Genomic DNA, 51,075 nt, shown 5'->3' with positions numbered 1-51,075 from the left:
TACCAGTTTCCCCACCCTTGGCAGGGTCTGACAGGCTCTGTAAGGAAACCGAACGATCTCCACCCTGGGTACGTGGATGCAGACATCTCATGCAGCGACACGCAGAGGTGTTGAACAGGCTGCGGTGGCACAGACAGGGTGGAAAGTTAAGGGAGCTCTTGTACTTCAGCTACCACCTTCAAGAGTTTTTACAGGCAGTGAGGCCTGGAGTGGACACCTGGGGACTAAAGCAGCTGCAGAGGAACAAAGTAGGCGCAAGCAGCGCTGCATCTGCGAAGTGCTTCGAGACCTTTGACCAAGAGGCTGTAGAAGCCCCAAATCCTCTGAGCTGTCACCTTAATACCGGGTCCCTCGTGAAAGTCAGACGAAAGGGACTGTTCCATTGCCAAGGTCATGAGAAGCACAGGATGGATTTTCACTCTGAAGAAGAGTGAAGCCAACCACTCGTCAAGGTACCAACACATTTCCAAGCCACTCCCCTTGAGACCACCCCGGCAGCAAACGGGGCTCCGGCTTGGAAGGGGATGCAAAGGCCAGGTGGGCTGAAATTAAGGAGTCCAAAAACAGCACTGAAGCCTATTGCAAACCACCTCCCGCCCCCAAGAGGTGTCACAGCAGACACTCCTGGGACAGAGCTGGACTGCCCCTGGATTAAAGGCCTTGTTATACAGAGCTCTTAACCCCTGGACTGTCCGCACACCAACACCTGAAACTAGTTTCAAGCACTCCTTATGTGGCTCAAAGTGACCCCGCTCCAGGAGAGACTCTCTCTGATCCGTATTACCCAGCTCATGCCACGCTAAGGTGTAGCCACTCTAAACTACACCTAAGCATAATGCCCCCCCGATCAGGCCCACTGCTCCCTATGCCTGCTTACTGACCTCCCCCCCCCCCCCCCCCCCCCCCCCACACACACACACACTTATTTGTGGTTTCTTGCACTGTCTGTCTGGGGGGAAGCAAGTTGAGACTGGTTATCCTGCTCATGCAGCAAGGGGGAATAGGGGCCGGGGTGGATTCTTACCTTTCAGTCCCCCAGCCCATTAAACACCCATCAACACGGGTGCAGCTCTCAGCATCACGTGTAATGGGGCCCCACATACAACAGCAGGTTAAAGAGGATGCCACCAGCCAACGCACTAGACAAATACAGTTTTATTTAGATACCCATAGTAAGATGCACAAATACTTTTGTTCACCAATTTCATTTCACACAACTTCAAGTAGTGGAAAAAAAACTGCAGTTAATTACAATTATTCTATAGAACAGGGCAGTAGTAAAAGATCTGTTTGTTGGACTACAGCATGGTTAACGATACTCAGATGAAAAATGTACAGATCTGGGTATTTAAAAAGTGTGTGCATGTGTGGGGAGGGTCACTGTCACACACTTGAACATGCTTTTTTCAAGAGCAAAATCTTTCTGGCATGTGGACACAGTAACCCAGTTTGTAAGAGATGGGGAGGGGGTGGGAAATCAAAAAAAAAAAAAAAATCAGCCTCTTCAATTGATGTGGAAATGAATCTACCGGTATTTAACACATTTTTCTCAACCCACATATTAAAGAATTTTATTTGCGACTGATAGATGGAGGTCAATGTGCAAACAAATCTTTATTATACTGTCCATATAAAATCAGGCAACACACCGATGACCTAAAGCAGTCCGTTACAGCCTAATGTTCATTGCTCTTCTACTGTAGTCATCTTCTGAAGAGGAAAATAAAAAAGGAGTCCAATGCATTTGATTGCATTTAGCAAGCTGACCTAAGACAGTCAGTTACAGATCCAAACCTTTGCACCCAATTTGAATTCTTCCACATGCAGGAAACAACATCAGTCTGAAAAACCCCAAAAAACAAAAAAACTTCACATTCCATGGTGCAAACACCCCAGCTGAGAACACATATTGCTGGATTTTATTTTTGCATTCCCACGTAAGTGTCAAAAAAGATAAGATGGTGCTGGATCTGGTGGAGTAGCTGCATTGTTTCCAGTTTTTATTAAAACCACACGAAACCTGAACTCTAACCATCTCCTGTGTGTCTGTAATAAGGAGGAAAAAGCTCAGCAAGTTGTGTTTGGGATTGATGTCCCTTTCTTTGCACTCCAACTGTGTCGCAGCACAGTACGGAGCTCAAGAACCGCCGACAGGAAGAGTTCTAGCGATGGAACGCATGCTAGCAAGAAACGAGATCAGTCATCGATTAAACTCCTTGCATTGCAAACATGTTACGTGAAACAGACTGGATTTGTGCATTGGTTTTGAGGCACATATTGCATTGCTCAGCAAGAACCTTGATAGACACTGCAACATTCAGTGGAGTCAAACACAGAGACATGAACCTCCGGTGGACGCAGTTTAGACAAAGATTCAGGGACCACATTATTTGAAATGGTGAACAGCTCCCTCCTCTACTTGAATTATGGATCCATTTCCAATTTTCTGTGATACAGCCCCTCTTCCACCCTAAAAACTTGAAGAGGTCCTTGCTTCTCTATACCTAGGAAGCAGACAATATCCCCAACGCCGCCTGAAAAAAGTTGGGGGGAGGCGGGGAATCAAAATCAACAGGGGTCTGCACATATGCGGCAACCCCCAGAACATATTTGCCATGGAGGAATGAGTTGGGAATAAAGCCCTTCAGACTGGAAAAAGTTAGGGGAGAGATCCATGCCTGGGTGAAAGAAGAGAACACGTGGGATCGAACTGGAGAGAAGGCCCCAATTCAGCAAAGGACTTCAGTGCTTCAAGTTCAGGCTCAAGTCCCATCAACATCAGTGGGGCTTAAGTACCTGCATGCCGGTGCACTGCTGAACTGGAGCCCAAGTTAGCAAGTCAGGCTGGGACCCAAGAATATGCTTGAATCTAGTGAGAAGGGAGAGACTGGGACAAAAGGACTGAGGACTGAGGGCCAGCTTGCTGGAAGCTGTTTTCTAAGGAAAAAAAAAAAAAAAGAACAAGGATCCCACCACCACCTGCATCCTGAAGAGTCTGGGATGCAGCCAGCTGAAGCAGCAAATCCCAGCTGGGATTTCTTAGGCCCTGCACACATGGACAGGGTAAAATCTAGACTCAACAGGTAGTAAGGGCCCTCTTCCCTACACAGCAGAACTTTCCTAGCCAGTCTGGACAGAGATGGAAGAGACGGGTGCAGCGGCAGCCTGGCGGGAATGGGGCAAGCAGCTGGGATGACTGGAGAAGATGGTCCTTCTCCACGCTTCAGCCGGAAGTGGCTGGCCTGGCCAGCGCTTTCCACACACAAGTGCTAAGAACTGGCGTATCTGCAGTCAGATAAGGTATTAAAACACCAGCTTCTCTTCACCTCTGCCATTTCTCTGGGCATGGCTGGCTGCAGTACATTTCCGCCAGAGGGTCCAAGTTGGATGCTAAGACAGAGCTCTGCTGTAACCGCAGTTTCCTGGTGGCTTCAAATTATTTGAGGAAGTGACCTTTTTAATTCTCTCTTCCTAACCCTGATGGCTGAAGGAAGTCTTCCAGTTGCATGGGAAAGGGTTAGCAGCGTGCGACCGTCCAGTCGAAACGGTGATGTGTCCGTCCCACACTACTCTGAATGGGAGCCTAATTCTGAAGTTGAAAAGGCAGCTTAAACGATGCCAGTGAGAGTAACTTGCAGCCGCTCTGGGTTCAGCGTGCAGAGCACCCACACTTCCTATTTAGCTGACCATCGCTGCACAAGGAGATGGGACACCAGCAGATTTCAGCTTGTGTAGATCTTCGCATTACAGCATAAGGTCCCACTTCACATGCAGCTGTATTCTTGAATCCTATACAGTGCAAGCCTTCTACAAAGGGGCCTGGTTAGGGTCTTCCTCCTTCATAAAACGTTTGGTTCCAAATGTTTTAATATTTTTCAGACTTAGACAAAAAGCTTTGAATCAATTCTTAAAAGGTGAAGTAGAAAGAACGAGAAGAGATTGAAGAAACTGCTGAAGATCACAGATCAGAAAATGAGACGCATCAATTCTGCTCTGAAAAGTGACTAGGTCTAAAAAGTGGCACGCCTCATCCAGTTCTACGTGAAAATCCCAAATGGGCAAATATGGCTTAGTCTCCACCCCAAAGAATCTGTCTAGTTTGCAGTGACCAGGAAGGGAATGGACCAGAAGTTACAGACACATTAGCATCATATCCAGTGAATAATGACAATGCACTCCTGACTTGATTATTTGCTGTGTTAACTCCATAAGGCCGAGAGGAAACGACTGAACCCATTCTTGTGGATTAGCAGAATTCTGCGTTGAGCTCGAATTAGTTGTGTGCACATGCCCGCTGAAGACAGACGGAAAAGCAGAAGTACCCTGAGGATGCAGTTTAGACCAAGGATGTCAAAGACACAGACCACAGAGCTATTTCCCTCTGGCTTGCAGGGCTAACTGAAGGGTTAGAAATATGGGGGTGGGGGGAAGGAGGGGGCAGTGTCTGTCACCAAATTCCCAGCAACAAAAGGCCTGGGGGGCACTGACTGGTGAGTTATATCTGCATTAAATCTCTGCGCTGCTGTTGCTTCCCACACCGGGTCCGAATCCCACGTGGATCCAGCTCATGGGGCAATCGAGTTTGACACTCCAGATTCAGATCAACACACGAATACACTGGACCGAAAGGGACCTCCTGCGATGGAGTGCAGTCTCCTGCTGCTGCCACGGACTCAGCAGAAAGAGCAGGATTTCTTGCACCTCAGACTGAGCGTGCAGGGACATCTGTACTTGTCAGCACAGCACACAGAAGCAACGAAGTGACCACGCGCTGCCTTTATTTTAGGCATTAGTCACTTCTCAGAGCAGAAAAGCAATTCTCGGGATAACTCCAGATGCCACACGGCATGAGCAGACAGTCTGGTCTTTGCCTGCCATCTGCAATGCTTGATCGTTCAAACTTTGCAAGTTGCACAGACCGGTTGAAATATTTTGCCCCACAGTTAAAAGAAAGCATGTGCACTACAACACGGGGGGCGGGGTGTGAAATCAGTCCTCTCTCACTTGATGGCTTCAGCATGAGCTCAGGACTCTGTGCTGCTTCCGAAACTGCCGATGCCCGAAGCAGCAGACTGAGGAATTACGGCCTGAATTCAGAACTAAAGCTGGCAAAGAACAGAAGGTCTGGGGGGGTTTTCACACCCCGCCCCCCCAGTGCTTTGGATCTTGAAGTCTACAAAGGGTAATCTATTTGGAAAAACATTTAAAAAACTACCAATCACTTTAAGACATCCTAACCCCAAGCCACAAGTTGTGATCACCACACCTGAAAAACACCCCATGTCGTTTGTGCAAAAACACCAAACGTACGTCATAGGCAAAGGGGAAGATCCAGCATCTTATGTACACATTACCACACATGTCAAGCACTGTCATCACTGGAAGGATTTATCCCAAGACAAGTCAAGTCAGTGCATTCAGTTCGTGTCTACACCACATCCTAGAACACCAAATGAGAGATACAAGTCACAATTCATACAAACCTGTGGTAACTTCAATGTGGGTATCTTAGAAAAAGACAAGGCATGTACCCAGCCCTAAGACAGCAATGAGTTTCTTTCAGAGATAACTTTACAAAGATCAAGGTACCATAAGAGAAAGGCACATCAACCTCTGATTGGTCCTTTGTGTTATTTGGATGAATCATAGTGATTTATATACCCTGAGACTGTGGGAGGCCTTGAATATAGGAGGGAACCAGGTGAGCAGGCAGATAAAGAAAAGTACAAGTTTAATGAGATTGAAGATTCAGCACCTGAAATTTCCCTTTTGATTAAGGGAATCAAAAGATGAACTGTTCCTCAAGATCCAGGATTTGGATCCAGGATCCAAATCTAGGACTTTTGTTTGTTCATTTGGGGGTCCACAACTGATGCAGTCCAGATGCAACATAATGTATCAGGCTAGGTTTCCATGGGGGATTTATTTGTTGGGGGGGGGGGGGGGGGGGGGGGGGGGGGGGGGGGGAGGGAAGGGTTGTGTTTGGGTTTTTTTTTAAATATAGCCCTATATTTTATTTTCCATCCACAACTGTGGCAATTTGTATACAGTCACTATTGCATATCAACAACCCACAGCTCTGCAGCTCAGCCAGCCACAATACTTTGTTCCAGATGCAAGCATGTGGCTTGCAGACCTACAGGCCCCAGCACATAACTGGAAAGGGCTTTTTAGAAAGTGGCTACTGAGACCTTGACATTTTAAGGGTAAAACAAGCCAAAAACATCTTTCATCCAGCAACTTAGAGCACTGACTTATTTCTTTTCTTTTTCAAATGAAAGGACCCATGCACTGGATTAGAATAAGGGCAATTTGATGAAGTAACCCAGCATGTTATCCCACTTAATCCCATTTTCAAGACTTAAAATTTCAGCACATGGGGGCACAGCAGGAACAGATCCCACAAAGGGATGCGGTCGACTTCATTTTGTTTTGGGTGTCTGGTGAAGCCTTCATAAAAAGGCACATAAAAAGCCCTGACAATAAACCAGGAGCTTCCTCCCCTTCTAGGCTGCCCACAAGCGGCCCCAACCCTCCTTGGGTCTTCCCTCCTCTTCTGCACCCTCCTGCTCACTGCTTTATTGGGGCTGCCCTTGATAGACACCCAGAGCCAGGGGACAAGCTCTCCCCTACAGCACAGCATGAAGGCACGCACATGCCAAGGGAGCTTTGCAGCAGACGTCAATAAAACTCAAAGCCCCCAACGTGCCATCAAATCTATGTTGTCAACCTGAAAACACAGCAAAATTCAGGCATCTCAGCTCATAGTTCTGGTGCTCATGTTCAACACATTCAAATGGAAGTGCAGTGTGGGTTGAAGTCTCTCTCTAGGTCTGCCTACACTGTCACTACAGTTCAGGTTGACATGCCCATGCCAACTTGAAGCTAGCTAGTTTGAGGACAGCTATGGAGGCATGGAGCTCAGCGTAGGCTCTGAGCTAGCTGCCTGAGGATTTACTCCATTTTTCAGGCAGGTTTTGCAGTCTGCACTGAGCACCATCCTGCTGTAGCTATCCTGACGGCAGCATCTGGGCAAGCTCTGGTAGTTTAAAGCTGGTATGGACATGTTGACACAAGTGGCAGTGATAGCAATGTAGCTGTAACTCCAAATCCCTTTGACATCGCTGGAAAATATGATAGCAGGAAATTACACGCCTCCTCCTGGACTCTAGCTACAAACCTGTCATAGGAGCAACACTTTGGGGCTGACATTTAGGATAGGATGTGGTTTAGATGCAAGCAACTCAGCCACAAGAGTACAAAAGCTGGCGTTCTGTCAGCACTCTGATGTCAGCACCGTGATCTCAGCCAGGAGGCCCTCCCTCATTATGTCACTCTGCACATAATAAAAGAAACTCTCAGTTTCTACAGATCCTTTTTAGGCACAGCCAGATAAATAAAGCAGCCATGGTGCTGAAACGAACCCTATTCCCAGCTTTGTTTGCATTCCCAGTACCTTAGGTCATCCAGCAGCCACTGCGTATCGACTCTTTGGTAGTCTGTCATCCTGGACCAGCTCATTAGGCCAAATGAATCCAATGAAACCCAAGCTTGGTCCCTGGCTCCAGAGTTGTGCGGGCTGGAGTGGTGAAGGGCTCTCCCCAGCAGTAACACTGGAGGGCCTCTGGCCACAACTACGTCAGACTTGCTAACCTGTCAGGACCAGAGCTGAAGAAGTCAGTAAGAAACAAACAACAAAACAAAAAAATAAAAACAGAAAGGGGAAACAATCTCCCACTCATCACCATGCTCAGAAGGAACAAGTAATGTGGAAACAAGAAATGGAAAGGGCTTTAACCTTTATCACAACGCTTAAGTACTGCAAGTACTCGCAAATACTCAGTGGTTGGGTATTACTACTGGGCCCGTTCACCTGTGCTATAAGCAAATGGACATGGCTCTCCAAAGCAACAAAAATTTGGAAAAGAAACTTATCAAAAGCATGGGAGGTAAAAACTGGCTGCTTAACTCATTCTGCAATGCCAACAGGGCACCGTGTTATTGTAATGTCAAGTAGCAAAAGAGAAAGCGGCCTAATGATTTTTAGCAACCAAGAACCTTCTTATTTTGGAAGAAAAAAATTAGATACAGCTGATCCTTTTAGAAGTAGCTGCTTACTTTCTGTCAACTGCCATAGACAAGTGCGTAATTAGCATTATGCAGCTTCTAAGCAAACCCTCAAAGCAAAAACGCACTTCATAAATAGAGCAAACTGAAGACAGCATGGATGAGTGTCATCTATCACCTGTATCATGGATGACTGCCACTGGACCCACTTCCCTGAGAAGCTACCCCTGCAAATGCAAGGCAGCTGTAAGAAAGCATTGGAGATCCAACCCCAATTAATCTAAATTTAGAAAGGAAAAGAAGTTGAATTTAACTTGGAGCATCTGGAATTTGAATGATCTACAAAGCTCCTTGCAAGTGAGAGAATCACTGAGTCACTGCACAGTGTACAGAGTTGTTTTAAAGCTCGTCAACGAGCCTGTAATTGATTCCTCCCGACCACATGGACTTACCTCTATCATTTGAGTGATGGGAGACGTACTTTCACGCCCTCTTCAAAGTGAGCAGTGGGGAGGCTGCGAGCTTGCAGATGGTCCTACCAAGGAACTACTGACTTGTACTTGGATCCCCTTGCTCCTAAGAGCCACTTCCCTGTCCACCTTCGTTATCATTTTAAATTTAAGCCAGTGGAGTGACAGCAGCCTGGTCACTGGGCTAGACAAGGGACTAGCCATCAAAACCTGGGTTCTGCTCCTGTTCCTATTACGACTTCCCATGCAACATTTGGCAACTCAGCTCTTAGTGCCTCAGCCTCTGGCAAAAGTATCTGGGTATCCAGCAGCAACGCATACAAAGGCATCCTCTCCCAGTGGGTCACCAAGTGAAACCACTGGTCTGGGACTCTCCCATGTGCTATTGCTAACTCCCCCCCCAATTACAATAGATAGAAACTAGGTGCTGCCAACGTGAAAAGGAAGTGGGGGGGGGGGGGGGAAACAGGAGAGCAGGAACAATTTTTCTAGTGTTTCCCCTGGTTTTGGGGTACATTACAAAACACAGAAAAACTCCCCACCCTCAAGAAGGAATTACTGTAAAGCTAGAAAGAGTGGAGGCTCTGGAGTGGATGCACTACCTAAAATGATCACTTGTTTCCAGTTAAAAAAATACACATACACATGAAGTAAGAAAGATGTTATGCCACTAAAAAATTTAGTCATACCCACAACACAGGTAGCGCTCAAAATCCTTTGAAGGGAACTTCCAAAACATGATCAAACAGAGGGTAAAACTTCCAGAGCAAAAATTGTCCTTTAGCACCAGCACCATTTTAAATGTTGGGGAGGTGTGAAGAGGGGGAACACAGGACACAGCCAGGAAGGATTCCCAGTGGCTACCACCGGTGCAGAGCGTTCAGCATCTCTGAAAATCACAACATAGACAAAACCAGCTTTGGGATACAACCGTCCGAGAGGCACACCCCACACGTAGGAGTCAGAGGGCTTCAGATTATCCCTTCAGACACACATCCTCACCATTTTTCACAGAGAACATTTAGTCATTTATTTAGGTTCCTAGGCATGAGGTCAAATACTGTGACCCCCCCCCACCCCCTTTCCAGGCATTTATGAAAGAAATCCCAAAGCGACATGCTCTGTATTGAGAACAACACAACCGAAGCCAAGAGAATTAGTTTGCAGCCCTATCATTTAATGGCTACTGTTCGGTCCCTTGATTGTCCTAGGTTTTGTTCGATTCATTTTTCTCCGATTAGCCCACATGGGAAGCAGGAGAAGTTTGACATGCTGTAATACCAAGTCTTGGTTGCCAGAGTTGGGCCTGAATTTAAGGAGTCTGTGCTTTAGGTCTGGGTGGACATACAGGGCTATTCTTTCCTCACTCTTACCTTGCAAATTTACGAGTGGAGGGGAACTGTATTTCTAGCACACCTTGCATCCAATAAGCTCAAGTACTTTGCAAACTAGAAATTAAACCTCCATCTTCCTGCCTGACACTAATTCCATCTGCAGATGGGGAGGCTGAGGTACTGAGAGGCGAATGACTTGCCTAAGGTCACATGGTGTCTGCAGCAGAGCCAGGAAGAGAAGCCACTTCTTACTTTGTTCTGTACATTGGTCAAAAATGCACGTCCTTCACAACTGGGCTTTGTATTGTTCACCAAGGGCCTCTGGACAGTCTTTCTTCACCCACAGTTTCTGGTAAAGTCCAATGGAGTTTGGAGCGTGGACTGAAAACAGGTATTCAGAGGACCGGGACTCTTATAAAAGTATCCTGTAAAACCAAGCTGATGTTATAGACTATTCTTAGCATGATAAGCAGAAGAGAAAAGTCACCTGGTTGCATGGAAAGCCCCTAGTTTGCATTAAAAAGAAATGAAGTAGAGTCAGCAGTCCTTTGACACTCTATACACATTTGCAGAGTAGTTGCTACCTGCCTACCCCACTCTCTCTGGGGATAAGGAAGGAAAACGAAACAAAAACACAACAAAAATTAAAAATAGCTTCCATTTGGCCCAGCAGTCTGAGCAGCTTAACTGGCTGGCAAAAAGCATTCCTGTCGAGAGAACTCACAGCCGGCTAAGACAGCTGGGGAACGACCACCGTGTGCAAGCGTAGGTATGCAGAAAACACTGCCCCTAGCCTGAGAGACCTGTTTGTAGACAGACGTCAGGTACCCAAATCTGGCTCCTCCCTTCCATCCAATCCCAGACAGGGGCGCACGTACCCAGAGGACTCTCAGCTACTTCAGAAACTGGGCAGACCGAGTTCAGTTGGTCACAAGGAACCTGCCTGTCGGATTACCATTTCTATTAGCCTCGCTCCATCTCTGCTGCCACACAAGAGCTCTACCGGAGGGCTCGCCCTGAAGCTCCAGTACCTTCACAAGCTGATACCTGGGGCAGGGGTAGGGAGAAAGGCGAGCACAAGAGGTTGCCTTCATTCTCCCCATGCACCACGGAGAAGCCAGGTCTGGGGCCACTGCTACACTCAAGGCTAGACAAGCGACATTGTGGGAGATGCTGTCCCTGGGTCCTGCTGAATATACATCTGTGTGTATTGTATTCCTTTATGTATACAGTGTCATTAGACTTGTACTTTTAAAAAATAAGATCAAGCCAGGCCTGACCCAGGCTCTGCAGATAAAGTAGTAGCTTATTTCTTATAAATATTTTTTAATATTTTTTTCTTTTTAATTACAAGTAGTCCTCACTCCAGGTAATGTAAGTGACACGAAGTACCTGCACACACACACAGCCCCTGGACTTTCACAGAAAGCCCAGCAGCAACCGCTCAATAAGAAAGGAGTCCTACCTCACAGCAAAGTAGGGGGCATATGGCCAAGTTAGCCTAAATTGAGGGGAGGCAGGGGAGAAAGGGGGGGAAAAAAGAGAAGAGTCACTTGGAGTAAATACAATAAAAAGGGGTTTCAAAAACCCTTCGTATAAAGGATCAAGGAGGTTAAAGCAAAAGCTGGTTCAAAAAAGATGTACAAAACTGTTGGAAACCAACAGAAAACTCTGTCAAAAATAACTTGCATTTAAATCAGAAATCAATGGCATCACACAATTTTGTTGGTAAAGAACAGGGAAGGGGACACCGGGGGAGATCACCATTGAGGGGAAGAGTTCTCATTAGCTCCAGAGCCCAGCATAATTCCCATGGAGTCCTGATGGAAGGGGGCCTCCTGCCACAAAGAGTTTCGTTCCAGACGAGTCATAGCAGTGGGTGTAAACAGCATTTGGGAAGTTATTAATGTCAGAGAAATAATTCCTCCAGGTTTCATCATGATTCTGTTGAAGGAAAGTTCACATCAGTATTGCTGCAAGCAAGCCAAAAGACAGACCTGATTTCAGAAAAGCAAAATGTGGCCTCATAATCCAATAGTCCAAGGTTTATAGGCTAGAACAGCGGTTCTCCATTTAGACTCAAGGCAGCTCGCAAAAGGCTTGGAAACAGTTTGCTTTGTTATTCTGGTTTTGACTACAGAAAAATGCAACAGAAGAATTGCTCTCGTAAAGAACTGAAAGTCCACAACAGGTCAGAACATTTTAAAATGCTCTGGATTAATATTTGAAACCTCCAAGTTTACCTTGGGAATTGTGTTTTCCCACCTCAGCACCAGTATCAAGTGGCACCTTGCGGCACCCCCGAAAGGTGCTCAAGGCACTCCAGGTTGCTGCAGCATCCTGCTTGAGGATCAACTGGACTAAAATTTGGAATGGGCCAAGGGCATCTTGACAGCCTGATGGCCCAAGTGTCCTCAGGAGTGAGACACAGGGACAAGGTTCGAAAGCTCCTTTGTGCAACTCAGCTACTAGAACAGCAGAGAGAATAAGATGCTCATTGAACCTACTACCTGCACAGAATTGTTCTGGTCATTTATTAGGAACCCCAACCAAAGACAAGAGCCCTGCCCACCCACACCAAGCACTGCACAAACAGTGACGGTTCCTGCCTCTACACAGGTCCAAAAAGGAAGCAGCCAGATTTCATAGGCATTACGGCTGGAAGCGACCATGCTGTTCCCTTGACTCTATTGCTGCCATCCAAATTCATCACATTAGATTGGGGCTGGGGACTGGAATCAATGGTATTTTAAAACACTGTAATATATAGTATTTTTAATTACAAAAAATTAAAGCTGATTACCACATTCAAGAGGCATCAAGCTAAGACCTGAAAAAAGAGAATACTGAAACAAGTCCATGCAAAAGCTGCTCCACTGGAATGCCAGTCTGTTTATATTTGACACTGGCCAGTAAGTTATTCTCTAGCTGCATCCTACTCTCGCAGGTGCATGGGGTTTTTCTGAAAAGCTAGTGAAGAGCTCTCTACAGGGCTCAAAGCCTAAATGCCTTTCAGTTACCAGCTCAGTGTTTTAAAGGAGCTCATTTGATATGTTTACTTCCCAAAACTGTACAACCAACTTGGCTTCAAGACCTACATGTTCAAAGCTTCTATGGTTGCGAACTACTCACCAGCCAACCTTTCCCCGTAGTCAACTTCAGGATTTCATTTCCTCCTAGCTTCTGTTTCTGTCCACAGCAGGCATGAGGGGGCTTTTCATCCAGGAACCTCTGGGCTCTGATGTCATAAAACAGCAAGGACCCCTGCCCCGTTCCCACAGTTATGATGTGCTCGTAGAAGCTCACGGACCGGATACCTGTCAGTCGGAGGGAGAGGAGAGTTACCAACTGCTGTAAAGAGAAATGAATGTTTTAGCTTTGCAGAGCTGATTATCTCTGTCCAAGGTTTTCTTCTCTGCGTTATTAGTTTCCTTTTCACTGCAAAACAGTGGAGGTTAAGTCCCATTTCTGTTATTGAAATGGTAGCTGCTATTACATGTTGTCCTTCCTGCTCCCCACAAGCTCCCACCACCGCCGTTCCTATCCCAACAGCACACGCTGGAGCACCCCTCCCAGACCACATCTTGTATCAGTCACTGTGCAAACTGAACAAAGGTGCTCCCTGTCCCAGGTCACGTGCAGCCTCCAAGAGCCATCCACTGGGGTGTAGGATTTCCCATCAGACTCAGGTACAGACTGTTCTCTTGATTTAATATTAAGGATTAATCTTAAAGTACAGGACAAAGACAATAACTGACAATCTCATTGGCGTCAGCTGGATCAAGATCATGCCCAAGGAAGGGCAGCCTGGGGGCCAACTGGCTGGGCAGCAGCTCTACAGAAAAGGAGCTGGGGGGACAGGGACAAGAAGCCGAACAGGAGCCAGCAGTGTGCCCTTGTTGTCAAGAAGGCTACCAGCATCCTGGGCTGCATTGGTAGTTGCTAGTAGGTCAAGGGCTGTCATTCTTCCCCTCTCTTCAGCACTGGGGAGGGCACATCTGGAGTCCTGTGTCCAGCTGTGGGCCCCCCACTAGAGAAAGGATGTGGACACATTGGAGAGTCCAGCAGAGGGCAACCAAAATGGTGAGTGGGCTGGGGCACATGACTGGTGAGGAAAGACTGAAGGAACTGGGCTTATTTAATCTACAGAAGAGGAGACTTAATAGCAGCCTTCAACTCCCTGCAGGAGGGTTGCGAAGAAGATGGAGCTGGACTGTTCTCAGTGGGGGCAGATGACAGGACAAGGAGCAATGGGCTCAAGCTGCAGCAAAAGGAAGTTGAGGCTGGATATTAGGAAGAATTTTTTCACAAGGAAGGTAGTAAAGCACTGGACAAAGATCCCCAGAGAGGTGGTGGGCTCTCCATCCTTGGAGGTTTTGAAGACCTGACTAGACAAAGCCTTGGCTGGGATGATGTAGTTGGGGCTGGTCCTGCTTGGAGCAGGGGTTGGACTAGACATGACCTCCTGAGGTCCTTTCCACCCTAATTTTCTCTGGTTCTCCAAGTCTCTGAAGGCTAAATCTTGCATGGACATACAGAGCCCTACTCATCTGGGAATGCTGGAAGATCCAGGTCCTAAATCGCTTTGGGTTACTTATGTTTAAAGTTTCAATCAAAACAGAACATTTTAGCTAAACTCCCACTGCACAAAATTAAATTGTGCAGATTTATTTCACGCTTTATTAAAAAAAATAGAAATTTGGAGGCTAGAGTCTCTTAAGTGGATCTGTTTGAAGGAGAGACTTTGTCCATGCCAAAGTACATAACATTACTTTCTGAATGATTATGGGCCAGCCATTCCTTCACTATTTGCTGAAAAAAAGAGCTGGAAAGGTTTCAGCTGTGGGTACCCAGCAGTCTAGTATTCAGTATTGTTCAAAATCTTCTAGGGTTTAGTATTGTTCAAAATCTTCACTGATGACTTAGAAGACTGAACTAAATGTAAAAGTACTGAGTCTACAGATGACGGCCTCCCAGGGTAGACAATTTAGATCACTGGTGGTCAAGTGCACTGCATGTGTACCAGAAATGGCATGGGCAGCCCGTGTGGCAAGTGGCAGATCAGGGAGGCGATGAAGACAGTTAAATGAGGAAGGGATCAATACTGGCTCAAAGGTTTGGCCCCACAGGAGCTGTGGAGGTAAAGGCCACACATTCATGGTTGCCATGTCTGGCTGATTATTACAGTGGCACTCTCTCATACTTCGGACTTAGCCAGCGGCATGCTTGCCAAAAAGGTTGGCCACGCTGTTTTGAAGTATGGGATTGGGAACTGAAATAGCCCTGATAAATCGGAAAAAAATTACTCTGAAACAGGATCAAATTCAATAAGGGTTAGTGCCAATTGTTACACATAAGGAGGAACAAGCAAAATCACAAATATGAGATGGGAAGCAACTATTCTGCAGCCAATGATATAGTGGATTGCAAGGTGAATAATATTGTTGCAAAAAATATAAAAGCAACAACTCCTGCTAATGCATTGCAAATGCTAACACACGGGTCATGGAAAGCGATTCTTCCACTCTCCTGCGATGGTGAAGTCTCACCTCCAAAGCTGCATTCAGTTTTGGAACTGCACTTTAAGACAGACATGGACAAACTGGAAAGAGCCCCCAAGGAGAGCAACAAAAGGGAGGTCTACAAAACAACGTAGGAGAGCAGGATGGAAGAACTGAAACGGTGTAGTCTAGAGAAGATCAAACAGAGGGATTTGATAACTGGCTTTCAATGAAAAGCATTGTTACGATGCGGACAGCAATTAACTGCTTTGTATCCACAGAAAACGAGCCCTGTAGTAGTAGTAAGTATGTTTACAGAAAGGGAGATATAGGTTAGATATTAGGAAGAAATTTGTGATTGTGAGGGTGGCTAAGCACTGAAACAGATTTCCAAGAGAGGTTAGGGAATCTCCCTCCCTAACTTCAAAGCACCTAGCATTTAAAAACTTCCAAACATTTGCTTGGCATGGTTTAGAAACAAAGTCCTGCCATGAAATGGTGAGGGAGGAGAGAGGGGTTGGACTTGATGATTTCCTGAGGTCCCTTCCAGTCGTATGTTCCTTATGCTTTTTTTTTAAGTTTTGTTTTTGTCCATCCACAAAGACTCCAAAACGGATTGAGGTACAAAGCAAATAGAGCTGTGCAGCTCCTGCCACATTTTTGGTCTGAAGCTAGAAGCTTTGGATCTCCTCAACAGTTTAAAATATAGCTGGAAAATAAGAGGGGGGGGGGAGGATAAGCATTCAAACCAGAATTGGGAAAACATGCCACGCTTCCATCTAGCTATGCCAACTACAACTGAATCCATTTGACCAAATGAAATCAAGTTTAAAAAGTAGGTATTTGTAATGGAAAAATTATACAAAAAGGAGCCTGGGATTGTTAGCCAAGGAAACATGAAAGTGTTCGGACAAGCCTGAAGCATCCCTTTTGTGCACGATGAGGATTATTTGGCTTTGGCAATGTTCTGCAATTGGGTCCAGATTCTGCAGGAGACCGCAGAGATTTCTATAATGACAGCACAGAAAAAGAAAGCAAGCGCAACATAGTACCCTTCTATTTCTGTACTAAAACTACTCTTGAACAAACAACCCATGATGGATCGAGTGATGAGGGATGCATAGAGATGGTATATGCTCACCAATCTAGTTCCTGCATTTCATAGCATTAACGTTTTGGTTTCTTCTCTAATCATGAGCTAAACTGGGGGGGGTGGAAATCAGTGAGGTACCAATTATCAGGAGGATGTTTCAGAGTACATTTGAAAAATAGCACTTCAAATTGCTTCCTTAAGGGGTTTAAAGTACATAGGATTAATAATTAACATAAAACTGAAGCACAAACTGTACCTGAACCCGATGAGAAAAAAAAAAAAAAAAAAAAAATCAAATAAACTCCAACATGCCCATCATTGTACTATGTGGGTGTCATAGTAATACCTTGAACTATAACACCTTCAAAGTACACAATGAATGCTGGTGAATTAAGTCCCACTCTTGTACAGTAGGGGAGAGTTCCCCACTTAAAGGAGGGGAAATGGAAAGCAGGGACATTTCCCTGTACATGCTAAGAGCAGTAGGCAAAGAGAACATATAAAGACATGAATCCAAACAGCTAGAAACAAACTACCACCACAGTATGGATTAGCGCCATACCTATCAGCCCACTTTAAGCCAGCAACAAAGAAAGGCCGTTCTCACTTAAGTAGTAGTTCAGGTTGCTTCATATTCCCTTGCAGCTGCTAGGGGAGCCACACTTAAGAAGCAGGGCAGATACAGCAACTGCTGCTTCAGATGAAATAAGTCATCACACACTGTAGCAGAACGCACTTCTCATCTCAAGTCTTGATAAAAGAAAAAACTTAGACCAACTTTTAAATGATACGTTAGCGTCCCCGAGAACAATGAGTTTCAAAGTGCATGTTCAGCTCACCACAGGCGATTTCTAGGAACATTCAACAGAAGATGGCAACTGGCCAACATTTTCAAACCTGAATAGCTAAAATTAAATCTATGTTCAGCTACAGCTTTTTCGTTGAGTCTCATTCTTCAAAGGTGCCAAGCATGCACAGTTCACAGTGGAACCAACAGCAGGTGCAGGCGCTAGGCATCTTTCAAGATTATTCTCTTATTCAAGTGCTTAAATAGGGGGTTAGCAAGGTAAGGCTAAGCACTGAGGTTTGCAGTCTTCACCTACTTCATATAACCCAAGATGGCATAGGGAGAAAAAAAAAAAAGGGAAGTTATTTAATACATCTTAAGCAAGCTCTTTGAGGCATGCTGTCTATACATATTCCACTCCTGATGTTGCATGGGCCCTATGCACTCAAGATGGGACTATGTGCCATTGTACTCTGGGCGAGGGCAAGGGCATAGAAAGGCAGAGCAAGGTCAAAAGATCCTTAGCCATTACATCAATATGGAGTCCTGGCAATACCAGCCTGCATGACTTGGCGGATGGTTGTGGTACACAAATGCCACCACTTTCAAGAATACCAGTTACTCTACAGATAACTTCTCTTCAAGGTTTCGTCTATACTATATTACACTTTGGTGACTCAAACAACTGCCTGTACAAGGGAGGGGACTGCTATGAGGCTAGACAGATCAGGACTGCGATACGGTTCTGCCAAATTAGGCATTAAATAGAGAAGTCTCTACCGAACAGTAATATTAGTAGAATTACACATCTTTTCCCAAACAGCTGCTTAATGGAGTCTCAGCTACTGGGGTACTTCTAAAAAAGCTACAGAAGCTGCTTGTGCTTCAGTGGGCAGTTCTAACTTACCCCAGGGGTTTCTGAATTAGCGACCTGATCAACCTGAAAACCATTTGGACAATGCTTGTGCTGAAGTGCTGTAACTTGGCCCTTTCCGGATGGAATGAGGGGTTGACAGTCTGCAATCAAGAAATGCTTTGCTGAAGAAGCTGGAGCCCCAGAAGTTAAGACGACAGTATTCTGCTGCAAAATAGACCTAAAAGGGTCAGGGTGGGTCTTGTGGATCTAGCCAATGTAGAAGTAAAGATTTTTAATAAACCAAATCAGGGGCTGGAGGTAGCACTGTTAAGACTGGAAAATAACACATACATCATTAAGAAAGGGAAAACATGATCCAGGCAACCAGAGTCCAGTTACTCTGATCTCAGCAATAGGCAAAGCTTTAGAATGAGGTTCTGAAGGCAAAAAGTACCGGAGACATGGAGACCAACTGAAAAAAAATGGGATAAATGCAACATGGATTTACTGAATGCAAACTATGCCAGAGTCTTCCCAAAGAATGATACTGGGATATAATTGATTTTCCTAGACAAAGGAAACACATTAATCTAAAAATTCAGAAAAGAATTTGATACAGTGCTACACAAGCAGTTAATTAAACTGGAGAGGAGAATTTGAATAAAAATTGCAAGTCAAGTAAAAAAAACCTGGCCAACTGGGAAACAGCCCTCCTTCTACTTCAATCTGCTCTTTCAGGCTGGGAAGGGGTTATTAGTGGGGTTCCCCTCTGACTGGTTTTAGAAGTGATCTCATTTAAAACTGTCATTGATAACCTGGGCACAAAAAAGTGTGCTTATGATGTCTGTGATAAGTCAAGTTTGAAGAGCCACATAATTATCAGAGACAATTATGTTCATACTGGAACAGGTTCAGAGAAGGCCTACTAGGACAATCTGGTAAATGGACAGCCTAACTGAGAGACCACCAAGAGAAAAAAAAAACAACAACTTAGTTTAGCCCAACAAAATGAAAGCTTACAGAGGATGCTCTTGGAGGGAGTTATTTAAGATGAAGGATAAAGATGGCACAAGAACAAATGGGGATGAGCTGGCACAAATAAATTTAGGTGGAAATCAAGTTTCTAGCCATCAGTGGAATGACAGCATGGAACAGCCTTCCAGCAGATGCAGCAGTAACAAGCAGCCTAAATCAGGTTTAAAAGTTGAAGTTGGATATACTTATGAATGTGATTTTGCAATGCAATAGCCTGTGGCAGCTGGAGACTGGAAAGAAACTCCTGGATCGCATGTTGTGAGTTTTCAGCTAGCTTTTCCCACTTTTAAGTTGGTTTTGAAAAATAAAACTTCAGGAAGTACACTTCTCAGCGATGTGCCTCAAAAACAAAGTTTGAGTTAGAGTGTCTCTGAGGGGACTAGTCGTTTCAAACTATGAAAAAACAAACAAACTTGGATGTAGTGGATGATTTGGATCAGAGAAAGGAAGTAAAAAATAAATTTGGATAAACTAAAATTTACAGCAGCTATTCCTAAGCTCTAAGAGGCTTTGTAGTTATCTAAAAGCACCAATACAAGACGGCTCGCCTGCTATAATCTACAAATGTACCAACAACAAATTACTATGAAAGCTTCACGACATTATACTGCTCCGGTGGAGAGATCAAGTGGTACCACAAGATTTCAGAGATGCTTGGTTTGTACAATAATAATACAACAAAGGGGACAGAAGTGACTGTGACAACTACAGGGGTATCTCCCTGTTGAACATCGTTGGAAACATGGTCACTGGCATCACATGCCATAGTTTGCAGTCTCTAGGTTAGAGGCTCCCAAACTTTCTCTTATTGCATACCCCCTTCCAGATTTAACAGCTGCCCTCATGCCCCTAACAGCACACATTTTATATTTTAACCCCTTCAATGCCAGTTATGTGTAATGGCAGATTTAAATTTTCATCTCCAATTTCTCCCACGTATCACCCAGAGATGTCTTGTGTACCCACAGGGGTATGCACACCAGTTTGGAAACCCCTGCCCCATGTTTAAAAAAAAAAAAAAAAAAAAAAAAAAATCTTATCCTGAGAATCAATGTGGTTTTTGCTCAGGATGTTCCACCATTGATATGACATTTTTGGTCAAGCAACTGCAAGAGGAGTGTAGAAAAAACCAAATAGCACCGTTTGTTGCCTTCGCTGATCTGACAACATGTTTCGATACAGTCAATAGGCAGAGCCTTTTTACTGTTCTGACGAAACCAGGTTGTCCCCCCAAACCGTCGAGCATCTTTCACTCATTACATCAAGGGATGAAGGCAACCGTAGCGCATGAAAACCAAGAGGCGCATGAACAATGGGGTGAAACAGGGGTGGGTCTTAGCCCCCCTGCTTTTTAACCTATACTTTTCTTTCCTGCTTCTTCGTGCACTCAAGGACTTTGTCGTGCATTCAGCAATGTCAGCATTCATCTTTGAACCAAACTAGATGGAAGCTTGTTCAATACTGCAAGGTTTAGAGCAAAAATCAAGGTGACAGATCTGGTACCGAGAGATTTCCTGTTTGCAGATGATGTGGCCTTAGTTGCCCACAGTTCCCTGCAAAATCTCTTGGGCAGATTTTACGAGTCATGCAAGAGCTTCAGGGTGGCAAGTAGTCTCAAGAAGACTGACCATGCACCAAGGAATGGAAGAACCAACATCTGACACCACTCTGGAGAATAAATCTTTTGATGGCATTGACAGTTTTTGCTGCTTGGGTTCTACAATCAGCAGGAAACTTGATCTTCAGACTGAACTAAAAGAACTGGAAAAGCAGCTAAGAATTTTGCACTATTATAGAAACGTGCACGGAATAACAGCAAACTATCAGCTAAGGTGAAGATACGAATCTACAAGACTTGTGTACTATCATCCCTGCTTTATGATTTAGAAGCTTGGACAAGATATGCTAGGCACATCAAGTGACTGAACAGCTTCCACATGAGATGTCTGCTAAGATCCTGGAAATAAAGTGAGATGACAGAATACCAAACACAGAGGTGCTGAAGTGTACAGGACTGACAAACTTAGAAACCACTATCAAGAAGAGGAGGTTGCAATGGCTCAGCCATACCAGGAGAATGGGAGGAGACTATAATCCCTAGAAAATTTTGTACAGCAAGTTTCGAGATGGCTCTAGAAAGTGGGGTCACTCTCTATGGTAGTAACACCAAGAGTACAAAAAAAAAAAATGAAGTCATTCAACATCAACATAGAAAGCCAAGAGGAGTGTGCAGAATCCCATCTGCTTTGCAGGGAACATCTGGAACTGGGTGGAGCTCAACATGAAGTGCCTTTGACCCAGAGGATGGAAGCAAAGCGAACAAGAATAAAGCAGCATGCTGTAAACTCGGACTCCAACTTAGACAACATATGGATCTGTGAAACTTGTAACAATCTGTGTGGCTTTCGAATTGGGCTCGACAGCCACAAATGGATTCATCAGGCACCTGACTAGATCTCTTATGAGGACACTGTGATCCAGAGGACTCACGGCTGCCTACAGTACAAGACAGGAACAGTGTTTCTGCTTTAATCAGGGGACTAAGAAGGAAATGAGTGTGAGCTAGCCATACTTCACTTCTCATGCACTCATGACAGCCTCATCACTGTAAGTACAGACTAACTGGACACTGGGTGATCAAGTGACTCCATTTTACATAAAGGGATAGATAATCTGCTTGCACTGTGGACACATGTGTACTACAACCACTTCAAGAATTTGCATTTCACACAACTTCTTATGAATACCTCATTTTTACACAATTTAAAACACTAGAAATGTTTCCTTCAAGGTTTTAAAATTGCAATGAAAACATGTTCTTGCAATGTAGAAACACAATATTGTAGCACAGAGCATGAAGATGGCTAAATTGTTATTCAATTCCAAAAGATGTAAATACAAGGAAAAAAGAAAGAGTATTAGAGGCAGACATATTGGTTATTTCGTAATCCAGGGGGCTGGTGACAAAGGATGGATCATTTGATAAACTTAAGTGACAGCACCTCTTATTCTATACAGCTTCTGGTCAGCAGTGAAATTCAACAGATCCTAGCCAGTTAGAGGGTTAACTATGTCTCTGCCTTTATTACCTCGAGATGCACGCAATTCAGTCTGCTTGTGCAACATACTGAGTTTAAATTTACACATACTACTAATTATTAGGACAGTCAGAAGAAGCAGCCTTGATATTTACTAGCTACTGCATTTTATTGCAGCCATCAACTGTTACCTTTGCAAGCGGATAATTTGCAACTTCAAGCTTTCCTTACCACTGCCTCGTTCTCTGGAACAGACGGATTTAACATTGTTGGAAGGCTGCCTTGGGTCCAGAAAGGAGACATGTGCCTGAGATCCCACTGCATACACCGACCACTCCTGACCATAGGCCAGACACACATTCTCCCTGCAGTATGGCAACTTTGTGGAAAGTAACTGAAAATAAAATTGAAAGAAAATTTAACTCATTATGGAAAAGATAAAAAGGAAAAAAAAGGGGAGAAGGGATATAACTGACAGCACAAAAACAAACACCCATGAGACCACATTTAAGGAAACTACAAAAAAGCAACATAGGGCTGAAAAATTAAAGTTCTGAAAGAGTTACTGGCTTCATTGTGAAAAGGCAAAGGAAAAGGCCTGGAGGAGGAGTGGGACAGAAGACAGCACACAGTCAAAGGCAGTATTGTTGAAAACTGCAGCTCTGGAGGCATGGGAGCAGGATGGGGTCAGCTGAGGTGGGAAATGGGACACTTAAACTTTGCCTATATTTGTTACTGCTCTGGTCTAGCCTACTGTACTTCTTGCATACTGCGTGCTCCCAAACAATAATCTCTCCCGTGCACACCATTCTAATTATGCACATCATCCAGCTCTACAGACGCACTCCGGTTCTGCTTATTCCTATTTCTAATGGACTTAATTTATGCTAGTGTAAACCAGAGCATTCACAAAACCATTTGCACCAATGTGACTACAACAGTTCAAAATGACACCTCAATTAAGCTGCTACAACTTAATCAAATAGACACACACTTAGGTCCAGTATGAACATTAGAACAAAGCAGGATAAAGAAAAACCCTTAATATTTGTCTAGATTTAGTAAAAGGTAGAAGCTTGCCTCCCTCACAAGGAGGGGAAAACAAAACACACACAAAAAAATCCCATGCTCCTCTTTCCAGGCCTCTATTTCTAAAAAGGTTCATTTTGCCATTGGGCTTTCCAACCTTCAAATAAGTGATTGGGGACAAGTGTATTACACACGCTGCTGTAGTCAGTTCAGACATCCTATGAAACAGTGGTAGACTGGCTTAGCTGCTAGACTAACTGTTGAAATTTAGTATAGACAAACAGAAACAGCACCTTAGATAGTGTGTGCTCTGCCTTCCAAAGATGAAAGTATCCATCCAGAGATACAGCACCTAGCTCCTAGAAGAAAAAAGGGTTAGCTTCCACATATGTTCTCACCAACTTCAATTCAATACGAGGCAGCTGCTTAAATGCTATTTTAGTAGCTTGAGCCTTGATAATTGCTGTAAAATTTGCCCGTAGTCTTAATGAACATGCACAAAGCAAACCTTAAATTTTACACTGGTTTCAGTACAAGACGGTAGTGTAAACATGGGGAAGGATCAGCAGAGAAAGGGTAAAACTCTGGCCAAAACGGAGATTGCCAAAATAAAAGTGTTGTTAGACATCTGATGAAAATGCCTCAGGAAGGGCACAAAATCAAGTTGCTAATGCTAAGTACAGGCACTACGGCTGGATCTTTATTCTGTGACAAAGCCTTTTTCCAGGCAATGTTCTAGTTCAGGGGTGCTCAACCTCCGGCCCACGGGCCTGATGCGGCCCACAGAGCCATAGGCATCCAGCTTGTGGAGCTCTTCACAGATTGGGGCATTTGGTGGCAAGAAATGCAGTCACCTCCACCGCTGCCAAATTCCCACGCCCTGCACAGCAGGTTGGGGCCAGGTCACACTCCCTCCTGCCATCCCCTTGGCTGTATGAGGCTGCGCCATGTCCCTCTCCCAGGGCTGGGCCCTATCCCCTTTCCCTCGTGGGGCTAAGTTGGAGCCAGGATGTCCCCTGCCCCCCTCTGCGCAGCCAGGTGGGGCCTTCCCACAACTGCCCCGTGCTGGATTGGGACTGTGAGCCAGATCTGGCTCTCAGACAGCTTGGGCACTACCCAGCCAGCCCACTAGCCAAAAAGGTTGAGCACCACTGTTCTAGTGACATATCTTTAAGAAACACAATCCTAAACACAAATTCCCTCCATCAGTTGGCAGTAATACCAAGGCGTGAACTGGGGGGAGTATTTGCATGATGCAGTTTACATTTTTACAGTATGGCAAATATATAAAACAAACTTTGACACCAAAAAGAGGGAGAGAGGTTCAATCTATTAATGCTGGGTCTCAAAAGTCAGCTGAATTCTCTAGCTGGCTACTGATAGACATACAACCACTGTGGTTTCACAACTGGCGAAAGGATGAGTGAGCAGGGTCCAACCTACAAGCTGTATTCTGTTTGGCTTGTCTTTTGTCAATGGTTAAGTGCTCCATAGGCCAAACCTAGTCTCCCCCCTGCCAAGCTATCCACACAGAAAATCTTCTTTTTGAAACTGTTATATTTGTTCCAGAGTAACTGCTAATTAATGGCAGACACAAAAGCAGCAGATAAAAAGTACAAGAGGCAGGCATAAAAAAGCTTCTAGCAAAACATCCTAAAACTGCAGCTTTGCCTCAAGTTCATCAGTCAGAATGAAATCTAAGTCACATCTCAGTCCAGCTTTTATCCAGTTCCAGAAGCTAGAAGGTTATCATTTCAGTCCTCTCAAGCTGCCTGTTTACATCCTACTGACCTTGTTCTTATTGTTGAATGCCAGTGCTCGGACCTTGCAGTTGTCAGGATTGGTGTTTTCCTTGGGGATATCTTTCAGAGCCCTGTGTGTTATGTGAGCATAGACGGGGACTCGAGAGAGGTTATGCCTGGCGTCAGTTTTTGACAGGACATCCTCTGTCACCTCCCAGAGACCCATCGAGCCATCCCGGGAACCTAAGGGTAAAGCACATCGCAGCATGGGTTAGGCACGAACAATTTCTCTACTGAAAACACAGCCCTAAGAAAGGAAAAAACACGATCAGGATTAGTTTTATTTAGCTGAACATGGCCCTGGTGCTTAAATATTAATAAGAGCTAATAAAAGCATGGTTTTTAAACCTGTCAAATTTAGAACGCTAATTGGAATCTCATTAAAGCTTGCCAGTGGCTAAATAATTTTTAAAGCTGCTATTTCAAGAACTACTCACAGCAATCAAGGACAAACTGTGGAGCAATCATCCACAGAGAATATACATCTAGCAGGGTGCTTGGAAGTGGCTGGGTCAGCAAAGATCTGCTCCTGTTTATACGCATGTTTAAGATGATTTAAAATCTAAGCAAAGCTTGTATGAATACCTTCAAGAGGTTCAAACTAGGTTTCTATTGATGGCATTTCTATGAGTGCTTGTACTACTGCTCTGTTGAATGTGGGGTGAAAAAAAAGAAAAGAAAAATCAACCAAATGAGCACATCATTCTTCTTGATGACGACACTAGTACAGCAGTCTCAACGTAGGCCTGAGACAAAAGCTGCTGCGAATTAGTCCCATCCCACCTCCAACTGCACTCAAGGGATTTACCCCACTCACTTCCATCTGTGTCTTAGTGCTGCCATCTCTACAATTGGCCTAACCGGTAACTCAGTTTCTGTCCCTGTACAATGAGAAGAACATAAATTTTCCTCCCCAGACTCGTTCACAAAGTTATTGTAAGAGCCAATTATTAAGTGTCACTCTGAAGTGGGAAAAGACTAGGTAAAGGTGAGAACCATTCTAAAAAAAACACACAGGCTTCAATGCATTTATTTTCCAAGTACGATGTGAAAAGCACAGCTCAGCATCAAACGATCAACACACAGGACAACAATTTGGCATGATGTCATTATGTTGTCACCTTGTCAACCAGGTCAAACAAATGCAGTCAGCTCCCCCTGCTGATATGCTCCCCCAAAAAGGCTTCCCAGAAATTCCCAGAAAGGCTTTCTTCATAATATAAGCATCAAGTGGTACCTAGTATGTCCTGCCACACAACATACATCGGGGTGACCAACCTGCAACAAGCAGCGCTAGCAGTCTCAGTATGTGGCATGCAGGATCTTGGGGAGGGGAAGGCAGCACAGTGGCAAACACAGCGGGAAGCAGAAAGGAAAGCGGCTGAACTAGCGGGAAGCAGCAGATCATGCAGGCGAAGGGGACTAGTGACGCTTGGGGCGTAGCGCTAATTTGTGGCATGCTTGCCAAAAGGGTTGGCCCTTGCTGATATATATGATCAAGGCATTTAACAGAACAGTTTCAACTGTTATGGGGGAAAAAAAATATATATATATATATATATATATTTTTGGCTGTGGGGAAAAAAATATATATATATTTTTCCCCCATAACAGTTAAAACTGTGTTCTGTTAAATGCCTTGATCACACACACACACACAGACACTGAATTTCTACATATGCCGAGATGTTCTAGTAAGAAGCTTTTTCTTAAATGCTAACTAAAAAACAACTACTTTGTTAAACTGGTTTAGCCCTGAAGTCAGGCAACCATCTTGTTTCTTACCTGATCTTTTCACTTTCTTAGAAAAATTATTCTTTCTATCTGGGTTCTTTTTGTACAATCTATTTCTTCACAGCCAAGATGGCTGACCAACTTATTTCTCCTTCAATCAAGGCCACTTTAGCTCAAGAGAGATTATACTTATGCCCATGGATTCCTTAAATAAACCACTGCACACACTCGTGCGGAGGCTGACCCCCGCTTCTACCTAAATACCAATACGAACAAGGGACATGGAAACTCAACCCTTCAGCCTTCTTTGCACCGAAGTGGCTGGCAAACAGATATGACCTAGAGTGACACCAATGATTCCTCTTCCTCCCTCTGAATCACATTTAATCTACCTCTCAGAAACAGACACCAAGAACTTTTCTCTGCTCATGGTAATTCCCCCCAGCTGCTCAACTTTGCACCTTTCTGCCTTTCACTTGCAACTACAAATATACATTACAGTTTCTAAGATTATTTCCTGTTCTTCATGGTTTTGTCAGTACTCAGCTTGACAATCTGAATGGAGTTACAATGGTTATGTTTTTCTGAGTCCCCGTGACATACAAATTCAGAGAGTGGAATGTCCCATTAATATACACCTGGTCCCAAAACATCTTCAAAAATGTTGTGTGGTATATGTGAAAGTGATTAAAATTAAAAGCGAGTAGTAAAAGAGCTATTGAGAGTTAGGTGGTTTTGAACAGAGCTGTACCTAGACAAGATCTACTCAGGTCCCTTCCAACCCTAGATACTATGAAACTGTAAGAGCCCAAAGCACCCCCTCTCTATAAAGAGCAATTGTATCAGTTATCAAAAAGCCATAAAAAACATTTAATTAAAACACCTTTAAAACTTGACAATTGAAAAGTTGAATAAAGGACTGAACTGCAAGTTCTGCAAAGCAAAAAGGACTGATTTCAAGAACTTTCACCCCTCACGCACTCAAGATTTTTTGTATTTGTTTTCAAGTGGCCTCTAAGTATAGTGCTTGCAATATGCATGGTTATGCAAAGGCACTCCCTACACTGCTCCTACGTGATTGTGATACAGACAACAAGCTGTACCAAGGGAATTTAAAGGCTCTCAGATTATATGTATCCAGGTGTGTGATTGTTTTTTTTCTTTTTAATTAATCTAACCACAGGCAAAACATATTTACTACCTCTGAAGAAAGTTTAGATTTAGTTGGAACGATTTCCTTCAAGTCTGGTATCAACACATGGCTGTCATGGTTAGGTGCATCTTTTTTTCAAACAATACTTGCTCATCATGTGAACTGTGCAGCAACTCGGTAGTGATGCTGTCTCACACTCGCTACAAACAAGTTAGAGCAAGCATGCTGTAAGCCAACGGTTCTCAATCTTGTTAGACTCAAGGCACTGGGAAATGCCAGTTCTTCGATTTTTTTTTTTTTAAGTATGGAAATAAATATAGCAATTCTTCTGTTGCAAAGAACTCAGAAAGACCACAACAAATCAGAATGTTTTTGACACTATGGATTCCTATTTGAAACTGCTGAGTTCATCTTGTGAATCACACCTAGGTATTTACTCACCCAATGATGCAGCACCTCATGGCACCCGTAAAAGGATCTTGCATAACTCCAGTTGAGAATCATTGCTCTAAGGTATACCAGATCATTTGGTGCTAACATGGTTATATTTGAAGTGTTGACCATGTCTCAGTTCAATTGCTTTACATGTTTTATATTGGAATCATGACATCCCATTTATACTACATCAAATATCTGTATTTGATGATCTAATTTTGTCAGGCAATGTAAGTCTTCCCTTGAAAACCAGGAGATGCACTGCACTATAAGGATCTTATATTAAAATGAGCTTTTACCAGAAACAGCCATAGTATCACTGATCCATGCAATAGAAAATATCCAGTCCTTGTGTCCATCCTGAAAACAAGAAAGAAAGAATATTAACCTATTTGTCGCATCAAAGGCTATCAAATGCATTCAGGGGTTCACAGTATTCCTGAATAATCATTTCAGACAGTTTTGTTAACTGTGCAGCAACAGGAGGAAAGGCACTGGCAAAATTTAGATTAGTAACTGAAACTATCCTTGACTTTTTTTTTCTTTTTTTTACACATGGATTAGATTTGAAATCTACTCTTCCTTACACTAAAGACTTACTGACAATAATTGTGAGTAAAAAGATCTCCTGATTGAGCTTAGAATTTAAATTCTGAAAACTGAACAAAAGGTTAAATGTTGCACTCATAGGTGCACTGCTCGCCTCTATGAAATCATCACTACATGCTCCCTGTTTAATCTTCTCATAGGTAGGTAACTGCCATTCATTTTAATCTATATTCTGTATTTTAGAAGACATTAAAACAAAACATTCACAGCGCATAACACAGCTGCAGGTCCACCAAAACAGGTTACGTGGAGAAAGATTTTAACAACAGCCTGTGCAGCAAAGCCAGGCTCCTGCTACTGCAGTCCTTGCCTGGGACGAACTCCCATTTGAATCAAAAAAGAACATTAGGACTCCAGTTCTCCAAGAAAGAGCTGTCACATCTCGTAGCATGCAAATGAATAGCAAATAGCAATCTTAGAAGTCAGGTTACCCTGAAGCTGGTTATCAGCTACCACAGGCATAACGACCTCTGCTGCCTAGGGAACGAGGCTTTGGAGAAGACGGTACAATCATTTGAAGCTTTGGTTTTGGAATAGGGTTATATAAAAAATGTATATGACACAACCTCTTTAATAAGTAGAGCATGGTACAATTTATATCCCATACTGGCAAAAGCTACTAGTTAGAATTAATCTGCAGAGCCAAATTCTGTCTTCAGACCAATCTGTGTCAGGCATCCTGGATTAGGGAAGAACTCAGCAACCACACAACATCATTTCTCTATTTTAATTTCTCCATATAATTTTCCTGCTAACAACCTGCTTTTTGGGCCTCAGACAGCTTATTAAGAGGGCAATTTCACAGTTAAATATTGGCAATATGTAGGATTTTGTTAATTTCCAAAGCTTGTAAGGCTTTAGAAATGAGTCTCTGCAGAGAGATTTGGCTTTGCAGAGTGGAAATGCAACTCTTTTCCTCTTTGCCTGCTCACATTTCCAGATTGGAAGGATTTAAAAAAAAAAAAAAAAAAATGCAGAGGCCATATTCATATACACGCCCCCAGCTCCAGTTCACTCTCTCTTGACAAGCTTTCAACAACCCAAGTTCTGCTCTGACCTTGGACGTGTCTATGTATAATACTTAGCGAGTGACAGCATTTGCTTTTCTCAAATATATTAACTTACATCTCCCACACAGACAGGATCGAGTGTAGGCAGACGATAAATTGCAAGGCTATTTGGGTTGTCTCCTCCTGTAGCCAAAAGTGTCCTTGATGGGTTCAGCTCAATCGCGTGAATACCGCAGCCTTGCTGGTTTACCATACCGGGTTCACGATCTTTCAGAATAGGAATCTTGGTAATTTGGCCAGTCTGGACATCTACCACAAACAACTGAAAAGGAAAACAGGCAAACAAACATGATACTTCATAAGCAGAACCATCACAAAAAAATAAAATCAAATTTACATCACAAGTTTGGAGAGGAAAAAGGGGTCAGATGACAAACTCCTTACCACAACTATTACACTGTAGGTTCTTACTGGTGCTCCAATTTAAACCTGAGATGCAAAAATTTAGAATTTCAAAGAAATGCTGCAAGCGTAACCTAAAAAAGGACACAGTCAACACTTTAAGACGCGATTTCAAGGTAACATCAAATGCTCCACTCATCTGGCCCAAACCCCCTACCAGTTCCTATAGTTTTGCAATCAGTTTTTCTTCTCCATTGCTGTAGGAAGACAGACAGACTATGATTATATGGAGAAGTGGTTAAGAAATGTTTTTTGCTGTCCTTGGACAAATCTTAAGACGTTATCTATTTTTCTGTTCTACATCAGGACAAAAACTGAGACACTGTTGAAGTTTGCTGACAAAAACCATCACCCAAAGACATTTTCCTGCAAACCAGGCAGGTGGGAGACCAACCTGGACATCACTAATTGGATGCTTTAGTTTTTGACAAATTGACAATTTTCAAAGAGATCACACACTGCTCCATAATTCCTGGCCAAGTCTAGTTGTACAAAGGGAACACTGAAACCAACTGTGTCTAGTGTTACAAATATGAACACCTGAAGAGAAAAATAATTTTGAATCTTGCATTCTTACAGATGCTGCCGAAGAAGACTGCAAGACCTGAAAGTCCAATGCATTCAGAAAGAAGTGCAGTGTAAACTGACTGTACTTGTATACTAAAAATGAAGCAGCTATGATGCAAAGCTTTTAATATTAAGTTAAAGACAAAAGAAAGAATAGTAAAACTTATTTAAACCAACTTAAAAACAAAACAAAAACAAAGAGGCAGATTTCAGAACAATTTTCCTCATCTTCCTTGTAAAATCATTTGCTTTGCAGGTTCGGGGGGGGGGTTGGTAAATAACAAAATAAGTAATCTTCTTCCATTTCTTAACAAAACAAATTCAGTAATACACAGCTACAGCAAACCAACAGAACATATAGATCTAAAACTGTTTGTTATTCTTGATCTATTGAATACAACTAATTATTTCATAATCTATAATCTACACCCACATAATCTACTCCATGGTTCCTTGGAGAAAAGCTACCTTTGCTATGAACATAGGACCAAGTGCTCCCTCCAAGCCACAGATCTCCCACTGTTGTCAAAGGGGTTTCTGCACAGAGATCAAGTCCGGTACAGACTTTATGTACTGATAGGACCATCGGTACTTCATTCCACTCAAACACCACTTGAGAATGACACCTACTATGTCCTTTCCACCCTCATTTGTCTGTCCCTCTTTTCCATTTATATGCACCATCTTCAATTCCTTCTGCATTTTTTTCCAGCTGAAACTATCCACTTCAGACCTCCTTTTTTATTTTAGCTCCTCACTCCAATTAACTAGCTAATGCAGGCATACACTGACATTTGATAACAACCTTCAACTCCCTGCAGGGGGGCTGCAAAGAGGATGGAGCTGGGCTGGTCTCAGTGGAGGCAGATGACAGGACAAGGAGCAATGGGCTCAAGTTGCAGCAAGGGAAGTTGAGGTGGGATATTAGGAAAAACTCTCACAAAGAGGGTAACGAAGCACTGGACCAGGCTCCCCAGACTCTCCATCCTTGGAGGTTTTAAAGACTCAAGTAGACAAAGCCCTGGCTAGGATGACGTAGTTGGGACTGGTCCTGCTTTAACCAGGGGGGTTGACTAGATGTGACCTCCTGAGGTCCCTTCCACCCTCATGGTCTGTGATATACAAGCGTCATAAATAGGCAACACAACCAGGTAGTCTGGAAGAGGAAGTTCACACCTCTCAGAATAACTGGTGGATGCTTGTGGACTCAGGAAAAAAGAGCCCAGCATTAGTCAATGGACTCTCTTTTGGAAGATTCTCTATTCAGCTAAGGTGGCTAGAAACTTTATTTAGAATAAAACTTTTGATTCAGAGGGGTATTCAGATTCTACATCCTAGCAATACACCATATAGCTGTGACATGCACACAAGGACAGGTGCCTAACCCTGTTGGTTAAAGGCTAACCTTTGGTAATGTAAAGGCATTAGGCGACCTCAGTAAGTACCTCTAGGAAGCAGGCTGAGATGCTAGATCTACATAGAACAACTCTGGAGACTGTGTGAAGGTTCATGCGTCCCATCACCTTTCTGCTTTGCTTGTTTTGGTCCTGCACCCTCAACCACTTACTGACAAAACACATGGGAACAGAGGATTGGGAGGGGTCTCTTGGGCCATTGACTGCAGTTCCCTGTTTTTATAAGCCATCAGAAACCCAAGGAAAAAAAAATAACCACCCAAATAATTGCTGCAAACCCTCTGCCACAACTACAAGAAAAATTCTAAGACATGAAGAATACCTGGTTACATGCCCCAGAAGCACTTTCAATACCCAATGCAACAAGGAAGGGTGAGTATGTGTGTGTGCATATGCACACAACCCATAGTATATATGTGTGCACATACCCACACCCACCCACAGAGTAATGCTAAGAAAATCCTAGGGGGAAAAGATTACTGCTCCCTCCCCTGGGAAGCAAATCTCCTCCATGGTCAATGCCAATCTGTCCTAATGGAAACATTCCTTCCAAACTCCAGATCTGGCAAATCTGAACAACCCTGAGTGAGAGAGCAGGATCTTCTAGCGGGGAATGGCTGGGTTTGCCAAGCACCAGTAGAAACATCAGTGCTCTCCAGCCAACCTGCCATCCCTCACACTCTCCCCCTGCAATGGCAAAAATCCCAATGCCTAAGGAGGAAAAAACCTCTCTAGCCACCATCAGAAGCCAGGAGCATTCCTAGGGGTGGAAAACTGGTTCTTGGCACAAAATGGAAAAACAGCAAACGCCCTAAGGCCCAGGCTTACCAGACACTTATGACACTTAAGCTACCCCAGCCTGGGGACACAACTACACAGACACACTGACTGGTGAGCCAGAGCTCCGTCCTATCATACCATCCCTTCTACAAACTTACCCAGTTCACCCTTAAAGCTAGACAGGTTTCTTGGCCCCACCATTTTCCTGTAATTGCCAACACTCAGAAATCTTCCAATTTCCAGTCCAAAGTTTACCACTAGCCAGTTTGCAGCTCACTGATCTCATCTCTACACTGTTATTCAGCCTAAAAAAAGGTCTTCTCCTTCATGTTCACTGCCATACATACTAGTAAAAAGTGATCATATCCCTTCAACCTCTGCCTTGCCCAACTAAACAAGCTGATCTCTTTTCTTCTTCCATAATAAAAGGTCTCTGCTCTCTTCAGCATCCTAGTGGCCTTTCTTTCAATTTGCTCCAGTTTAAAGTTTGAACATTTGTCATTAGACCTGCACAGTACTCTACCTGGTCTTATCCAGGACTTACATAATCATTTGTCCCTCTGAACCCTCTTTTGAAAAGCTGCATTGCACTGGAAGTTCATGGTCATCCTATGATTTCCTAGATCCTGCTCTGATGACTCCAGCCTGAGACCTCCCATCTTATAGCTTAAGCCCTTGTTACTGGTCTCTAGGTGAATGGTGTTACAGTTCATACTGCTAAATGCTCCATTCCATACAATTACCCAAATCTTCTCGTATAACAACCTGGTTATCTTCCACATCGGTGTTATTATCTGTCCTGTTTAAGATTTTTTTTTTCAAATCATCAAACTTTGTACTGGACTTAGCGGTCGGTGTCCTCATGACATTTGTGGATGCTCCTAAACGGGGCCATTTTCAGTCTCAGAGGGACACCACTGATGACTGCTCCCTGGTCAGATTAGTGGGCTATGCTTAAAGGTGAACTATCCATCTTCCTCTGAGTCGTGTCACCCACTTCTAGCCCTAGCATATCCAGTTGGTCAACAATTTCCCATCTCACATTTCAGTCTAGATAAATTAAGTCCACTGCATTATGCTTCCTTATTAAAACTTATCATAGAATGAAGTTAGTCTGATACCATCATCTTTTGATAAACCGATTTTTTCTGTCCTACTTTCTTTTCCTTCTGTATCTGTAACTACTCTTTTCTTCAGTACATTTTAAGATCTTACCTACTCCCAAAGCCAAGCTATCACACTTGTAATTGCCTGGATCACTTCTTTCCTCTTTGCTTTGTTTTAAGATGCTTATAAAATTAGTTATTTTCTAATCACAGAGACTCTCCCAGAGCTGATGAACATCCACGTTAGAATTGCTGCTATTTCAGATGTCAATTCCTTTAATATACTGGGCTAAGACTATCTAGGCCCTCAATTTTGTGATTGGAAGCAATCTAAGTTTTGCTTACACCTCAAATAAGGCAGTTTCTACATCAGAGTCTCCAATACCATACATTACACCACCAATAGTCTTCAGTCAGGATGAAGAGGTAACCAAAAGGTGAGACAAGGCATTTGTTCAGCTCTTGGGGCAAGTGTAGGTTGTTCTTTATCCCCCACTTATCCAAACTGATGCAATTTAAGGTGCATGGCATTGCTCCTGCCACAGGACAGTAATAGTACTTTTCCCTCCTCTCTCAAGGATACCATCTTCCATTCTGGTGATTCTGATAGTCTTCCTCTCTCACTCCTGCAGGCCAAGTATGCTTTTCACAAGTCGTACTACAGTTACTGTCATTGTACTACAATTACTATCTAACAATTTAGATATGGATCCAATTTAGATTCTAAGCTCTTATAGTGACGTGCCCATTTATTTTAGTGATGTGATTAAGTATATTTGGGTGCTCTAAGGGCCATCATGGCAAATTAAGAATAAAAGGACCAGGATAACCTGGGTGTGCCACAGATACAAGGTCTAGAATACGTCTGCAATGAGGCCGACGTGTTCAGACTACAACACTGCTGGCTTACACAACTTTCTGGTTTCTTGCACTCTAGTAGGAAGGAAATGACAGCATGCTCTTGTCACTAAGAAGACTACTTAACCAACTTCCACAAAGCCCGCAAAACAAATACATCGTTGTGGAACTGGGCAAGTGGTAGGAAGTTAGACAGCCATTTACAGTTGTTACAGACACTTCAGTAAACATTTAAAGTATAAACGGTTTGGTGCATTTTGTTAAACCTTTATTAAAGATAACCAAACTACAGCATGTTAGTAAAGCTAAACCATAAAGAAGTCAAATGACCTTGCTCCCTATTATTTCACAAGTGTCCTAAATGAACCAGACATCTTCATGGGGAGAGGGGGAAAGTATTATCTTTTTTCACAACACTCCTCATCTCCCCCTTTCCCCCCCCAAATAAGACACACACTTTGGTTTTGGGACGGCAGAATGAAGAAGAAAAGATTTTTCTAGAGTCACAGCTGCATAGATGAGGCTCTGTCCCTGCTCTTCAGCTCGCTCACGTTCCCCTTTCCCAAAAGCTGAAACACTAGCTGCTGCTGAAAACTGGTCTTCATGGCTGGCTCTACAATTTTGAAGAGCTAAACGTTCTGCAAGAATGTGAAATAGGAGGAGAGAGCAGGAGTAGCTAGAAGACAGCAAAAGTCCCAGAAGAAAGGTTAGCTTGATTAGTGGAACATCAAGACCATTAAAAAGGAGAGATGCCTGATGAACAAAGGACAACGAGCCATTAAGGCAACTGACAATCTTGACTGCCTGAATAAAAATGCCACTGCTGCTGAGGGCAGGAATCAAAGTTGGGTGCTTCTATTCCAGGCAGAAAAGCAGTTCCCCTTCCTTAAGCACAAACCCCAGATTTTGGGGAGCTGTTTCCAGGGACAAGCCGCATGTACCATCCGAGTAGATGTTAGATGAACATCTTGCTGGGGTCGTTTGACCCCAATATTCTTTCCTGCCATGGCAGGGGGGGTCGGACTAGATGATCTGCTCAGGTCCCTTCCGACCCTAGAAACTATGAAATACAGTATGCATGCAAATACTTAACCCAGTCTCTACAGCAACCCTTTTCTTGAAGGTGAAGATCCTAAAACAGCTACATTATACAACCTATTTCTTCTTTTCTTTAGGGTAAGGAAGAGAACTCTTCCTTCAATAAGTATCCTTTAGCTGGAACAATCCTACGTTGAAAAAACCCACTATCACAATAAGCAATGAACTGGAGATCTGTGCATCTGTTTCTTTAACTTCTTGCATGAGAATATTAACTACAAAAGTGTTTTTTCTCAGTGGTCAGTATGCTGCAACTTGGCATGCAAGCTTCATCTGGCCATGAAAGCTTTGTTCATGTGCTACAAGCCAGAGCACCACACCTTGTCCCACAAAGCGAAACAAAGCTGAGCCGTCTTGCTCTGTAGAGAGCTGTGCACTTAAAAGGGAAGAATCTGACTGCCCTAAGAGATCCTGCCTGTCTAGTAGCCTCTGTGACTCCTTCTCTGATGCAGAAGTGCAACCTGTGAGGACTACAGTGCTCATGGATCAAGGGAGGGACCCTGCCTGGGTGAAAGCTGAACCTGGAGTACTAGCGATTGTAGCTACTGTAGTCAGGCTACAGATAAGGCACCGTAGATACGTTTAACACACCCCTGCTGGGTTTTGTTGGATTACTAACCTAATGCATACTTTATTACTTTCCATATCACATTAGTGCCTAGAAGCCCCACTGGCAATTAGGATCCTGACAGTTACTAAAGATCTACATGGATGACAACTTACCTTGTAATGCATGCTGACATCACTGTAAAGGAGTGGGGGAGGCAGCTTACAGCCCTGAACTACTGCAGCCTACTAAAAACTGAGGTAGAGTTACCCTTGGAAACATCATAAGAAGACTACACCAATACAAGTTACACCAGCACAGGGTACAGGGAGTCTATCCAAAGGCAGCCAATTGCTCCATTACAGAAATTGCTGCATCTGCTGCCCAGCAATGAGGTGCTATAACACCATCTACTACAGTCACTACACCAGTAGAGCTAGCTGTCCACCTTGGACACCAGATGACAAACTGCTGTTGTGTGGCCTGGCCCTAAGAGAGGGGGGTTTTTTTCCAGTTCTTGGAGGTAAACCAAGCCAAAATGGAAGAAAGGGAGTTCCTTCCACTTCACAACAAAGTGCCTTGAAGGAGTCATGAGTCATGTGTTACTGGGACAAACTGAATCCACATCCCCCAAGACTCAGCCTCACGTCTCTTCCACCCCTTTGGTTCTTTACCTGACTTTCAGGGACAATGAAGGAAAACAGAGGCTCCAGTATGTCAGAGACAAGTCGTGATCCAATTTTTTTTTTTTTTAATTTATTTTTAAACTAGAAGTGTTTGGCCAAATAAAGCAGAGTCCTTTACTCAACAAATCTGCATTTCTCACTGGCAGGCAGGGTTCTTTGGGTAGATGCAATATCTTTTATTAGACCAACTGAGTAGATGGAACAAAGTTCTTTGCAAGCTTTCAGGCACAAGGAGACTTCGATGTTCTTCTGAGACCTCCAAGTCTCACTGGGACTTTGGAATTTGTTGGCGGGATGTTCAGAAGTTTTAGGGAACATTCTAGGCAGCAACATGAGGTCATTAATTACACAGAAAACAGGCAAATAGGGAAAGCACAGCGCCCGTTGTTACAGGCAAAAGGGGAAAAAAAAAAAGTCAGGCTCAGAGTCACCTTGAAGTGCTGCAGGCAGAGAACTAGCACCCCCTGCCGCTGCTCACCTGTATTAAAGCCAGCAATTCAACATGCTGCTTCCTCTCTAGCTGCACGGCTCAGCCTGCATCAGTACTGAAGTGTCACCTTTCATTAAAAGCACCTTTCATAAAATGAGCAGCACAAACTTAGATTTAGACAGCACAGAGAATATGTATAAACTCAGACTGATTGCCTTTTCCTCACAGAAGGACAGATGCCAATTACATTAATTCTGCATAGTAATTCTCCGAATATAGTTCTTTTAGCAACCAACATTATTAGCTAAGCATAGACTAAAATAATTTTTAGTCATTCATTCTAGTATTTAAATATATTGCTTAGACTATCTGACTTGGCAAAAAAGTAAATCACTGAGTGCCAATAGCTAGTTTGTCAAACCAGAATGGAAATGCATTTACAACTCAAAGTACTGTACAACTCAAACTACCGTATCGTCTCTCAAATGCATCCTTAAATCTCTTCGTGGTCACAGTACCTACAAAAAAACCCCCATCAGGATGCTGGTTCACTAATGCCACTGCCCATCACATTAACAGTTTGCTTTCTCAAGCTCCCACATCCATCTCTTGCTTGTGTCCTTAGATGGCAAGTTCTTTAGAGAAGGAACCATCTTTTTGCACCAAACAGAATGGACTCCAGTCCACAAGCAGGTCCCTCCAGGGGCATGATAATACAAATGCAATAGCTAAAACGATGTATTCATCTTTGCTCTTCAACAAGTTCATATTTGCACAAAAGCCATGTTCTCAAACTGATGACTCTCACCCACCAGATACAAGCACTAATCTCGGCCTCTTCAGCACTAAATCTCCACGTACAAGTCTTGTAGTACCAGTGGGCCCTAAAGAATAGAAGAATGAAACTCCATGGATCACTACAGGGAGACCAATCCATGTATGAGGGGGGCAACATGGAAGAAGACATGGGAACAATTATTTGAGAAGGTCACAAGCAGGCACAGGCACTTCCATCAGTCCTATGTCAGGGTGATGGGAGTGATAAAGATCTAGACCAAGCCATTATCAGCAGGATCTAAATTAGCTTTCAAATGCAAAGCGCATGTTACCAGATACCACATATCGTTATCTCAAGGGGGTGCCCTAAGGCACTCAAGTTTCATTACAAACTCCCTCTCAGGTTTGGAGTTGCACATGTCCAGGAGCTCAGTAGCTATGCTATCATTATTCTCTTCGCTCCTTCCAAATACCCAACAGGTTTGGCTTTGCTTGGGTCTCTACCACCAAGCTTCATTGGTGATAGACCACCTGCTCCTCAGGTACAAGACACTGTCACCGTACAATTTACCAATAGCAACTGAAAGATGGGCAAGCGGAAGCCTTGCATGACAAGACTTTTAAAAATCTCCATCAAGTGAGCTTTAGTCAAGGCCTGCAGGGTTACAAGATGCAAGCCTGGCTCATTCTTCACATAGGAGACTGAGCCCTCTTTCAGGTCCTCCATGCCAGTCACTGGGGGCAATGCAGCAAGGTTTAAATTGGCTTCCCAAGTAAAAACTAATCATGCTTTGCCCTCAGGAACCACCACCAACTGCCTCCATTAAAGTTGATAGGAGCTGCCATGTTATCGTATGTCTACTACTGAAATGCTGCAGCATCAGAAGTCTTTTTTTTCTGTGCCTCATTTATCTTCTCATTTAAAGAGGGAGAAAATACTCTGAAGTCCCATCTGATATGCTCTAACAATCCCAGGATAGATCCCATGAGATGAAAGCCTCCAGTGAGAGCAGTGATGACACGGATCCTCCTGAACAAGCGACAATGTCCGAGCACGGCCAGGAGCCTGTGACCAGTGGCGGCAGGACTGCTGGGACAAATGAGAACGCTTCACCGCACACTTTGGGAAAGAAAGGATAATCTAGGAGACATCCAACAGAAGGATTTCAGAATGCGGCTCTTAACAGAAAGCTATTTTTGGACTCAATTTCCTCTCAGTCCTAACTGAGGGGTGGGGGGGGGTAGAAGAATACTCAGAAAAATTGCCTTCTTCTGCTACAGGCAAGTCAACCACCAGCGAGCGCCTTGTAGAAAGAGAGTGACTCTAACGTCTCTAGTATTTGCCTGCCTCAACCTGTCACCTCCTTTAGCTTCTACCAAAACAGCATATTGCTCCAGTTATGAAGTTCACTATTCCTCCCAAAAACGGCAATAAAAATAGCACTCAACGAATATGAGAACCAACCTATAGTTGAGCCCCCAGCAAACTTGACCTTTGTATTCTCAGCACGGAATAAAAATAAGACACATTTTCAGCAGAATTTTTATTTTAGTATTTTCAGGCCATTTAACCCTTGGGGTCCTTTCTGTGGTTATTTGATCTCTTGAAAGATTTTTTGAGGTCAGATTTTATTTTTAGTTATCAACATGCATTTAGAGGGAAAATGTTGTCTCTTCCCCATCCCGAAAAGTAAAAAACATAGGGCAGACTTATAATTGGAATAGTTTGGTGCATTTAGGGATGAGTTCTGACCACAGCACTGCTAGAACAACAGGAAGTTGCAAAACAGTCAATCCCAGTTTTTATTTTAAGAAGTCTTTCCTGAGTTAAAGGTTGAAGAGGAGAGACGCCCCTCAGATGCATAAAAGGCTGGATATGCCTATATTTCACATTGCTTTCTGAAAGATATCCAAATAAATCAATCAATCAAATCTCAGTCCTTTGGGTGAAGAGAGGATGCTGGCTGTAAGTCAATGCTTGTATTGCACCGACACCTACAGGCCCCACCGTGATAGTTCTTTGCATGACAAACAGGAACCTGCCCCAGGGAAACCCGGGCCTCTTGCCATTTTTAAATTTCAGCAGAGAACTACACTAAGATATGTACACGAGTTATCAATCATTTATGCCAGAGACAAACACCTCATTTATAAAATTTTAGCCAATTGTGAAATCCACATCTAAGACAATAATACAGCTCTCAAAGGTACAGAAGATACACAGGGACATTTTTAAGAGGAAAAAAACCCCAAAACACTGAGTGCAGAGACAATTATATAAGCACGTTATATCACTGACATGGTATAAAATCAGCTCTTCTTAAAAGCTGTCTATATTACTTTTACAGTGCTTGTAAAATGACCAATTGAGTACCATGTGGATTCATCAAAAGTAAAGTCAAAACTGTAAAGGTACATTGGTATCTCTTCTTTTTATGGTTAAAGTAAAAGTTTTCAAAATGCTCACATGATATAGCTAAAGGCAACTTGCATATTAAACACAAAAATGCAGCTGGTGACATGCTTAACCTCTGATTAAAAGTAAATACTATTAGTTAAAATTTTCTGTTGATGCAGGGTAAACAATGGGAATTCCACTGTAGTGTTGAAGTTAATGAAGTTAACTCCAGATTCAGACCAAGAAATATAGCACAATTTAACATCCTTGCTGAATTAAAATTGTTAATTTGGCTAAGATGGTTTTCCATTATATTCTTCTATTCTTGGTTTCTAACAATGCATGGCATAAACCATTATGCATTAAATACACATATAAAAAGGTAATACTCGAACAACATGGTTAAACTAAAGCAGTTGTAGGAACCTCCCTTTCCTGAATTTTTCAGTAGTAAGACTTTTATTACATTTTTAATAGTATACATCTTTTAATAAAGGATACTTACTGCCTCTGTTCAAATATCAGACATTCAAAGGTCTGAATCAGACTCAAGAGTTCACACTTACAGAGGCCTATGGAGTACAGGTACAAAAGTAATGTTGATTCCCCCTTTGTTGCTGGAATGGTTAAGTTAGAAACAGTTTTCCACAAAGGTAGCTTAACTAGGCAACAGCCCATTCGTCTCTGTCTCTGTGACAGCAATATAAATGCTCCAAGTTTCTTTTTGAAATGTGCAGAAACATGGCAGACTCAAAATTTTGCTTTACCATCTCATTTGTAAACTTTCCCAGCAGAGATGCTCTGTCTACAGGCTCAGGAAAAGATAACATGCACGGAGCATCACCAGACTCTGCTCAAAAGTTAATTTCAGTTATAAATAAAAACCCTACATATCGGTGGCCACTAACTCTCAATAACAGTTATTACATGCCAAACTGTAAAAGGTCTACTCTTTCAATGTTAAAATAGGACCATACTACTCCTACCCATGAAGAACAGTCATATGCAATTTCCTCACTTTTCTCCAAAGCCTTTAAGCAAAAAAAATAAAAATAAAGAGGAGATAAAAATCAACTTCTAATATGCCATCCAGCCTAGGTGTTTTGGCACTGTTTCATCTGCCAGCTTCATCCAGCACCTGTCATTTTATTCAGAAGTTTACCTAAAGAAACAGTATAAATAAAGCCTACCTTTTATTTTTCTACTGTCACAAAAAGCCTCGTGCACAAATTCCTTGTTCTGTTTTAATCAAGGGGAGTTTCGCTGTCAGGTTTAACAGAGACAGGATTTTGTCCAACCAGAACAAAAGAAGCAGTTGTGGTTTTATTTACCTAGAACTATATTTCAACTTTTCCCCGCTGTGTCTGAAATCAAACACTGAAGCCACAAGGACTGAAAAATACTTCCCTTTATTAGAAGTGAGCATAATCAGTGATCTAGCTTGCGAATGTCATTGTGTTCCAAGACTGAAAGCAAGTGAAGAAAAAAAAACAGTGAATCTTCCCCCCCACCAAGTTCAGCTTTAACATTTTATGGTCTTAATAACAAAGCTGAAGGAACAGTGGCTTATGTGGAAGATTTTATCTTTACAGTGCCCTTTTAAAAGCACAGTAAGGTACTTACAACTTGTTCAAGAATGAGACAATTGAACAATGGAGATAGGGTTGTATTAGGACAGAGACAGGGACCCATCTTTTGCAAAAAGCTTATAATAACCATAAATCTGCCACCCTAAGGACTGAAGTGAGGATCAAGCATATCCACATTTTGTTTAGTTCCAATCCCTCTTCTTTCCATTAAAAGGAGGTTGGGGGGTGGCATCTACATATGGGCCATTACTCTTGTACCCATGTCAATTTGCACAGTGCTCAGTTACAAGGGATAAGCACAGTATAAATAGCTATCTAGAATTAGGTAGCACGTGAGTTGACTTTACTTCCAGCTACTTCCCAATATTTCCTTCTGAAATCTACATTTAATGTTTATGGTGATATGCAAAGGCAAGGGAAAACAGTTCTGTCAGACATTAGAGGAAACAAAAAAAAGATCGTGCTTACTGTGTTGCATTTTGTCCCACACACCACTTGCCGATGGTTCAGCCACTGAGATGCAAAAACTTTATTAAGGGTCCCTAGATGAAATTCTCTCTCTTTCAGAAGACTGGGGAGCTGCTGGGCTGCATATCCATGCAACAAACGGTGGTAGCTGGATTCATTCTGCATCCTGACTTCTCTACCTTTCAGGTAGTACACCAAAGACCTTTTCACAGGGGGGAGTCTTTTCCTTTTGTGAACTGAGTGATCCCAGCCATACTGTTAAAACACAAACATCAAGCTCAGGAACTGTGACTGAGGTATACTTTAAGTAACTCCTTTCTTAATACAGAACTGTATCATGGAATCACGGATAAGGATGAAAGGGACCTTGGGAGATCACACCTAGTACAACCCCCTGCTAGAGGCAGAGCCATGCCCATCTAAACAATCCTATACAAGCATTTGCCTCAACTGTTCTTAAAAACAGCATAAACTGTATTGAATAAACTCCTGGAGAAATCCAACCCAGCCGAAAACACTGGAAAAAAGGACTGATGCAGAATCTCCACACAAGCTTCAAGAAGAATAAGGCTTTTTAAATAAGTATTTGTCTGAAAAGCGTTACTGAAGGGACATTCTTAAGAGCATAGAATTGCCATTTACTGGGTCAGACCACAGTTCATCTTGCCCAGTGTGTGCCACATACGCTGGAAGGGAGACTGACCTGGGTCTGACCAGCATCTCCCCTTCCTCTTTCCCTTACAGCCTCCAGGATTTAGGGCAGGGGCAGGCAATTATTTCAGGCAGAGGGCCGCTTACTGAGTTTCAGCAAGCAATCGAAGGCCGCATGACAGGCAGCCAGGGACAGGTATATATTAATTTTCTAAATTTTTTAGGGGCCCCACGGGCTGCATAGTGCCCTCCCCTGATTTAGGGTCTAAGCAGTTCCAATTCAGAGGCTGTGCCCCTACCTCCCATGCTCAGTAGCTACTGGCGTCCCTTTCCTCCAAGAATTTGTCTAGTTCCCTTTTGAACGTGGCTGACCCATCAGCTTTCACCACACTTTAATGACACACTGGGTGAAAAAGAACTTCCTGTTGTTAGTTTACCTTTGTCAGCAAGATCATCCACAATGGGCAAGTGTTGCTAGAAGTAATAAATCCTTATTTATTTCCTCTACCAAACAGTGAAGAGAAAGTAACTAGGACCATTTATTATGGACCACCTATCACCGTACAAGAACTAGGCATCACAACGCAAAATTGCTAAGCAGTAAGTTTAAAACATCTTGCTGGGGTCATTTGACCCCAGTACTCTTTCCTGCCATGGCAGGGGGTCGGACGAGATGATCTTCTCAGGTCCCTTCCGACCCTAGAAACTATGAAACTACGAAAATGAACAACAGGAAGTTATTGGTCCCCAGGCATGTCATTAGAGGGTGGAACTCACTGCCACCAGATGTGGTGGGAGCCAACAGCTTAGCCAGGTTCACGAAGGGACCGGACGCAGCCGTGGAGGAAAGGGGACATTGGCAGCTGTTGAGCACGGGAGTGAGAGGCCAAATCAGGACCTCCTAGACCATAAATACTGGAGGCTGCAAGTGAGAGAGGAACAAAGGACGCCCCCCCCCCAGACACAGTTCCTTCTCCCTTTCCACCTCTGCTCTCTGCCACAATGTGACACGGGCTCATCTGATGTGCTGAAAGATCATGGGCTTAGGCTCATCACAGAATACAGTAAGGAGCCGTTGGGGACAGACCAACTATTTCTGGGAGACAAAGAGGAAGGACAAGGAGCGATGTCACAGACTAACATGGGGACACGGGGGAGAGCACGCTAGCCAGCGCCCACCGTCTCCCGAGCAAGCACAGGGAGCCCACGGACGCCGATCAGCGAGCTGTGCTCCGAGGCCTGCGTGGAGGAATGGCAGGAAGATAGGCCACGCTCGCCCAGGGCCCTCCCAGCCACAGCTGCCTCGGGCTCACAGCGGGAGGCCAACCTGGAGGTGCCACCGTTGGGGAGCACAAAAAAAAGCCCTGGGGAGAAGCGCAGAGGCTGCAACCTGGCATGCTCAACACTGCACATTTGAGTTCAGACTTTTTGCCGCAGTCAGTGTTTTTACAAGGAGAGATTCAAGCCCAGAGGCTCCCCCCAAACAAGGGAATCCCACATTTCCCAAAGCGTAAAGCTACACCCTCCTGCGTTCCCCAGCCCCTGCCTCCAAATGGGGGACGGGGCTTCAAGTCGGGGGCGGGGCTTCAAATGGGGGGGGTTCGCAGGCCCCGTGGGGGGGCAAGCCGGGCCCACCTGTGCGTTGCGCCGGCGGGCCATGCGGGCGGCAGGGCCGTTGTGGGCTGGAACCCACCGCCCCGCGCCGCCCCGCGCCGTGCCCGCCGCGAGGGACCCCCCCGGCCCGTACCGTACCTGCTCCCCCTGGAGCCCGCCGGGCCCGGCGGCGGCGGCGGCCGCCGCTCTGCGCTTCCTGCTAACTGCTTTCCTGGCCATAGCGCGCGGGGGAGGCGGCGAGAGCGAGAGCCGGGCCCGGGCCCCACATGGAGCAGAGCTGGCAGGAGGCGGCCGCCGCGGGACGGGGCATATAAGAGCCGGGCCCGGTCCGTATCCGCCCGCGGGGCCCCGCCGACCGCGCTGCGCGACGCCCTTTACGCCAGGCCGCGCGGCGCGGCGCGCTTGACGGCGCGCGGGGCCCTAGCAACCACCGTTGCCACGGGAAACGGGCGCGGGGGGCGGGGCTTTGTGAGGCGCCGCTCTGCGCCTGCGCGCGCTGGAGCCTCACGTGACACTCCCTCTGAGCCCGCCCAGCTTTTTCCTGACGTCACCCTTGGCCCCTGCCCAGCCAGCAGGGCTCTGGCCCCTGACCTCGCACAGCCACTGTAGCACTACCCCTAATGGGCATGACCTCTGACCCCTGACCCCACACAGCCAATCCAGACCATGGACCCTGCCCAGCCAGCATACCCCCACCCCCAACAGGCATGACCTCTGACCCCGCACAGCCCACATGGGAAATGCAGCCCTATGGGTTGTACCGCCTTGCGCAGGCGAAGCTTGTTTGATGTGTTTTGCTCCGCTGACGCACAGCATCGTTTTGCTGAGCTGGCTGCATCTGTGCTAGGAGGGTGCAGGGCATTTAGCCCCTTTTGAGCGCCATGTGCCAGCGGGTCTCCGGAGCTCCCTTTGAAGGGGAGAGAGGTGGCTGCAATGTGTCAAATCCTAAAATCCCCAGGGAGAAGGTGACTGGCTTGAAAATGGATATGTTAAGCTGGAGTCCGGTTTAGACATTGTCTAATGTTGGTTTGTTTGGTCAAGACATTTCCACAATACAGGCCCAACCTGCCCCAAATCAATGGCTTTTCCTTTTCGAACCACTTCAAAATCTATGTGCGTGGGCAACAATGTTAAAAATTAGCATGGGATTTGAGTAGACTTTATAGTGCAAACCAGAGATCATTTGGTCAAGGGGTTCCCATGATACAGCCTCACAAAAAGAGCACTTTTAAAAGAAAAAAAAAATAGATTCTTGTCACTATCTTTGCATAGTTAGGGGAAAGTGGCTTTGATCCTCATAAACTGTAGATCACCAGACTGGCCTTAGTTCCATTTTTCAGCAGTAGGAAGAATCATTTTTGAAAAGTAAAAAGCTTTTGGACTCGCAAGAAACCTCTGGGGGGTCGAACAGGTGTGTGCGGGTATGCCTATGCTGCAGGCAATCTGCATCCCCCAGCCCCATACCATCCGTACTCAGAGCCCAACGTGCATGCTTTGGGGTAAGCTGAGCCCCAGCTGGCCTGTTCATCCAGGGCCCAGATGAAAGACGAAAGATGTGGCATCTGTGCTTACCGCCATTCCTCACCTCTCTGGGCTTGTGCCTCCTCAGAGGTTCTGGGGGAGTGACATGTGCTGCGTACCGCACTTACTTGTTGGCTTATGGGAACGAAACACCAAAGCTTGAGCCTTAGTAACATGATGCTGTCCTCAGGAGATGAGGTTGCTGTGCTCATAAGCTGTCTTCTAATCAGTCCCTGGGGCTCCTGGTGGAAGCGGGATGTGCAATTTTGATGACTTTTTGCCCTCTGTCAATATGCCTCCAATGCCCCTTTGTCCCAAGTCCTGCTTGGGATGGACTGGTGAGCGCTTATGATGATAATGCACTTATGATACAACCGCATCTCTATAGCCACCCAGCTATAAGACTCATTGTGATGCAGTCAAAGGAAACGTCTGCCCAGTGTGCAGGGGCAGTTAAAACTAGCCGAAATGACAGGGAAAGGAACTGAAATGATGTGATAATACGAGTCAAGTGGCCTCTCTTTGAGTACTGCATTAGGTCACCATGTCCCCACCTCTGCCTCTGGCAAAAAAGATATAGCAGACACAGAAGGGGTTCAGAGAGGGGCAATGACACGTGTTAGACCACAGTTATGTTTTGTAGGGCATTGCAAACAGGCTCTCCCTTTCCTTATATCCAGTTCCAGTCTGCTTACCCATCCAGCCCCATTCCTGCTCCTGGTTCCTCCTTCAATCTGTCTCTCCCGTTCTGCAATATTAATCCCTAGTCCCGCTCCTTGGGCTCCTCACCAAGCTCGGTCCCCCCATGCACACCCTGGCTTCTTGCTGCAGGCTCTCCTCTCCTTGATTTAGTATTATTATTGTTGTTGTAGCTGAGACTGGATTAATATGAAGTCGTGGATCAGGACCTCATTCTGCTAGGTGCCATTCAAAAAGCAAGATGCTCCTTATGCACAAGAGCTTACACCCTACTTCTTCCAGTCTCTGCCCCACTTGCACCCAACTCCTGACCTCCTTGTCACATCTCCCCAATCCCCCCTCACAGCTTCTTAGTCCTAGACTAGTCCAGCTATTCCCACTCTCAGCTGATCTCTATAATTCTCCCCAATCACCTGGCTCCTAGTCCTCCTGTTCCTTATGATCTTTGATACCAGTTTGCTCACCAGCACCCAGTCCCAATCTCACTATTGGCCCCAGTCTGAGTCACAGCTTCACTCCCTTCTTTCAAACTACAGGCTCAGAAGACTCCATGTCCCAGTTTACTCCTTTCCCTGCCCCTTGCTCTGGTTTCCTTCCCTCTGCATTTGAATCAGAAGGTTTGATAAGGCTCCTTAAATCAACAGAAGGGAAATTGTGCAAATTAAGTTTCCGTGTAACCCGTTCAGGTATAAACGCTCTATTTTTCACAGTGTAAGAGTGATGTTGTAGCTATGATGGTCCAGAAATTATGTGAGAGGCAGGGATTTCTCAGGGTGATAGCTTTTATTGTGTATTTGGGATAGAGTTAGACAATGCTTTTGAAACTTGTCTAACTCTATCTCAACTGCAGGTGGTCGAATAAAAGACATCACCCCAAGAAATCCTTGTCTCTAGCTTGTTTTTCTGCTGCTTTGTATGTAGTAAACGATTCAAATACAAACATGGGTGTGTATGGTGGGAATAGGCTGGCCCTGACTGCAACCAGTTGTCTCATGTTATACAAATAAAACAAGGATTTTAAAACATCTCAGCATCTTTGGGGCTATGACATACCTCTCTCAATGAAACTGATGGGCAGACCACTTAGTCTAGAACAGTCTGACCCCTCTGATGGCTGGACTGCCTTAGGGAGATTCCATGTCCCTGAGCATGCTGTAGCCCACCTTAGAGAACCCCTTGATCACTGAATCTTGTAACCCCTCAGGAAAGCCGCTGGGACAGCTCCACCCTTGTAAGTGCTGCACCCACCGGCCTGAGGGGCCCCCACTCCGTCACAGCCCTGTCTTTCTGGGTGCCGGATCTTCTTTGGGACTCCACTTGTACGCTCCCTGTCCCTGCAGCTGCAGCATCCCACGCAAAATCCGAATTCAAAGGAACATTCTCGACGCCGTCCCCAGAGAAGCTCTCTTGCCAATCCCCCTCCCAGATGCATTCAGCTCCCCAGCTCAGATTGCATTTGGTATGAGTGAGGTAACTGAGAAGGGCTGGAGCTTGCAGGCTGCAAAGGTCACTCTGCAGCTCCCAGTAACTATAACCAGTTGGGCAACTTTCCCCCATGGCTGAGCCCCAGTCACAGCTGCACAGGCAGTGAGAAGTAGCAAGGATCCTACTTCTGAATAAGAACGGCTGCCCTGCCTCCGCTCTGAAATGTTAGTAGAACAGAAGCGGTGGATCTCAGTCCTCTATTACATTACACTTTTACTTATTTATCATTGTAGGGAGCAATGCATTATACATGGCAACATCTCAGGGGGTAGACATGATCCTGAACATATATAATCTATGAGAATATATTGGGCATCTGTTGATAGAAACCAGCTGAGGACCTGGCATGCTATGTATAATCGGTGGCAGCGTGTTCAGAACTGCGGTGCTCTAAGTATGACTTTAAGTGCTATGACATTAAATTAATGACTTTTTTGTTTCAACTTGTCACCACCTATCTAATAATAATAAATTCAGGTTAGTGTGCCTTCCTCAGAGAGTCTTAGTATATAAAATGGCCAACCACATGTTCCAGGACCATACTGAATTTACAAGCTGTGTTCCTGTGTCCTTAAATGGGACTTTTGTCTCAAGACTGGATAATTGATCTCACATCAGCCATGCAGTGCTAGGCAGCATCTTGCAGTGTTAGTAGCCTAAAGAGAATGAACCCAGGCACAGGACTACATGCACAGGGATTATATACAGCCAGTCCTCAGATTTACAACACAATCGGTTCCTGAAAACGTCTTGTCGAAACATTGCAACTCAGAACCAACTTTCCCATAGGAAACAATGTTATAATCAGGGATTAGTTCCTGAACCAAGGCCCGATACCTATTTTCACCAAAAAACAACCAGGAATTTTGTACTCAGTCAATTATAGATGAGTACTATAGCTACATTAATGTATTTATATTGTAAATAGCAATCCTATTGATTTGGAAGGACTTCTTTGAGGTGACCTTGCTGGACTTTTTGAAGGGCTCTTGGTTGGACTTTTTGAAGGGTTCTTGGCTGGAGCCTTCTCACGAGTCCTGGCTGCAGGTTTTTCTGGAGTCTCATCTGCTTTCTTAAAGAAAGTGTCCAAGGACATTTGGACAGATATCCTCCAGGGAGATGGGTGATGCAGCAAACTTGTTCACTGACATGGCGTGGCATCAGATCAAGCGTTGTAAAGTTGAAACTGATGTCAGAAAGTTGACACACGGCGTCCATTTATAAACGTTGTAAGTGCAAAATGTTGTAACTTGAAATGTTGTAAGTCGAGGACTGCCTGTATACCACTTGCAGCTCAGGAGGGAGCTGTGAGTTACCATTCATGTGCTATACTGACCAGGACCAGAAGTGATAGAGACTGCCTCTTGCTATGGAGGTCTGAGGAGTGGCTGGAGTGCCCCCGATTTTGATCACAAAAGTCAGCTACTTTTAACATAACATGAGCCAGATGTATCTACATTGTGCAGGTGGGGCAGCCAGCGCTCACAGAAGGCAATGCCACTCTCCTAAGGTTACCCAGTGACTCAGTGACAGCTGAGAACAAAGCCCAGACACAGTCTTGCGTATTCAGGGAAACTATTTGTCTCACGTGGCATGAAATCTTTCTACGGCTGCAGCCTAAGAACACAATGGGCATATGGAAAGACAGCCGAAGAGCTACCATTTCAAATGTAGTTGCATGGTTCGCGATCCTAAATAAAGGCAGGTCTCCTCATTTACCCACCAACTCAATCGACCAGCGTTTTCCCTTCACTTCTGACTTTTGATTCTGATATGGGATTTCACTAAAGCAGTTTGCTACGATATGTCTGCTTTAGAGTGGGAAGAAACTAGGGATTCGGTGTCCGAATTAGAACTGCCAGTGCCTTAAATGCTGGAGGATGCCAGTGCGAGGGGAACACCGGGGAAAAAGCTCTGGTCAGACCCTGTTCAGTCTCCTTTTTAGCATCTGCTCTCTGCCACTGTATGACA

The 51,075-nt window shown here is 44.3% G+C and overlaps 1 protein-coding gene across 2 annotated transcripts; it reads right to left on the bottom strand.

The window, feature by feature from the left end:
- Positions 1-1,137: 1,137 nt before the first annotated feature.
- Positions 1,138-45,805, bottom strand: DCAF12 (DDB1 and CUL4 associated factor 12). Of its 2 annotated transcripts, XR_016441150.1 has the most exons (10): positions 45,538-45,805; positions 43,135-43,389; positions 30,069-30,275; positions 28,634-28,694; positions 25,002-25,195; positions 23,504-23,569; positions 22,413-22,575; positions 13,004-13,188; positions 7,457-11,815; positions 1,138-5,440 (listed from the first exon to the last, which is right to left on the bottom strand). XR_016441150.1 is itself a non-coding variant. In XM_090037595.1 (9 exons), the coding sequence occupies exons 1-9, from the start codon at positions 45,616-45,618 to the stop codon at positions 11,657-11,659; spliced, it is 1,371 nt and encodes a 456-aa protein (XP_089893721.1). In that variant the 5' UTR covers positions 45,619-45,805; the 3' UTR covers positions 7,438-11,656. The 2 variants fall into 2 exon arrangements, 1 of the variants encoding a protein (XP_089893721.1); XM_090037595.1 differs by lacking the exon at positions 1,138-5,440 and having other exon boundaries at positions 7,438-11,815.
- Between the last annotated feature and the right edge of the window lie 5,270 nt (positions 45,806-51,075).

This window comes from Crocodylus siamensis, chromosome 3, assembly GCF_052110815.1.
Source record: "Crocodylus siamensis isolate JL-2025a chromosome 3, ASM5211081v1, whole genome shotgun sequence".
Taxonomy (NCBI): domain Eukaryota; kingdom Metazoa; phylum Chordata; order Crocodylia; family Crocodylidae; genus Crocodylus; species Crocodylus siamensis.
This window is presented reverse-complemented; position numbering and strand designations above follow the sequence as displayed.

Bases quoted from the DNA above. Each gene is read 5' to 3' on its own strand.
- DCAF12 (XM_090037595.1), bottom strand. From the start codon at position 45,618: ATGGCCAGGAAAGCAGTTAGCAGGAAGCGCAGAGCGGCGGCCGCCGCC. The intron at 28,695-30,068 runs GTAAGTTAATAT...TCTTGTTTTCAG, and splicing joins ATCCTGTCTGTGTGGGAGAT to GATGGACACAAGGACTGGAT. The intron at 11,816-13,003 runs GTGAGTAGTTCG...TTCCTTCAACAG, and splicing joins CTACGGGGAAAGGTTGGCTG to AATCATGATGAAACCTGGAG.